At 39.8% G+C, this 72089-nt stretch overlaps 1 non-coding gene across 1 annotated transcript; it reads right to left on the reverse strand.

Annotated features, from left to right (window-relative positions):
• Positions 1 to 35651: 35651 nt before the first annotated feature.
• Positions 35652 to 35754, reverse strand: LOC127186632 (U6 spliceosomal RNA). Its single transcript, XR_007830399.1, has one exon. It is a non-coding gene; the product is annotated as a U6 spliceosomal RNA (small nuclear RNA).
• Between the last annotated feature and the right edge of the window lie 36335 nt (positions 35755 to 72089).

Consider the following 72089-nt stretch of genomic DNA (forward strand, 5'->3'; position numbering starts at 1 on the left):
GAATGACATGTACACAAGTGTGTGGAATAGCACCTCCACAGCTCCAGCTTGTGGTAAGCAACCATGGACTCTTGTGTGGAGCCCAACACTCAGGACTCTTAATTCTCATCCTGTCACTCCTTCCTTTCTGTCTAAAATCCTGTCTTATACTAAGTAACCTAAAATTGAAAAGAAGAGGGCAGGCTAAGCATGAGTCTAAACAGAAGAGACAGCAAACCTCCCATGACTTTGTCCACCAAGAGCTACAATCAGCTTTAAGGAGAGCTACATTCTCCTATGGCAAATAGTGCAAGACGAACCATCTAAGACAAATTTGTGATTTGGAATGCCAGGGTGGGACACAGTGATGGAAATGGAGACACCCACTCTTAACACAGCCTCACAGGATAGTTTCTTCTGTTTGTGCAGTCCTGGGACCAAACCTAGTGCCTCAGGCATGCTAAGCACTGCCACCACTGAACCGCACCCAAACAGGGATGGACTTTGTATTCCTTTCTTTTTTTAATATGGAGTAATCAGTATTTTAAATTTTATTCCCAGCAGTATAACTGAAGGCTCATTCAATAATTCATATTATTGTGTATTATGGGTTCTTTCAGAAATAAGAAAATAAATTTAGAGAATATTGAAATTCTGGCTATACACAAGAAATGCCAGGCTCTAGGGCAACAAAAGACAAACACAGGAACAACAAAGGAATTAAAGGTAGGCACCACCACCCCCTGTCTCTTTAAACAAAACAACAACAACAAAAATCTTAGAATGTAGCTTATCTAACTAATTCATGATACTCTTGCCATAGATACCAGTGAGCCTGGCACATAACTCCGTGCTTTGTTACATGTAGTCTTCTCAACTGTCCATGTTTCAAATAATAATATCATATGTATGGGTATTCTGCCTTCATTTACATCTGTGCCCCACATCCATGTAGTGCCTTAAGAGGCCAGAAGAGGGCAACAGATACCCTGGAGTGGAGTGGATCCCTGGTCATCTGAAAGAGCACTCAGTGTTTGAACTACTCAGCCAAATCTCCAACTCCATATTTTTTCCTTTAAGCAGTTCCCACTCTGTTGCTGGTGCAAGTCTCATTCTCCTGAGTAATAGAATTACAAGTAAAAGCCACAAGGCCCAGCTCAGCATGTCACAAATTGTCAATGGAGTTCCTTCCCTGGAAAAGAAGTTTTATCCATGGAAAAAAAGACTGATGTTTGTCTGTTTACGTATTTTGAACACATAAAGGACGAGTTTTTGTTAGGTCCATTTTGCACACTGTGTGACTTTCTGTATCTAGCTTGTGCTTTAATGTTGTCTTCTTTTGCTCCTTGATTAATTGTCAACTACATCATGGGACCGCTCAGTATATAATATCACTTACGAGCTTAAATATCTAGCTTAGATTATATAAAATAATTAAGCAGCCTGGCATGGTGAATCACACATCTAGTCCCAGCACTTGGGACACTGATGAGTTCTAAGCCAGACTTGACTATAGGGCAAAATTCTATCCCCAAATCAATAAAAATTTAAGAAAAGAAAGAAAAATATAAAATTTAGCATTTTAAACATTTACTCTTTAACCTGTCTAACGGTGACTTACAAATATAACAATGATTTAGAAAATCAGAATTAATGCTAAATCAATAAATATTAATCAATTTTTGAAATTATATTAGGAAAAGAATGTAATTACCAAATATGCCTATTCATTTTAAAATTTAGATAAAATAGACTAACTTTTAGAAAATACAATATACCAAAAGCAAAAAGAGGAAAAATGAAGCATTTATATAACTACTAGATATTAAATAAAGAATTACAGTGACTTCCTCCCCCCAAAAAAGCACCAGAAATAGGTTGTTTTTCTAGCACATCCTTCCATACATTCAATTATCATAAACCTATTGAGAGAATAGTTTTATAGTAAACCATTCACCTGGATTATGTGAGACGCTGACTTCATTTCTTGGAACACAGACACACAAACACAAACATGCACACACCACACACACACCACACAGAAAAACATACACACAGTGAGGTAGGGAAGGAAATCAGATACAGGCAAATGGATCCAAATTATTACAAATACATCAAGTAAAAAGCACAGTTTATCACTGTGGAAGTTTTTGATACTAAAACAGAAAAATAAAAGTTAAGTGTAGGGTACATGATTCTAATATGTGCAATGTGGATGTTGAGGCATGAAGATTTTTAAATTCAAATCCAGTCCAGGCAACATAGCAAGATTAAGGCCAAAGAAGGCTAAATAACAATACCCTGTCTCAAACAAACAAACGAAAAGGAGATAAATGATAAAGTAGAGGAAAGGCAGAGGCATGTTGACATGATTCAATGAAATATGCAAGCAAAGAACAAAACCCAAGAATATTTTAAGAAAAAAAGACTAATGGGAACATCCATCTCTTCCTAGGACACAAAGTTGATCTCCTTAAGTTAAAAGCGGAAATGTTACAGCTTTATCCAAGGACAGAACAATTGAAAAAAAATGTCAACACTCTTTAATGGTTTAAATAAAACAACCCCAAATCTCTCTATGTAGGACATCAAGGGCTGTTTGTTGACCTAATAAAAGCCCCAGTGCATGAAGATATAACCAAAAAATCCCTTTGAACCACTAAGCCACCTCTCCAGCCTCTTAAAATAATTTAGAAATAGCCCTCTCCTGACTGTTGAAGGTGAATTCCTTTAGAGAACAACATTTTCTCTGTATTCCAAGGTAGTCCCCAGCTGTGGGCCCAAGTCAGAGTCTAGTCAACCTAGGCACTCCATTCTGCTGTCCATAGAAATTGGTTGGTTCAGAAAGAGAAGCAAGAAACCACCTATGTCAATCATCTGTCTCAAAAATACACTCTCCTACAAAATGCAGTTAATACCAAGCTTGACCAGCAGGTGGCATGGGTCTGCAAGAAGAAAGTAAAGAAGAGCATTTACGAAGTCTAGAGGTATAACCAGAACTAAGTCACCTGTAGCAAACCAAGAACTGAAGGAGAGGTCAGGAATGCTTTTGAGGAAATAAACTCAAATTTATGGTCAGTATCAATGTCTAATAAACATGGTGTGCTTTATACAACTCATGTTTACATTCTCTAGAGTTCTTCTTAATGAAATCATGAAGAAAATGAATCTTAGCTCATATCCTTCTTTGTCGTTTATTTGTGAGAAAATATGCTCAACTTATTCTCATAAATGACTACATTCTAATTCTATTAATGTAATTTCTATTATATATACAAAACTGAATTTAATTAAACATAGGCACAGAATCATACATATGTTTAATTTCTATATATATTATTTAAATTAGATTATATATAATTGAATATAAATAAACATAGATATACAATCTACTTTTTAAGATGTTGGTAAATAAATTACTTTCATGAAAGCAATAAGTAATTTATTGATTATAGAGAGTAAATTCATAAATATTTTCTGACCCTGGAAAACAGTGATCATAGCGTTATACAATGCAGTACATTTCTTACTTCATAATTCAGCACATAAGTACTGTATGGGAAGAGACATGTATTCATTATTGAAATATGCTATTAGAATTATGCTTCCTTATTTGTATACTATCAAATGTTCAGTTATAATATGCTTCAATAAATACTCATCTCATTAGAAAACACTGCAATGGGAAACAGCCAACTATGACTACCAACCATTTTGCAAGGAAGACTTGTGGGGTGAGGTGACATTAGGTCAGACTGCTTTTTGCCAATGAGAAATGCTTTAGTGTCTTCAGGTCACATTTTCATCAGCAACTCTTCTTCCCAATAAGAGTAAAGATGAGAATCTGCAATTTGAAGGTTCTTCTGCTTTCTGCTATAACCTGTCTGCTTTCCGCTGAGGAGCAGCCCTTACCAATACAATATGGGCTTAAAAGACATGCTTGTCTTTATTGGGGTGATGTTTATGTAGGATGTGCTTTTACATTGATACATGAATCAATATAATTCTTTGAATATATGAATATATACATGAGGTGCATAAAACACACCATAATTATAAGACATTTTAAACCTCAAAAATTAATATAATTCTATGAACATATGGAATGCTGTATTTCCAGTTCTAATATTATCTACTTTATGATTTTTTGGCTTAAATATGATAAAAATTAATATTATTTACATGGTACTTAAAATTGTCATGATAAGTTTGTTTTCAGTATTGAAATGTAATCCATGGTTCAGGAAAACTGTCTTACCTAAAAGATTAAAGAAACACATTGTATCATGTTAAATAATTGAATTGCTTTACTCTTTTGTGTCTGATAAAACTTATTCAAGATTTTACAATTCATACTATATATTGTAATCTAAATAAACAGAGATCATGTCATTTATTTGCTTGGAACATACAGTAGCAAGTGTTTCAGTAATGACCTGTGCTGGGAATATATGAGATATGCTTTGTTAAATATGTTATTCCATTATGTCTCCAACAAAACTATTATATGTCTTTTGAAAATCTTCTCTATGTGGACATACATAATAGCAGAAAATAAATAGAAGACAGAGCAGGACATTGAGTACTGGCCACACATGCCATCTTATTTGAGAAAGCATCTTGTGTATCCTTTTTATTAGGCTATTTGTTAACGACCATTCTACTGCCTCAATCTCCTTCTTATCATAGGCGTGCTGAGAAAAAAATCACATTTGATATATCTGGAGATTGTAAGATTCAAGGAGATGTGAAGACAGGTGCATTATTTTATGAGAAAAATGTTTACCCACATTGTCACTTCCACAGATATAATGTCAATTTTTAAGAAAATTTTCCTCAATTGACAAGTCACTTTTGAGGTAGCACTTGCGAGGAAAGCCAGTCACAATTTCGTGTAAAATATGAAGTTTTTTCCTCAAGGTATTATTTTTTCATTTTCTGTATCACTCTCAATATTTTGGGTTCAATTCTTTGCATTTTACTTTTCATATGTTGACTTTGCTTTTGCCTTGAGACTTATTCAAGGATGAGATAAGAATTTGTACTGTTTGTTTTCACAGTAGATCACATCTTTAAAATCTCCTTATGCATGAAAATAAACACATAGCAATTTAAAATGAATTTAACTCTTACAACAAGTGAAATGTCAAAAAATGTTGCTTCTAAATTTGTTCATGGTTGCTGACAAAAGAACCACTCTGTTTAGTTTTAAAAGTTCCACTTCAAAAAATTATTCCACTTCATCCACTGTTCTAATCAATTGGTTCATTCTATGTAATGATTAGATTATTTAATTAGGAAGTTTATCAGTCATAAGAAAGTGATGTGGATGTTACCTTTGAGGTGAGCAGATGCAGTGTTTAAAATAGATAAGAGAGTAGGTGCAGGGGTGTAGGGGGAAGAAGGAGGAAAGTTAGGACTGGGAACAGAGGACATAGGTGACTATGATCACACTTTAAAGTTAATAAATAAATAAAAACAGATGAAAAAGAGGAAATTCAAAAGTCTGGGCACCTTACCTGTTGGAAGATTCTGTTTTAGCTTTCACATGGATTCAACATCATCTTTCTGGCTTCAAATGACTGAGAAGAAATTTGAGAAAATGGGAATTCAGGCATACTCATGCATAACGTTAAATTTTCACAGAATTACAAGGAAATGCCCATGAATTACTATGTTAGGTGAGAAAAATTTATTCAAGGGGGAATTATGAATAGAAGATAAAACCCTCAGTCAATAACATTACAGTGCATGGGATGGCTATCCATTCTCCAATAAGTATCATGTTGCAACATATATGTTTATATATAATATAATTTTTATAAAACATATAATTATATTATACATGTATATATATTTATATATACATAAATAAAATACATACCTCTGGAACACTAACAAATTTTACTGTCACACTTGAAAACATTAGAAATATTAAGTGTATAGTAATAATTTGTACAGTTATTCTTTTTTACTTAGCCTATTTTGATCATCTCATATATTGTAGTTTAGATTATCAGGCAGTCATTATAAAGTAAATGTATGGATTTAGATATGTATATATGCAAATCAATAGGTGAATTAATTCCTCTTAATTGACAAGTGTATATTGTAAGAATAGATTCCCTGAATCAGACAAATGAAATAATAAAGAGTATACATACCTGGTAAAGGAACCACTATGATCATAACTGTATTTTTGTAAGGCAGTGTATATCCATTTATCTCAGATGTGATCACCTCATTATATTTCCCGCTGTGGAAAACTCAAGTGAATGTTCGAGTTGGAGACTGCATGGAAACTTTTCCCTGACTTAATTTTAAAAACCCACATAGTCTGTTAATGGGAAATATTTCTAATTACTCTTGAATTTTTTTTATGTTCTAGAGACCTCTTTGTTTATGTCAATATCTATGCTATAAGTAGGACTTTATACTGTTTTTTTTATTACTTTATTCTTGTTATATCTCAATGTTTATCCCATCCCTTGTATCCTCCCATTCCTCCCCCCCCCCATTTTCCCATTATTCCCCTCCCCTATGACTGTTCCTGAGGGGGATTACCTCCCCCTATATATTCTCATAGGGTATCAAGTCTCTTCTTGGCTACCTGCTGTCCTTCCTCTGAGTGCCACCAGGTCTCCCCCTCCAGGGGACATGGTCAAATGTGAGGCACCAGAGTACGTGAGAAAGTCATAACACACTCTCCACTCAACTGTGGAGAGTATTCTGACCATTGGCTAGATCTGGGAAGGGGTTTAAAGTTTACCTCTTGTATTGTCCTTGGCTGGTGCCTTAGTTTGAGCGGGACCGCTGGGCCCAAATCTGCCTATCATATTGTTCTACTTGTAGATTTCTAGGACCCTCTGTATCCTTTTAATTTGCTATTCTCCCATGCATCTCTCATTTAGAGTCCCAATAGGATGCCTTCCCCTCTGTTCCAGTTTCTTGGTAAGTGAAGGCTTTTGTGGGACATGCCCCTTGGGCTAGTATGCAGATATAAGTGAGTATATACCATTTGATTCTTTCTGCTTCTGGGTTAACTCACTCATTATGATCATTTCTAGCTCAATCCATTTATCCACAAATTTCGGGAATTCCTTGTTTTTAATAGCTGAGTAGTATTCCATAGTGTATATGTACCACAGTTTCTTTATCCACTCTTCTACTGAGGGACACTTAGGCTGTTTCCATGTTCTGGCTATTATGAATAAGGCTGCTATGAACATGGATGAGCAAATTTTCTTGTTGTGTGCTGGAGCATCTTCTGGGTATATTCCAAGGAGTGGAATAGCTGGGTCTTGAGGAAGCCCTATTCCCATTTTTCTGAGATAGCACCAGATAGATTTCCAAAGTGGCTGTACTAGTTTGCATTCCCACCAGCAATGAAGGAGTGTTCTTCTCTCCCCACATCCTCGCCAGCATGTGGTGTCGCTTGAGTTTTTGATCTTAGCCATTCTGATGGGTGTAAGATGGAATCTCAGAGTTGTTTTGATTTGCATTTCCCTGATGACTAAGGAGGTTGAGCATTTCTTTAAGTGTTTCTCATCCATTTGATACTCCTCTGTTGAGAATTCTCTGTTTAGTTCCAAGCTCCATATCTCTATTGGGTTATTCGGTTTGGTGGTGTTTAATTTCTTGAGTTCTTTATATATTTTGGATATTAGACCTTTGTCAGATGTAGGGTTGGTGAAGATTTTTCCCAGTCTGTAGGCTGTCGATTTGTTCTCTTGACAGTGTCTCCTGCCTTACAGAAGCTTCTCAGCCTCATGAGGTCCCATTTATTAATGGTTGACATTAGTGCCTGGGCCGTTGGTGTTCTGTTCAGGAAGTTGTCTCCTGTGCCAATATGTTCCAGGCTCTTTCCCAATTTTTCCTCTAAGTGGCTTAGTGTCTCTGGTTTTATGTTGAGGTCTTTAATCCACTTGGATTTGAGTTTTGTGCAAGGTGACAAATATGGGTCCAGTTTCATTTTTTACACATAGACCTCCAGTTAGACCAGCACCATTTGTTGAAGATGCTATCCTTTTTCCATTGAATGGATTTGGCTTCTTTGTCAAAAATCAAGTGACCATATGTGTGTGGATTCATATCTGGGTCTTCGATTCGATTCCACTGATCAACCAGCCTGTTGCTGTGCCAGTACCATGCTGTTTTAATTACTATTGCTTTATAGTACAGTTTGAAATCAGGTATGGAGATTCCTCCAGAGCACCTTTTATTGTACAAGATTGTTTTAGCTATTCTGGGTTTTTTGTTTTTCCATATGAAGTTCAGAATTGAACTTTCAATGTCTTTAAAAAATTGTGTAGTTATTTTGATAGGGATTGCATTGAATCTGTAGATGGCTTTTGGGAGGATGGCCATTTTTACTATGTTAATTCTCCCGATCCATGAGCAAAGAAGATCATGCCATCTTCTCAGGTTATCTTCAATCTCTTTCTTCAGAGTTTTGAAATTTTTTTCATACAAGTCCTTCACTTGCTTAGTTAGGGTAACTCCTAAATATTTTATATTGCTTGTGGCTAATGTGAAGGGTGTGGTTTTACTAATTTCTTCCTCTGCAAGCTTGTCATTTGTGTATAGGAAGGCTACAGACTTTTTTGAGTTAATTTTGTATCCAGCCAATTTGTTGAAGTTGTTTATCAGCTTTAGGAGTTCTCTGGTGTAGTTTTGAGGGTCACTTATGTACACTATCATATCATCTGCAAATAGGGATAATTTGACTTCCTCCTTTTTCATTTGGATACCCTTGATCTCCTTTGTTGTCTTATTGGCTGGCTAGAACTTCGAGTACTATATTGAAGAGATATGGAGAGAGTGAGCAGCCTTGCCTTGTTCCAGATTTTAGAGGAATTTCCTTGAGTATCTCACCATTTACTTTGATTTTGGCTATTGGCTTGCTGTATATAGCCTTTATTATGTTGAGGAAAGTGCCTTGTATCCCCGATCTCTTTAAATCTTTAAACATGAATGGGTGTTGAATTTTATCAAATGCTTTCTCTGCATCCAAGGAGATGATCATGTGGTGTTTTATTTTCAGTTTGTTTATATGGTGGATTACATTGATGGATTTCCATATATTAAACCATCCCTGCATGCCTGGAATGAAGCCTACTTGGTCATGATGAATGATATCTTTGATGTGTTCCTGTATTCGTTTTGCAAGTATTTTATTTAGTATTTTTGCATCTATGTTCATAAGAGAAATTGGTCTGAAATTCTCTTTCTTTGTTGAGTCTTTGTGAGGTTTAGGTATCAATGAGACTATGGCCTCATAGAATGAATTTGGTAATTTTCCATCCATTTCTATCTTTTGGAGTAGCTTGAAGAGTATCGGTATTAGCTCGCCCTTGAAGGTCTGGTAGAATTCTGCACTGAAACCACCTGGCCCTGGGCTTTTTTTGGTTGGGAGACCATCGATAATTGCTTCTATATCTGTAGGGGAAATGGGACTATTTACCTTGATTATCTGTTCTTCATTCAACTTTGGCAAGTGAAATTGATCAAGAAAATCGCCCATTTCCCTTAGAATTTCAAATGTTGTGGCATATATGCCTTCAAAGTAGGATCTTATGATTCTTTGAATTTCTTCAGTGTCTGTTGTTATGTCTCCCTTTTCATTTCTGATTTTGTTGATTTCAATACTGTCTCTCTGCCTTTTAGTTAGTTTGGCTAATGGTCTGTCTATCTTGTTGATTTTCTCAAAGAACCAGCTTTTGGTTTTGTTGATTCTTTGGACTGTTTTCTTAGTTTTTAATTTGTTAATTTCAGCCCTGAGTTTGACTATTTCCAGGCGTCTACTCCTCTTGGGTGTTTCTGCTTCTTTTTTTTCTAGGGCTTCCAGTTGTGTTGTTAAGATGCTTATGTGCGATGTTTCCAATTTCTTTTTAAAGGCACTTAGTGCTGTGAATTTTCCTCTTAGCACTGCTTTCAATGTATCCCACAAATTTGGGTATGTTGTTTCTTCATTTTCATTGAATTTCAGAAACTCCTTGATTTCTTTCTTTATTTCTTCCCTGACCCAGGTGTCATTTTGCAGGGAGTTGTTTAGTTTCCACGTATGTGTAGGCTTTTTGTTATTTCTGTTGTTGTTGAATTGCAGCCTAAGAGCATGGTGATCTGATAGAATACAAGGTATTATTTCAATCCTCTTGTATCTATTGAGGCTTGCTTTGTGACCTACGATGTGATCAATTTTGGAGAAGGTTCCATGGGGTGCAGAGAAGAAGGTGTATTCTTTCTTGTTTGGGTGAAAGGTTCTATAGATATCTGTTAGATCCATTTGACCCATGGCATTGGTTAATCATGTTATTTCTTGGTTTAGTTTCTGTTTCAATGACTTATCCTTCAATAAGAGTGGGGTGTTGAAGTCTTCCACAATTATTGTGTGGGGATCGATGTGTGGTTTAAGCTTTTTTAGGAGATCTTTTACAAATGTGGGTGCCCTTGTTTTGGGAGCATAGATGTTCAGAATTGTGATGTCATCTTGGTTGACTTTACCTTTGATGAGTATGAAGTGTTCTTCCTCATCCTTTTTGATTAATTTTGGTTGAAAGTCTATTTTGTTCGATACTAAAATGGCTACACCTGCTTGCTTCTTGTGACCATTTGCTTGGAATATTTTTTTCCAACCTTTTACCCTGAGGTAATGCCTTTCATTATGGGTGAGATGTGTTTCTTGAATGCAGAAGAATGTTGGATCTTGTTTATGTACCCATTCAATTAGTCTGTGTCTTTTTATTGGAGAATTGAGGCCATTGATGTTGAGAGATATTAATGACCAGTGACTGTTAAGAGTCTTAGTTTTGATGTTGTTTCCAGTCGAGCGTTTGTGTAGTTGTGTTTTTGCCATGGGATAGTTATTTATTTCCTGGGTAGTTTTGGTTGTAGCTTGACCCTTTTGGATGTAGTTTTCCTTCTAGTACCTTCTGTAAAGCTGGGTTTGTGGATAGGTACTGTTTGAATTTGTTTTTGTCATGGAATATTTTGTTTTCTTCATCAATGGGTATTGATAATTTTGCTGGGTAAAGTTGTCTGGCCTGGCATCTCTGTTCTCTTAGGGTTTGCAGGATCTCTGTCCAGGCCCTTCTGGCTTTTATGGTCTCTGCTGAGAAGTCGGGTGTAATTCTGATAGGTTTACCATTAAATGTTATTTGGCCCTTTTCCCTTGCAGCTTTTAATATTTTTCTTTGTTCTGCATGTTTTGTGTTTTGATTATTATGTGGCGGGCAGTTTTTCTTTTCTGGTCAATTCTATTTTGTGTTCTGTAGGCCTCTTATATGTTTATAGGCATTTTTTTCTTTAGGTTGGGGAAATTTTCTTCTATGATTTTGTTGAGAATAGTTTCTGGGCCCTGGAGTCTGATGTCTTCTCTTTCCTCAATGCCTATTATCCGCAGATTTCTTCTTTTCATGGTGTCCTTAATTTCTTGGATGTTTTGTGTCAGGAGTGTTCCAGATTTGGCATTTTCTTTAATGGTTGATTCAATATCTGTGATTGTATCTTCTAGCCCTGAGATTCGTTCTTCCATCTCTTGGATTCTGTTAGAAAAGCTCACCTCTGTGTTGCTCGCCTTCTTCTCTGAGGTCTCACGTTCTTGTTTTTCTTCTGTCTGTGTGTTTATCATTGAATCCATTTTCATTTTCAGATCTTGAACTGCTTTTTGATTTCTTTCATCTGATTTTTTGTATATTCCTGAGTTTCTTCCATTACCTCTGTATAGGTCTTCAGAGCTTGAACCGCTTTATTTATTTCTTTAATCTGGTTGTTTGCTTTTTCCTGCAATTTTTCCAGTTCCACTCTATGTGCTTCTTTTATGTCTCTCACCTGTTTGTCTGTGTCTTCCTGCATTTGATTACGAATTTTATTTGTTTCCTCCATTATCATCCTCATTACTAAGGATTTGAGGTCATTTTCTTGTATTTCGTTGTATTTGAGTTCTCTGGGTTGTTTTCTTTGGGATAGCTGGAAACTGGAGACGTCATGTTGTTTTGGGGTTTTTTGCATATGCTTTTTCATTGTCCTTTAGATATCTTGCCATCTTTGTTTTTGTTGGGTAGCTTCCAGAGTTGGATGGAGGGTGTCTGATGATAGACTCACTTGTTTTCTCACGATTTCCCTAAGCTGCGAGCTCAAAGCTTCACCTGTGTGGATGTTAGGAGATTAGCCCTGTTGTTCTGGTCTCTCACAGCCAGTGATCTTCAGCCCCCCTGTGCTGTGGATCCTGCAATTGTTCTGGGTCTCTGAATGAGTGTTGGGTCAGGCCAAGGTATCCACAGCCTTCTGTGTTCCCTGCCAAGTCCAGCCAGGAGCACTGGGACCGAACCACGGGCAGAACTCAGCTAGATTCTCAGGGCCTGAACCGTCTGCCAAGCTCAGCTAGGGATTTTGGGCCCAAAATGCACACAGGGTCCAGCCAGAATTTTTGGGCTTGGACTATGCACCAAGCTCCGCTAGGGCCTTTAGGCCCAAAGTGCGTGCTGTGGTCAGTTATTGACTCAGGGCCCGAACTGACCACCAATCTCAGCCAGGAATTCTGGATTCAAACTGCACACTGTGTCCAATCAGAGTCTTAGAGCTGGTGGAATGGAGAGCTCTGTCCATCCTGCGCCACAGCAGGAGAACTGCGACTGCTTTGAGTTAGCACCAGTGGTGGAACAAGTGTTCCGCCCAGACTGTGTCACCGCAGGGGAGCTGCCGCTGAGCTGAGGTGGTGCCTAGGATGGAACTGAGCACGTCACCAAGCCTGCGCCACAGCAGGAGAACTGCGGCTGCTCTGAGTTAGCGCCAATGGTGGAACCAAGTGCTCTGCCCAGACTGTGTCACTGCAGGGGAGCTGCTGCTGAGCTAAGGTGGCGCCTAGGGTGGAACTGAGCACGCCACCAAGCCTGCGCCACAGCAGGAGAACTGCAGCTGCTCTGAGTTAGCGACAATGGTGGAACCAAGTACTCTGCCCAGACTGTGTCACTGCAGGGGAACTGCCCCTGAGCTGAGGTGGTGCCTAGGGTGGAAGTGAGTGCTCGGCCAAGCCTGAGCCACAGCAGGAGAACTGCAGCTGCTCTGAGTTAGCGCCTGTGGTGGAACCAAGTGCTCCGCCCAGACTGTGTCACCACAGGGGAGCTGCCGCTGAGCTGAGGTGCTGCCTAGTGTGGAGCTGTGCGCTCAACTAAGCCTGCGCCACAGCAGGGGAGCTGTGACCATGCCGAGTTAGTGCCACGGGCAGAATTGCTTGCTGGGCCGGGCCAGAACCCTGGACTCTGGGGCCGAACTGTCCGCCGAGTCCAGTCTGGGTCCGAAGGCTCCACGCGACCCAAATCCTGCCCCAAGTCCCCTCTCCCGCAGCAACTCCCACCAGCCACCACACCAATCGCCTCCACCGGAAGGCTATGGGCTGCAAACCTCAGCCACCGCTGCTGGTGCCACTGGTGCTGCTGCCTCTGCCGCTGCTGCTCTGATCAGAGGAAATCCACGCTCCTCCCGTGTGCAGGGGCACGCAGGTCCTCTGCACCCTGGTCCCTCCGAACCGTGGAGCACTCCCGCTGCCGTGATGTTCGGACCTCGGTGTTCCTGGCTCAGAAATCTGTGCAATTCCCTGAATTGTTCACTGGAGCCTCCAAATGTGGTCCTCACTGCTCGCCGCCATCTTGGATCCTCCAGGACTTTATAGTGGGAATTTCCACAGAATATTCTGGATTTGAATTCTGCAATACTCCTGTAAATCTTCCGGTAGCCGTTTCACGGGATGGGTCCTTAGATGTCTCTCTGGCCTGTGTGCTGATCCAGCTTGTCCGCTGCCCCCACATGCTCTTCTACTCTTGAATTTTATTTTATTTTATTTTTATGGATAAGGCTCTTATCTATAAAGCTATGTTCAAAATCAAAGTGTAATTAGAGATTTCCATAATCCTTTGGTCAATTTCACAAGGATCCATTTGTGAAATCTACAAGGAATGAACATGTATGTTTAATATGTTGGACAGACACACATGTATTCTCAATTAGAAATGAAGACTAATTCTGTTTCATTTTGAGTCCAGACTTCTTTATGTAGAACTGTGTGACAGATGAGGTTACAGTATTGTCTCTATCATGTAAAGTGATGACCGTTGAAAACCCAAAAACACAAGCAACAAAATCATAGTTGCTGGTTGTATTGTTATGTATATTAACACATGTACACACAAACACACAGATATTTTATTCATGTAATCAAAGGGAAAAAAGACCACCAAGTTGAAAGTCAATAGTAGAGAGGCTCCAGAGCAGATGACTTTGAGTAGCATGAGGAAAAAAGGAAGAGGAAAGTGATAGAATTTAATTTCAATTAAATTAACATTTAAATATGAAAGATATTTAAAGACATCTGCTCAAATATGAAGCTACACCTTCTTCTTAATATTTTATAAGAAAATAATCTGTTTTTAACAAATAAGTCAAATGTTTTGGATAATCATTCTTTTTCAAAGAAAGCAAAGAATTTTTGTACTTGTAGCTCTATAAACATTTGTGCTTGCTTACACAATCAAGGTCGTTAATATGAGTACAAGTATTTAAATCAGACCATGTTGTCAGTGCAGCTACAAGACTGAGGCTGTGTCAATTGTATCAAAAATAATGCAAATTTTTATACATATATTAGAAGCAAAATATAATGGCAATTGCCAGGATAAATACAGCTATAGTTGTCAGGATACAAAGACGTTTACCTCTTAGACAGTGTACACACGTTTTATGCTTTATTTCCTTCCAATTTCACAAACAGATAAATACAAAGGCCTGAATGCTTCACTGCGTAATGGAGTGAATCAGTGTAAAGAAGTGAAAAGTTCATTGTGTGCCAGGAGCTATTGCTATAACCTGAAAAACCTAAGATGCAAGGCTCTGAAGGCAGCTGAGCAAGGTGAACTCCGTGGTCTCCTGTCATTTATTGTACTACAAATAGGACACATGTACAAAGAATTTTTTAAAAAATCAGACAAGTTTTCGCTTTGTAGTTTCGAGTATCCTAGACTTGCCTTGTAGATCAGGCTGCCCTCAAACTGCCTCCCTTAGTAATGGGAATACATGCACATGCCTTTGGGTCCTGCTACAAGAAGAATATTTACAAAATGCCTATGACTCACTTTGATGAAGGAAAATTGTTGCTGAGCCTGTCAGGCCCTTGAGATAGATGAGAAATGCTAGTTTGATACACTGTTACGTAAGCAAAGAATGAAATGCAAGGATTCAGGGAATTCATGAAAACAATATAAAAATGAAGGAAAGTGTTAAGTCAGGACTCCAGAACAAGCTCATTGTGGACAATTATGTCATTTGTATAAGCCAATAAAAGTGGAATAATGTAAGTCCAAAATTAGAGGGAATTACTGGCTAGATAATTATTTCAAGTCCGTAAAAATAAAATCTCTAAATAATATAACATAATAGAACCTACTGTGTGTAACTTTCTGATTATGTAAAAAATTAGAAATTGAGTAGATGTTCATCCATTGTTCTGTTGAATATAAAATAAATAACGTTCAATTGTACAATGGGAAACCAAATGAGAGTGAATTTTCAGAGAATTATATTGGTTTTACATTTATTTTCTGAAGTTACTATGGATACACATAGTATGGAGTGTGTAAGACATCTTTTATTTTCTATCAGTGCATAGCTTTTGATACTTTTCATTGACAGATTCTGTAGATATCTGAATATTGGAATTAGTTTTTGATGCACATTTCTTTTGAATTCTTGAAGGTATTAATTAGATTTTGATATTTGAATTTTACTTTTTATTTAATGACATATTTGTATTTAGATGAAAGTGTGTAAATAATGATGACTAAAACTAAAACATTAGAAATTGTGAGTGTAAATTGTAATTTGGAAAAGTAGCAAGTCCAGAACCGACAAGCCGTGAATTCAACGCTGATGAGAAACACCCCCTACGTTGTAGGCCTCTATCTTATTTTTACATAATCTTTCACACTATTGATATTAATTTAAATTTTTATTAATCAAACATAATGTGGAACTGTGAGTAATCTGACGAAGTAACTAACAATCTGTGTAATTATTCATATTCAATAAATGACAGAAAATATTTTGACAAAAAATGTGGTTGGTTGACTATATACATGAAAGTATCTTCTGAAGAGTGTAGCTTTCTTCACAACCACCAATAGCAAATGACTGGTGAAAGATGTCGCTTTCAGTGCCCTGTGGTGATACCTCTTGGCAGTTATTGTCAGATTCAAGTCAATCAGTCATGTATCCTATTGTGAACAAGTCTATCCATATATAAAATTAAATCATGCAACATAAGCATACACATATAAGTACATGCAAATCTTTTAAGACGTTTCAAAGACGCTCTATAGCTTAGAACAAAGACAGTTTGTATGGTAGTGATATTGTTATTACAATATGAAACTACGTAGAATTCTATTCTGGTAAGGCAAAATTATAAGTGGATTAACATGTGATTTTTATTTTATGTTAAGAAAACATGGAACATATGAACAGTATACTTTTGTAGTGGTTAAATTTCAATACAGAACTTACAAGAGTATTTTATTGAACATGTAGGACTTCATCCTGAAACAAGTATTTGAGGGACTACAGATTCTTGCTTGGATTATTTTCTTTTTAAGAAACTGATCACCTATGTGATGGAAGTAACAAATATTACAGTTTTTTACTCTTCATCTCAGATCTTTTCCAAATCAAAGATCACAAAGTTCAAGATTCTGAGATATATAACACTGGTTATGTGAATGCACATAATCCTAGATGTCATTTCCCAAACATCTACAAAAATATATTAGAAATTTCCAACATGGGCAAAGGTAGGTATAAGTTTTAAATACATTGTAAGATTTACCTATCAATAGGAACCTCACATCGTACCTTTTATAAGCTCCTAGTATTGTGTGAGAGCTATGAAATTATTCATTAATTTCATGAGGTTCTAAAAATATTCAGATCATATAAGGATGTTAATGCTAAACCTAATAATGTGAAGGAACGGTTTAAAATGAAAACTCCTAATATATTCCCAACTTGGAAAATTATCTAAAAATTTGATTGTGTTATATTAAACATGTTTGGAAGCCACTCTTTCTAATGGGTGTTTACCAGTTTGAAAATATATTAGAACAGATAAATGCAAACTAATAAAAAAGTTTAAGAGATGGTGGTGACATATGGAAAAGTCATTAACTATGATACAGGAGATTTATAACTAAAATGTATGAACAATTGGCAAATTTCACTTTATCGCCTACAAAAATAAATCATATTTCTGTCTTAGCTTTTCACACTGAGTAATATCCACATGAGATACTTAAGTAAAAAGTTAAAATCCTGGCTTTGGATTGCTCAGTGCTTTACAGTTGCAGTACATGGTGGAACTAACTGGCTTAGGGGTCTGGTCCTCTGGCTTCACAGTGTATTTTCATAGATGCTTTGACCTTAACTCTTACTGTATAAAAAATGACACAACCATGAAGCAACTTCTGTTTGTTAACACACTCAAAGTAACAAATTCCAGAACTCAAACTTAAAAATGGTCCAGCCAATTATAATTTCAGGAATTTTCAATGTGGGAAACACAGTGGCAGAGAAGATATCAACGAATTCCTCTTTAAAATTTATTCCATGCATTTTATGAAATGTGAGAAAACTGACAACATATAATTTAAATGCCATAGAATTTTATTAGAATTAAATGTATATTAGGCTATAGTGTAATGGTACATAAATGAAATTTAAATGAATATTAATGTTTTTCAAAGAGTTGTTTAGAAAATATCTGAATACTGCACTTCTTTAGACATTGGTTGTGTGTTTCACACATCTCTCTTTCAAATTGACCTTCTTTAAACCCTGTTTTAACAAATGTATAGTATAATTAATTACACAGCAATTGTATTATAAATCTGTGTTGCTCTTTCCCACTACCAGAACACTCAAAATTATTTTTTCCTCTAAGTTCTGATGAGATACATATGACATGATGTTAATTTAATTTGTCTGAGGTTAGTGTGCGTTCAAGTGCTTGAAAAACCAAGTGGGGATGGCCACTAACCAATTATGTATGTTCAAATAATCAGCTCTTTTGAGCAATTTGAATCTCTTGCGACATTACAACTTCCATATATATACTAATATCTGTATAACGTAAATTACAACTCTTAATACACATAGATTATGTTACAGTTGAGAAAACTTGGAATAAATTGTCCATTCTCTACTGTCTATACATACAAGGATACAAAGAAATTTTCTTAAGTGAAATATTCCAAAATATTTAACAATTAGTAACTGAATAATAGCTATTATTAATACATATAATAATATGATAAAACAAAAGAACTTAATTCATTGGAAAATACATACTATGAAGTAATATGTTATTTTTCTCTTCACAGTTCTAATTTTGTTTATGATTAGAATTTCTTACATATCAAATACCACACTATTACTGTCCCTGATATATACTCACGAGGAAGGGAGAGAAAGAAGAATTGGGATAGCATTGAGTAAGTACAGATGGTTTTTTATAAAATATTTCTTTTCAATTTTTTCCTTAGAATACAAGGGATTATGTTCATTTTTATTGCATAAATTATGTTGCTTAAAATATGTTACTCAATGTTTTGAGTTGAAGTCAATTCTAGAAGAAGATTTTATATTCTTCTTTCAGTACATATGCAGCTTCTCCTTGGTGCCTATAAGGGAATACAACAAAAAGCACACATACACTCATTCTCTTTACCTCATGTTGTTAATTCAATTATTAACGGTCATTAAAGAATGTCTTTGGGATTTTTTACACACATAAACAAGCCTGGCTTATGTACCCTTGTTTTAAATCAGATATCAGACATTACATCTTCATCAAGCAACTATCTATAATTTAAAACATCACAGTTGTACCTAATAGGGTGATTTGACTGTATACAGTAAATATTAACTGTACTACAAATGCACTCACTTACATACAAATACCAAAAAGACATAGATATGTTTTCCAGTGATCATCTACAAAATAGAATCTAGAATTGACTTAAAATTCCTGAAATCAAATACCACATCAGTCTTAATTATTTGCTTAGAATTTTTCTGACATACAAGAAAGAAAAATTTTTGGATTTTTCTTCATATTCTCTTCAGAGAAGCTGGAAAATATAATGTCTTAAATGAACTTGTCAAATCAAATACCATGGATTTGGTTTGTGGTCAAGGAAATAAAGGGTTAGATTCTTCATCTGAGAAAGAAATAAGATGTGTGGCTATTATGTTGGAACCTTAGAAATTTCTTAGACACATATGTACAAGACCTGAATGGCATTTAATTGATTTAAGGCACATAAAAAGAAAATACAGAAAGAAATTGATGAGAGTCCCTTCAATGTCCTAAGAACAGTAAAATAACTGTAATTACAAATTTTTGGAGTGCCCTTTATACTGTGACACAATTTTATGAATACATTTATGACTATAATTAGCAAAGTATGCTGGACCTTGTGTGAATATGGAAGATTTACTCTTGACCAATGAGGTGTGATGAATCCACACTTTAGAGAGATTCTCGTGTACATATATTTCGGTTTTTCCTCTTGAAATGAAGCAAAAAAAGAAGAAAGAAATCTTACTGAAGAAATGACCGAAGAATACTTGAACCTGACCAGAACACTTGGGATTCCATCTGAAAATATCACAAACATGTATGAGAGAGGAAAATTTATTGTTTTTGGCTGTCTAAAGGAAAATTTAAGGGAACTAGAATGAATCAATTATCATCTACACTGCAGAAAAATAGCAATTACAGTCCTTTAAAGCACTGCAATGAATTAACCTTTTCATTTCTACTTGTTTTAATTCAAAGATACATGTCCTAAATAGATGTCTTTACCCAGTGGACTATTGATAATATCTCCTCCTGACTCAATGGAGGACAATTTTAGGCGAACTTTGTTGTGTAATTAACAATAAAAAGTATTTAAAATTGAGAAATGATGTATGTTTTGATTTATCTTGACATACACAGCCTAGGCCAAATAGACATATTAGGTAAACAGTTGGGCCTTTAAAATCAGTAGTTAAATATTTGAAATAAGTTGTATTAATAATAAACTTTGAAGAACAGTTCTTAATTTGTTTTCATACTAAATTATTAAGGCTTATCATTTCATTAATTTAATGGGATTCAACATGCATTTTTGTGCTACATATGAGTGTTTATTTTTCTATATTGTACGTCTACCATTTTATGTACAAAAACTCCCACACTTGAGAAACAATAATCATTCAATTCCTTAAATCCTGAAAATACGAGCAAATTTCAAATGATTAGACTTAGATGGACATTTGCCTTGTGATTTATTTCTGAGAATTGCTTCAGCCCAGGCACCATTAAGCATTCTTTATTTTTATGAATGCTATCAAAGCATGATGCTGTTGATACCACCTAACATTTTCTAATTGTTTATTTACAAGAGATAAAGACTATTTTCATCAACAGTTTCTTCAAGGGATCACAAATTTACATATAAATTTAGAATAGCCTTTCTTTCTAAATTATACTTTCATATTTGCTGTGAAATTAGAATCATTACTTAGGGTCTCATTAATCTACTGTGTTTTTTAAACACAGTATATTTGAAAACAGATTTACTTTCACCTATTTTTCTTACTTTGTCCCCATCTCTGTTCCAATCTGGATAGGTCCACATACAATCTGTCTCTCAATACAAAACCAACAAGCATCTAAATAATAATAATATCATAAAACATAATAATATATAGTGTAATAAATAAATGAAATTGGCATGTTAAGGGTGGTATGGCTATAGACCATTCTTCCTGATCCTGAATTCAGAGATAAAACCATATACTGCTAATACTTTGCTTAAAGTCAAATTTGAGATTTCATATCTTTTTAGGCAAACTAATTAGAGATGGTAAAAAATAAAACTAAAAGTGATATTATTTAAAGAAACCCTAATGTCAGGATGCAGGTGTATATTGCCTGATATTTGAATCTGCTATAAAACAATTGTCTCTTTAAATATTAGTCATCAATAAAAAATCCACAATTTTCTCCTTGAGATTTTGAAATACAGAGCATAATTTGAATTTGTAGGTTTTGTAATGTATACCAATAAATGAAAGCATCATATTCCCACAAAACTGTTATCTTGTGCTCATTTTTCACTGGGTCAAGCCTCTACTGACCATCATTATATCTTGATATGATGACATTAATCTGAAGTATTATCAGATACATTAGAATGAAATCATTCTGTGCCTGCTTTTCTGCATGGAGTTTAATGGTCCTAAAAGTGTGATTTTCTTTTCTTCACGTTCGCAATAGCTTTTCATTTAAAATCTTTTTCCGTTTATTTTGTGTATATTAGCATTTTCCAGCATGTGTGTATGTGAACCACATGCTTACCTGTTGCACATGAAGGTCAGAAGAGGGTTTTAATGAGCCTGGAATTGTAGTTCCAGATTTTTGATAACTATAGTTTGGTTGTTAAGTAACCAATTCTGGATCTCTGCAAAGGCAGCCAGGGCATCTTGCATCTCTTTTATCACTTCCTAGAAACACCTATCTTGGCTCCTCTTCACTTATTTCATCCTCTTTTCCTGTTTTACACTATGATATAAATTTATTAGTAGAATATGCACATTACATGAGCACTTGTAGCATGGTCAAGCTCTCAGTGTCAACAACCCTTGGAAAACACTGATTATTTTCAGATGCTATTGATGCCAAAAGCTACCATTGGGGATTCCTTAACTACTCAGTGCCTTTGAGTCTACAATCTGAAATACTGATTGGCTTGATATCATAAAGGAAACTTTTTCTACTGTGACATCTGTGTGCAACATGCCTCTGATGTCAAGAAGACAGTATTTTCTACCCATCATCTCTAATCACTGCCACTTACAGTCTTCGCATTACCCCGTGGCATGAAGTCCCTAGAACATTGGAAAGTGTGTGTGATAAACAAGTCCAATTAGGGACTGAAGCCTCAGCAAATATCTATACTATGAATTATTTTTAGAAGTTATGATTGCCCTTATAAAATTCTATGTACATCCAAAAACTTATTTTTATCTGATAAAGTCTGAAAGCTGATTTATTTACACATATAAAAATAAATATTACGTCAGGAATTTGAATTTGTTTCAATTTTTCAAAATAATTATAAGTTCTCCCTTAAGATCAGTTATCTCCACACCCACAGAGTTTTCGCCAGATTTATAATATCTAAGCCTAAAAAGCCAAATTTTTATATACTAGTGATGCAGTTGGTTAGTATTACATCATTAAATACCACTGTTTTAATTCTGAGCATAATCTTTCAGAAAAAAATTTATTATACCTAGTAGTGTTTATTAAAATTATTGATAACTGTCTTCTCTATACATTTCTATATTCCCACTTCTTTCTTTTTGACACATATCTCCAAACATAGGAGTGGAAGATAAAGGAAGAGAGACAGCCCTGAGTTCAACCTTGTATTTTTCCTCTGAATAAGACAAGTATAAATTTATAACCAACTCCCAATTAATATAAAACTTTATAGACCAAGAAAACAACCACAAACCTACACAACACCCCTTAAAGGAAATGGGGTTTCATTCTCTCTCTTTTTTCTTTTTTTTTTTTTTTTTTTGATTTTTCGAGACAGGATTTCTCTGTGTAGCCTTGGCCATCCTGGACTCACTTTGTAGAACAGGCTGGCCTCGAACTCCCAGCGATCTGCCTGCCTCTGCCTCCCGAGTGCTGGGATTAAAGGCGTGTGCCACCACGCCCGGCCTGGGTTTCATTCTCTTAAGGTTTCTTCTGGTTGATTTGGGACAAGCAATACCTTTGTATCTTGCCAAATAATATTGGGAAGATGGTTAAACAAGCAAGAATTAACATGTATGGTCCAGTTTCAAACTGCTGAGAAATACCAGGCTTAATTACAATCCTGTGTGGGACAGTTCAAAGTGATGGACCAACTGTGATTGGAAGTTTTTTCTGAAGCTGTCCCAGGGGCTCTCCTGTCTGATGAGGAGCAGCAAATGAAGCATTTGTTGCTGGATTATAAAGTATGCAGGATTTCAAGTCCAGGATGCAGGGAAAAATGAATCCAGTCAAGTCTGATCTAGTGTTAGTTTCCAGTTCATTTATTCTGAAAACATACAAATTTTCACAAGCATTATACTATCTTAAAATTATAAATGTATATGGTGTGAAATATATAGGGAATATAGAAGAAAAAGTAGATTAGTGAGTTTACTTCTCAACTTAATGCCTTAATTGTCAATCATGCAAGTTTATTTTTAATTCAATGGTTTAGAATTTTGTATATAGATGCAAAATAAATTCAATTTTAGACAGTGGTATAGAATTCAAATGTAAGATTATTGTTCCTGTATAATATAAATATTTGTACTCTAATATGTGGAATTTACCTATATAACTTAATTATAATTTAAAATTTACTACCAATACTGGGAAAGTGCTATTGCAGGCTGTTTCAGATAAATAAATTATACAAGTTAATTGTTAGTTGAACAAATCATGGTCACATCAATTACTAGTGTACTTTTATCACAAGAATATACATCTTAGGTGAGTCCGATAGGTATGATTCTATAGAAAGTTGAGATAGAATAGTTAGGTAAGTTCTTCAAAAACCTCAGAGACCTACAGAATATGACATTTAATATGTTCTTAAATATTTTAAAGATTCACTGACAGTGAGACAGCTTAATTCCTGGCAAAAACAAGTCGACCTCAATGAAGATGATAAGCATCAAAGTACCTCTTTATGGAGATGGTTAAAACATTTCATAAGAAACACATTTAGGTCAAAACAGCATAGCATATTGCTGCACACAGTCTTCTCCTACATTTATCTAAATAAAATATCCATTCTAACGCATAAATTATTTTGTGTAGAAAAAGAAATAAAATTAACATTTACTAGGAAATCATATCCATGTTTATCATCTTCATTTAAAACCAAATATAAAATGTATATGATCAATGAATGTTTTATGTATAATAGTATAAATATACAAAACATGTATTTGTACTTAATTTTTGTAATTTCAAATATCATTAAAACCAGACATCTTAAAACCTGTTCCTTCTGATAGAATTGTTCAGAATATACCAACAACAGATGGGGATTGATTGATAGACATTTTGTACTAATGAGTCAAATACTGTAAGCAGCACTAAATCAGAAAAATATAATTAAACCAAAATATAATAGGAAAATTAATATTTACTAAAATTTTGTATACAAATGTGGTAAAATACTTTGGTGAGAATAACCAATCTCTCAAATGCATAAGAATCTGAATTTTCTCTCTACCAAGCAAGGAAAATCCATGCAGTAAACTCTATCCAGATCTAGCCAGTGGACAGTACACTATCTAAAGTTGTTTGGAGGTCACGGACCGGTTCTCAAATGAACTGTAGTGCCCCTATTTTACAACTTCTTTTTGATGGGGGAGGCCTGGTGACACCCAGAGGAAGGGGAAGCAAACTACCAGGAGGAGACCTGAAAGGTTCTGATCATATGGTATGGGAGCAAGTCCCCTTCTGTCACAGGCCTAGGGGAGGGGAAATGGGTGAAAGAGGGTAGGAGAGGGGAACGAAAAGACGCAGTGAGGGGATAACAATTGAGATGAAAAAGAAAAAGAAAAAACACAGAATTTGTGATTCCATTCCAAAAATTGAGTTGAATTTTCCAGGTATGGTAGAATATACGTACATTTTAAACACCAGAAACGGTGTAGTTGAAAGATTCATGATCATGACAAACAAAATCTTAATTATTTTAAGATAAAAAAATATAACTAGGATGACCATGCCATGCCCCTACAGGATAAAATGCTAAGGAATGACATTAAAATTTAATTTCTGTGTCCATGTATATTATTCATCCCTCCATCAGCACCTCACACACGTGACTATGTACACACTCATAACAACCTACGTGAATGAATTAATGTAAAACATGTACACTAGTATGAAACAATATGCTTATAAAATAAGCTTATATAACAGCGACACATTTGCAAAATCACACCTGGAACACACATCTACCTGATCCCCTTCATGAGAAGGTACATCTTCAGTGCCAACAAAGTTAATGACAGCAATTAACAGGAGAATCCTCATTTTTCTACTTTCTGGTTTCTGCTTTTTGATAAATTTACAATGGTTCAATTGTTGGAAAGGGTGTAAAATAGAAAATGTGTCATGTGTTTCTCTTATTGTTGCAAATGTAATCAATTTCAAGTGTGCAAGCTTTATTACTTTTTGTCAATTCATCCTGTTTGGCAGTCAGTCCAGGATTTAGACTGCTTTTGTTATGTTTGAATACTGATGTTTTAATTCAAGGATGTTTAGCATGTTGTGGATTGTGGGAAAGTGTCCAATTCATAAATAAACACATATAACTTTGAAGGACAGAGATGAGACTTTACCCTTATGCCCTCTATTATACAATAGGGAATGAATTTCAAACTTTTTAAGGATGTATTTATTAATTTTGTGTATATCATGTACATCTGTAGCTCTGAAGTGGTCATTAGATCACATTACAGATGGTTGTGAGCCACCATGTGGTTTCCAGCAATTGAACTTAGGACTTCTGGAAGAGCAGAGGTTTTAACCACTGAACCACCTCCCCAGCCCGAGGTTCACATTTCACTTTTAAATTTGTTGCAATTTGGATCATAAGCAATTTGTAGGTTGTATGCAATAACATATAGAAGTTACTCAGCAAAATCGTCTTAATGCTGAATTGGATAGTCCCATTGGTGGAAATTTTAGTTATATACAAGATTATCTAAGGAGGTAAATATCAATAAGTAGAGCCTGTTACTAGGTACACAAGGAAGATTACAGATTTGAATATGGGCCATTTAAAGACATAAAAACACATATTATTGGGATAATTAGTCTCACTGACTAGATGCCAGCCCTGTTCCCATCCCCTACTAATGACCCTTCCGATCAAAGAATTATCATGGTGTTGAACAGGAGAAATGTATATTTCATATTTTTAATATTTAAATATATACTAGTTATCTTTAGGTGCTTTCATAGACGTTTATAATTAGCTCCTTAGTTTCTCCCACCTTCTTCTAGGAGTATGAACAGGCTTTGGGCATTCAAATTCATAAATCTATCATAAACAATTTCTTTGTACCAGTGACAGTATGACAATTGCTTCACATCTTTTTAAAAATAATTTTAAGCACCTGATTGGGAAATGAATTGTTAATTGGCTAATAGTATTGTGGTAAACATGATCAGGAAAATCAACTTTATAGATGCGAAAGAGTCCTACTAACAAGAAGAGTTAAAACCATAGCCATATTCCCTCATACTCATATCCATTTGGTTATTCAAAAGAATATAAAAACATGCATTTTTCCCTGTCCAAACAAACACACATCAAACTTTTTTTCTGCATTTGAATGGAATAAAGAAACTTTTCATGGTTTAAGGTGAATATTTCAATATTTAGAAAGGAGTGATTGGAAATCTCACTGGGATCCCATTTTAAACTGCCACAGTGAAAGACATGGAAATGTAATGATGGATCCCTGCAAAGGTAACAAATGTCTTCTTTTGTATAATTATATTTTTCCTGCTAAACGCATACCAGTGATTCCTTGTACATATACATTTATTCAAATAATATAAACTAGACAAATATAAGCCTTATTGCAAACAGATATAAATAAAATTTCAAGAAAATAATTGGGTATAGATGTGACAATTTTATTTTATTTTTACATATACATTTATATTGTTACACATAGATACAATAGATTACCTATAGCAAGAAGAACCATGACACAATCAGAAATTATATAAATGTTACATTTTTAGTGCTTTGGCTATTTCTATTTGACAGCCTTAAACAAAACATCTTTTCTGTCTTGGTGCACCTAAAATTCTGAATGCAAATCAATCTCCATCACATATTGTCATTATCAACTTACAACACCTATCTAGACATAAAAATATCTTAACCACTAAACAAATATGCTTAATTATAAAACTAAACTATCTGCTCTTTAGCCCAATCAGAGAATTGAGCAGAAGTAAATTTAACTACTTAAGTATATAGGAAGTGCAATTTTGCAAAGTTGCGTTTTTATTAAAATGCACTATATATACACTTTAAAGAAAACAGAGGCAAAGCCTGGTGGTGGTGTTGCACGCCTTTAATCGCAGCACTTTGGAGGCAGAGGCAGGTTGATAGCTGTGAGTTCAAGGCCAGCCTGGTCTACAAATCCAGTCCAGGACAGTTAAGGCTACACAGAGAGATGTTGTCTCGTAACTCCCCCACCCCCAAAAGACAACAGGGCCACAATACTCAATGAGAATTGTACCATTCACAAAACTAACAATTAAAATTGTAGCATAAATTGACATTACTCCTGATGCTATCACATTAACATTATTTATGAATATGAACAAAGATTTGCATAAAGTTCTATAAAGAATAGAGTGAAGAATAAACATACCACAAGGAACATGATACACATTAAATAACACCGTGAATATTAATCCAAAAATTGTGAGTAAACACTACAAAATCAACAAAATGACAGGAATTAATATGTATCTTTCAATAACAATATGGATATCAATGTTCTCATTTGTCCCATAAAAAGACACAGACTCAGATGAGGATTTTATTAGGAATCAAAATTTACCCTCATTTATCTTTCCACGAAAGAAAACTCAACTTCAGCTATTCAAAACCATCTTAAGTAGCACCGGTGAGATGGCTCAGTGATTAAGAAACCATCTTAAATTAACAGGATGGAATATGGTGAATTATTCACATAAAATGAAACCTTTGGTATTCCAATATCTAACAAAGCAGATTTCACCCTAAACCTAGTTATAATAGGTAAAGAAGGACCCACTACACTCACTAATGATGGGGCATGGCCTTTTTGTCACTTAGAATTAATAAAAAAATGTCGGTATTCATTTTAATATTTGATAAAAATAGACTTCATACCAAGGCATAAGATCAATCTTGTCATTTTGAAGTTTTTGTAGATTACATGGTGCCTTTTTCAGGTTTTCTTCCTGTGCTAACCTTTATACCTATATAGCTTGTCATTTATCCTGTGAAAAACCTATTTGAAAAAATAACCTTAACTCCGAACAACCAGACCATTTTTTAGCTTCAAAAAACAAACAAAACCTCATGCTCAACAAAGCCAGTACATAGAAACAAACAAGTAAAGGATGAATTAATCACGAAAATAACAGAAAGAAAATTCTGTGATGACTGTCTTTCTGTATTACAGAGTGATAGCTATCCTTCACAAAATTTCATTGAGGTTTCATTATTTCTTTTTTTAATTAATTATATTTTAGCATATACTCTTAGGTTATTACACACTTATGTAATAAACTACATACAGCAAGAAGAAACACGAAACAATCAGAAATTACATCAATGTTACAGTTGTAGTTATTTGGCTGTTCGTATTTTGCAAACTTGAAGAAGCATGTTTCCTATCTTGGTGAGTAAAAAATTCTGATTGTCAATCAATACCTATCATAACGTATATCATCATTATCAATTTTAGAACATCTATCTACATCTAAAAACATCTTAACCTCTAGGCAACTATCCTTAATTGTAAAATTAAACTATCAGGTCTTCAACCCCAGCAGAGACTTGAGACGAAATACAATTAATTACCTCATTGGACAGGAAGTGCATATTAGCACCTTCCAAAATGAGAAAAATGACAGGCATAGTTTGCTGCCCAGTCACCAAACACTCTATATAACATTCAAGTATTTTCTTCAGCCTTCTGGCCCAACATATCTGAGAGACATAATTAGGGAGGCAGGAACTATGGAGAAATTGCTTACCCTGTCTTGGTAGAGTTTTATAATTGACTCTGCCTTCATCCAAGCTTGTCCCTTTTCTAGGTAGAATTTTGTCAGTGGCCAAAATGAGGACATTTTGTCTTGTGCCTAGTTTGGCACATTTGAAGCCATCTCCATAAGGAGCTTCTTTGATGCTCACCATCTTCTTTAAAGTTGACAATAGTTAACCTGTGTATTGTCAAAGAATCTTTTAAATAATAAAAAGCCTCCTTAAATGCCATATTCTGTAGGTCTCTGAGGTTTTTGATGACCCTATCAATTTTACCATAGCTCTCTATAGAATCATATCATTCCGTTAAAACTAAGATGAATATTCTTGTAACATAAACAGAATAGTAATTGTTGTGGCCATGATTTGATCAACTAACAATATACTTATCTAACTTTTCTTATCCTAAACAGCTTGCAATAAACTGTGTATTGTCCACTTCTCCATATAAATTTAATTTTTATTCTAGTACAAGGTTAACTTCAGTTTTATAAAAATCATTTATGTAGTTCAATTTTTTCCATCATTAGTGATTCAAATTTTATACTGATAAATGATTCATTTTGAATAGAAAGAAAAATTTACCATGGTGATAGAAAAGCATACAAAAACATAAAAATGTTGGAAAAATGAAAAGCTACATCCTTATTTAATTTTATTAACATTTTAACATATGGTTTTATTGAGAATAGTTTTTCTGTGCATAGTATACTCTAATTACAGTGGTAAATTACTGAACAGGCAAAGTTTAGGAATAGACAAAACATAGTATATATGATGTGGATGTTGTAAAATCATCATCACTCCTGCATACATGTAAGCAAATATATAACTTCTGAGTTCACTTGCTATTTCTCATAAGTACTGGTGCTTATGGCTGAATAAATGATAGTATAAAAAAATTACAAAAGCCCACAAATGCAGAAAACTGTTTGTGCCTCACTTGACCAAATAAAATTTTTATCCAGCTCAAGGACCATACATATTTCCACGTTACAGTAGTAGCATTTCATATGGTGTTGTCAGATGTCATCCTATGGATGTAACCATATTTTTGGTTGTTCATGAGTGCATTTTTCATTTCATGACAATGTGGTACACCTACAATATGTAGTTATTTACTGATGTTTTGGTACCTTTAATGTTGACTTTTTGTAGAATTTGGAGAACACTGAAAGAATGTGTTTGCTTTGAATGATAGGCAGAGAAATCACATTTTCCCCACTTACAGTGCTATCAAATACCCAGAAAACTTTTCACTTATTTATTTCATAACAATATAGAGATTCAAGTTTTGAATTGAAAAATTCATAACAACTATCGTACAAACATATGTTTCCTTATTACACATAACCATGCTTTTGTCAATGAACCACTTCACTCATTTTCCTCCTCCAGTGCCGTTAGCCTATTGCAGTCAACCCCTGAAGTGCAATGGTTTTGGGGCAACTGTGTTGGGCTACAAAACCCATTATCACTTGGGAAGACTTCTCACTGTTTCCCATTCCCTGATTTCTTTTTTTTTAAAACAATTTTATTTAAAATTTTATATTAAATTAAAAGTTTCAAGATATCAGGAAAAAAAAGGATAGATTGTATTTAGAATTAGGGAGTAATAACTAATTTCCAGACTGTCAATTTTATATGGTTTCTATACAATAACTGATATTTTTCTCATTTCCATTTCATACTATATGGCTGAATTATGCCTCTCATTTTATAAGTCATACACTTATTTCAAACTGTGTTTCTTCCTCAGAAATAGATACAAACCTCTGTAAAAATCTGGGAGAATAGCAAAATAAAAGGATCCAGAAGGTCCTAGAAATCTACAAGTAGAACAATATGATAGGCAGATTTGGGCCCAGGGGTCCCGCCAAAGTAAGGCACCAGCCAAGGACAATACAGGAGGTAACTTTACACCCCTTCCCAGATATAGCCAATGGTCAGAATATTCTCCACAGTTGAGTGGAGAGTGTGATATGACTTTCTCACATACTCTGGTGCCTCACATTTGACCATGTCCCCTGGAGGGGGAGACCTGGTGGCACTCAGAGGAAGTACAGCAGGTAGCCAAGAAGAGACTTGATACCCTATGAGAATATACAGGGGGAGGTAATCCCCCTCAGGAACTGTCATAGGGGAGGGGAATAATGGGAAAATGGGGGGGAGGGAGGCATGGGAGGATACAAGGGATGGGATAAACATTGAGATGTAAAAAGAATAAATTAATTAAAATATTTAAAAAAAAATCCTGATACTTTTTGAGCAAACACTCTGAAGGCATAGTATTTCTTAATTGATAACTTTTTATTTAATTTCTACATTCATTTCTGCATAACATTCTCTTAGCTGCATAGCAGATAAAGGATAGTATGAAATATGAATTCCAACACAATGTTAGCTGTTAAGGATCCAAATTAGGGAATATTTCTTTTATATAGAAATAGTATGAGGGGCTAGTGATATTCTGTATCTATAAAAATAAACTGGTCCTGTGGAGCTAGAGAGATGGCTTAGTATTTAAGAGCACTGGCTGCTTTTCCAGAAGAAGGTGAGCAGGTTAAAATGGTACCCATATGGCAGACCACTATAGTGTGTAACTACAGTTTCAGGGGATCTGACACACTCACACACAGTATGCATGCAGGCAAAACACCAATGTACATAAAATGAAATTATTTTAAATTTTTTTAATAGACTGGGGCTTGGCTTGGTGCTGTTTGTGAACTTCCAGCACTGTGAGCTACACAGACCTTTTTGCTTAAAGTAGCCAATTTGAAGAACCCTCCACACAGACATTAGCCAGAGCCTGCCTCTGGCTTCCTCTACTTGATTTGTTGCTGTTCTCCATATCAGATATATCTTTCTGCACAATATTTTGGCTTTTTAAATGTATTTCTGGATCTTTCATCTTGGACGAGTTGCACCAGCTCTTCTGGTTGAATCCTGGTCTTCTAAAAATCTTCTAAATCCTGGTCTTTATTGGACTCTGGAAATGTGGCTGCAGATCCAAGTTGACTCTGCCTGTGGGCCAGCTACCAGGCCTAATTCTGCCAGGGCAGGACACAACAAACTTCACACTCCTAGTCAGCAAAGACAATCAGGTAATTAGAGATAGCTAACCACCTCTTTCACCCACACTACACACGTTTTCTTGCCAGCTATTACAGAACAAGAGAGACATTCTTGTCTGTCTCCTTATTGACAGTGAAGTAATTGAAAGGCAACAATTTCAAATCTCTTCAGAGGTTGTAGAAATGTAAAAGCAATTTTTTCTTTGTCTCCCATTGGCCTAGGAAGAATATTCTTGCAGGATTTTTTGTTTGAAAAGGGAACTACCTACCAATTTGAATACAGTGATTTAGTCTGTGTCTTTTCTATTAAAGTTCCTTAGAAAAGCGGAAATTCTTTCCTCCCCCTGACTTTCCATTTACCCAGGAAGGCCAGAAGAGGGCCTCATATCCTCTGGATCCTGACTTCTATGTTGTTGTAATTGGACATATGTGTTCTTGAAAATAAACTCTGGACTCTTACAACAGCTGAGCCACCTCAGCCCCCATTCTACTTTTCAATGCAGTCAGTTATCAGTGAATTCTTTAATCCAATATTAGAGGTTATGGAAAAAAATCCAAAGGTTAAGCAGCCTATTCCTTAGACAGTGTACTTCTGAAAATTAAGAAAAGTAACCTGTTTTGTGTGTGGCTTTGTTTGAGTGTGTGTGTGTGTGTGTGTGTGTGTGTGTGTGTGTGTGTGTGCAGTACACATGCACCTATGCCAGTGTGTGTGATGGCCTGAGGTTCACAGATGCTTTCCCTCAGTCAATTTCCATCTTTTTTATATTATTTTTAACTTTTTAATTTTATATGTGCTGTGGTTTTCCTGCATTTGTGACTGTGAACCTCCAATGTCTGGTGCCTGTGGAGGTCAGAAGAGGGTATTGAATCTTTTTGAACTGGAGTTGCACATAGTCATGGGCTTCTATATAGAATAGATCCGTGGTCCTTAAGAAGAACAGCCAGTGTCTGCAGCAACCTTCCAGCTCCTCCACCTCTAGTTTTTGAGGCAGTATCTCACTGAATCTGAAGCTCATCGGATTCTGTGTCCTACTGCCTAATGAGCTTAATGATCCACTGCCTCCAAGCTCACATGGCTTCTAGAATACACAGCAGTGCCTTCTGCAGATGGTGCTGACTGTTTCTCCACTCACAAAACCCACCTGACTGTGTTCTGACTGCTAGGACTAAGGGTGTGTACCACCACACTCACTCAGCTCATATCTAATTTTTCTATTCTAGGACAAAATAGCCTAAGAAGGCATATAACTAGAAGCTATTTGTGTGTGTGTGTGTGTGTGTGTGTGTGTGTGTGTGTGTGTGTGTGTGTGTATACATCTCTTTTTCTCAGTTTCATTTTTTAAAAGATTTGTATAGTATTCTGCCTGCACTTTTGACTCCAGGCCACATGCAGAAAAGGGTTCTAGATCTCATTATATAATGTTATGAGCCAACATGAGGTTCTGGGAATTCAACTCATAATGAGCAAATATATATATATATATATATATATATATATATATATATATATATATATATATATATATGCATATATACACACATACAGACATATATATACACATACACATACATATGTGTGTGTATACAAATTTCATAATATTATTGGAATATGTGGGGTACATTAGAACTAGAATTTGAACCCATGTTCTATATGTTCTACCACTAACTTACAAACACATCCCTCCTGGGTTTTGGGGTATGTTGTTGTTGTTTTTTGTTTGTTTGCTTGTTTGATTTTATTATTTTTATTTTGTTTTGTTTCATTTTGTTTTTGAGATGATATCACTGCAGTCCTGGATGGCCAAGAACTCTATAGAGCTCAATCTGTCACTGCCTCAAGTGCTGGGCTGTTAATAAATTTTGTATCATTTCAATGAGAGCCTATGTTTCTTCATCCACAAATTCAGTTCCTAATGTAAGAAAATGATACACCTTTTTCTCTTCTGCAAAAGGATCAGATGCTTAACTTAAAAATGTGGTGACATGTCTCCACACCACGTAATCTTTGGGGATAAATTTTAATTTCCTAAATTAAGTATGGGTCATTTGTGTCGGTAGACATATTTGAAGTTATGGGGGACCAAAGTGATAGTCACAGGCAAAGTAGGGAAGAGTTCAACCACTGGGGTATACTTCCAACGCTCTTTTTCAGCTCTAAGACAGGGTCTCATTAAGTTGCATAAGCCTATGTTCCCATACACTGCTGGAATGAAAAAGGTATTCCTCATTTATGCTAAGTAAGTAAAAGTGCTCACATCTGTCATTTTAAGTCTTTAAGGTTTGAAGTCTAGAAATGTCAGTGAATCATGGATCCCAGACTGCTATTTGAGTTACTAAATAACAGCAAGTTATAATGACCACTAATTTTTTTTTAACTTTCTGACTACCTGCCTATGTTTCTAAGTCACTGTATGGAGATTTGCATAATTTTTACAGTGCTTTTCTAGAAACAAGTTTGACTTCCATAAGTGCTTTCATCAAATATCTCACTGGAGTGTACAAGGCTAATTACCCTGTGGCTTCTAGCAGCTGCATTGAATCACTTCAGAGCAAACCTGACTTCAACTGATGCAAGCCCCAAATTTTTCCAGTTCCCATCAAACAGTCTGCACTATGCAAAGGAACACTTTTCATGCATTGATTTTTCTCTTTTCTCCTTTCTGAGTCAGGGTCTCACCTAGCCCAGCCTGGTCTCACTCTCAGCTGAGGATGACCTTAAGCTTCTAATCCTCCTGCCTCCATCTCCCAAATGCTTGAACTATAAGGATGTGCCACCATGCCTGGGCCTCAGCACTGGTGATCTGAGCTTCACAAATATTAGGCACTATCACGTGGGCTAGGTTCTCTGGCCCTCTATTTTAAATTTGCAGGCTGGTCCTGGGCCCCTCTGAAGGATCTGTCTCCAAATTAAGCTGGACAACAGGTGCATGTTACTTGTGAAGGTTTGAATATGAATGCTCCCCCACCCCCTACAGGCTCATATATTTGAGTGCTTAGTCACCATGGAAAGGTGACTAAGGAGGTTAGGAAGAAAAGCCTTGGTAAAGGAACATATCACGGGGGTGGATCTCGAGCTTTAGTTTTTTCGTTTTGGTTTAGTGAGACATTTTTCTTTATTTATTCTTTATACATAGTCTGTCATGCATGTGTTTTCTGGACACCAGAAGAGGGCAAACAATCTGGTTGCAAGGAATTGAGCTCAGGAACTTTGGAAGAGCAGCCAGTGCTCTTAACCCCTGAACATCTATCCAGCCAGAAATTCTGAACTTTCAAAAGCCATAAACACAGAATTTTCCCTCTCTCTCTCTCTCTCTCTCTCTCTCTCTCTCTCTCTCTCTCTCTCTCTCTCTCTCTCTCTCTCTCTCTCTCTCTCTCTCTCTCTCTCTCTCTCTCTCTGTGACTGCAGACCAGGGTGCAAAGGTCTTAGCTCCTTCCCTGTCTATGTTTATGTGCCACCATCCTCCCACCATGATGCAAATACCCTGAGCATCTGAAACTAAGGAAACTATCGATTAAATGCATTTTTGGTTTATTTTTCAGGACAGAACTCACTCTGTAAACTAGGCTGGCCTCAAACTCACAGAGATATGCTTGCATCTGCCTACCTGTGTGCTAGGTTTAGAATCTTTTCTTAAAAACAGTACAGATTGTACCAAAAAATACAAAATTATTTACAAATTTGTGCATCATCCTTGAACAGGGACTAGGGTAATCTTTGTATCGTTCAAATTTTGGTATATGTCAAGGTAAGCACTGAAATGTTTTTAAAACAGCTGTGTTGGTCATGGTGTTTCTGCACTGCAAAAGCGCAGTGACTAAGGCAGCACCACAGCAAGCCAATGACTTGGTGTTACATGTATGTTTTTATGGCAGTAATCTGCACAGTCCTTATGGAACTATACCTCCCTAAAGCCACATAAAGAACATTTATTTACTCTTGCAAATATATAAATTGTAGTTAAGACTACAAAAAGGGATCTAGTTAGTATTTCAATCATGTGCATGTAGCTGCTACTGAGGCCAGCTTTTCTTTCCTTTTTTTCTCTTTCTTTCATTTTTTTTAAAAATAGGGTTTCTCTGTGTAGCCTTGGTTATCCTAGACTCACTTTGTAGATGAAGCTGGCCTTGAACTCACAGTGATCTGCCTGCCTCTGCCTCCTAAGAACTGAGATTATAGTCATGCACCGTAGGGAACGGGCTATATGGCCAATGTTCAGCCATCTTGTCAGAGCCTAGGTTCCAATTTCTCCATCATTCTACTATTTACCATAAACCAGCTGACCTTGTTGTGTTTCGGCTTTAAGACACCTGTTGTGGTTTATTGAGGGGGCTGGTCATTCTAGACTCCTGAGCTACTCCATTTCCTGTAAGACTACTAATAAGTTCAGATTAAAGGCCAGCTGCCTGCAAACAGCAGTTCCGGGAACTTTCTCCTGACTAACCAGATCCTCCAAAATACTCTGGAATTTCTCTCTTCTGCAACTATAGCAACTGTAAAGGTAGACACCTTATGGAGCACTCCAGAGTTAGGTATCCATAGCAACCCTTGCTTACGCAAATATCCATGCCTCTGTACCTATATCAACTCTGTGAAATTTTTCAATAAACGGGGTTAGATCAGAATGCAGACTTGCCCCCATCTTCGTGTCTTGTGTTCTTTCCTTATTCAGAAAAATTTTCCTCCCGAGCATTAGTCGAACCTGGGTGAGCCAGGGAAATGCAACACCATGCTGGGTTTCAGAACATGTGCTCTTAACATCTGAGTCCCTCTTTCCATGGGCAGCATTCTTCCTTACCCCAAAGAATCCCAGACCAAAAACAAAATATCTAAATTTTAAAAATACAACATTTTTGAAATTTCTGTACATTCTCATTTTTTTAATTTAAAAACCCAACTATCCACATATACTCATGTGAAAATACATTAAGATACAATTTTATTGCTCAATCAGCTTTTGATAAATTTATAAGATCTTAGTAGATGGTAAGGATTGTTGGTAAGGATTACCAAAGTTTTGATTTTGTGATGCTTTTCATGAGATTTTTTGGGACAAACCTGAGATTCTTGAAAGGTAAAATATGACAATAGTTTTTTTTTTCTTTCCTTTTCTTTTTTCTTTTCTTTTTTTTTTTTTTTGACAATAGTTTTCTTAATAAGACAGATTTTGGGGTAAAAGAAAGCAGTTGTCTAGGAATTTGTAACAACTCAATGTACATTTTAAAAAACTGTTTTGTTTTGATAGAAGGTCTGTCCATGTCGCCCTGACTTTCTAGGAACTTATAGCTCCTTCAGCCTCCACCTCCCCTCCACCATCACGTCTGGCTGCATATTTGTTTTCTGTTATTTTTGAGACATGGTTTGACTACAGATAGCCCAGACATGTCTGGAACTTAGAATGTACCGCAGGCTCACTGCCTCTGCCTGGGCTGAGATTACAAGAATAAGCTAACATGCCCAATCACACAGCACACATTTTCATTACAAAGTCCCTTAAAAATCTGAACATTGCCCTTTAAAAAGTACTGTGCATATGTGTGTGTTTGTGTCTGTGTGTGTTTAAGTGCAGTTCTAGGGATAAAACCTAGAGCTATGCACATTCTAGATACCCCTTTGTCCTAGATACTTAAAATATAATCAGATATTTGTTGTAGATATTTTAAATATAAGGATATAGCTCAGTGATAACAGAATATGTTTTCAGATGCATAAACCCTTGGTTTTTATTCCCAGCTCAGGCCCTAAAGAAAACAAAGTATTTTGCTCAACTCACTTATTCCGCCAGCACAAACCTCAGGCAGTCCTTCGTGGGTGGGTGCTGATAGATATTCTACTCACTGTAAGAGATTTCTGTTTTCATATACTTCATCAATGCATCCTCACTTTGGAGCCAACCACTCTCCAGGAAACCACCTGTACCTTCAAAGAAGTTTATGTAGGCACACATTTTCACTTTAAAGTTTAATGAATTTTCCCTTCCCCACCCCCAAATCAACCAATCTTATGAGAGAAGATAGGAAGCATAGAACTTGGAAAGCAAGTAAAAAACCCATCCTTTCCCCCCACAGTACTGTTGTTCTGTGTTTATTCACCCCTTTCTCTAGGTGTCCCTCTCCCAGGGGTAACAGATGCCACCATGAGACTGTTTTCACCATCCGTGCTCTTTTTGGCCTCGTGTCCTGGGAACATTGAATATAGCAGGGCTTGCACCAGTTAAATCACCACTGTCCCTCACTTCTTGTTGTATAGGAAGCTGACCCAGAGAAGAAAGGGGTACGTCTAGGGGCCAAGATTGTCATGGCAATTTTGAGTGTTCACTGACAACAAAAAGACTTCAGTACACATTCCTAGCATGAGTAAAGCCTTGGACTATATCCCCAGCATTGACTGAACGCACATAAACACACACACACACACACACACACACACACACACACACACTTACACACAGAGAGAGACATATGAATATCACTCACACACAGACAAACACACAGGTGCAAAAATACACATGCATACACACACAAACACACACATATAAACACATATCAATACATACAGATATAGATATATAAACATAAACACACAAAGAAGCACACATATACACACATGCAGACATACGAACATATACTCACACAGAAACACAAACACATAAAAACACACACACTTGAACACACATACACATATATACACACATCTACACACACATATACACACAACATACTTAAACACACACACACAAACACATACACACAGGTTAATGCCCATTGTTGTCCCCCCAGTTTTGCAGTTATGAGCACTGTGTTAGGAAACTGAAAACTCCTCTTGTTATCCCTTCAATTTTTACTTGTTGCACAGATAACAACTTGGAACTCAGAGGTCAAAGTCTAGGTTTCAGACTGACACTACCTTGAAGAGTGGCCAAAGCCTAGCAGTAAGGGGGTAGGTAACAGGGCTGCTGTAGGAAGTGGCAATGCCTGAACTCCAGAGGGACTGTCCCGGAGTATCTACTAAATGCCAGAACTACTCTTGGCGTCTGCTGTCCCTTGGCAAGAGCAAGGATACTCAGCATCTACCTGTCTCAGAGCAGGGTCTTCAGGGATTTAGTTTCACCCATACCTCCCCATCAGGGCCTGCCATGGGTTGGGGAGACACAGTCAAACCTCTCAAGTGAAAGGTGATGTGGTGTTCAAAGACTGGCTCACCCATGGCCCTGTGGTGGCACAGTTGCTCCTTCAGGCCAAGGAGCTCTCAGCTCTAATCTCCTTCACCAAGCTTTCTGATACTTATTGTAATGTACAAGTCATAAAACCTCCACAGACCTCCAGATACCAGCCAGATGTAATGTACACAGGGTCTTTTTAATTGATCTTCACTGGAGCAAGTACTGTCCTTTCTCCTGAGCCTGAGGAAGGTGGGCAACCATTTGTCCTTAGAATACAAGGTTTTAAAAGGCAGAAAACACAAGTTGGATTTTCCCAGCCTTGGCATCACATAATTGGGTAAGAGGCATAGGGATAGTTGGCTTTAATTGATAAGGTACGGGCAAGAGGAGCTTTGAGTCATGCTGCAGGGGGTCTCTTATCTAAATTTTTTATCTGCTGTAGCTGTTACATTGCAGGGTCTCTCACACATTTGGGGAAGGGAAAGCTGTCCTAATCTGATAAGGTGAGCTTTTTATTTGGATCTCAGGGATGTGAGGCCCTCTTCTATCTCTCAAGTAAGTTGATTTCAAGCTGATTGAGCATAGGGCAGAGAAGAGGCTTCTGCTCAGGGAAACTAACCCTCGTCCAGTTCCCACATTATTATCTCATGCTGCTATATCAATGTTATGTCTCTGCTCCCAGGTTGACTGGCTGGGATGCTCCTGTTCTTTCTGGAGTCTTCTCCTAGTAGGGATTCTCCATGAAGGATTTAGACTTCCTGCTTGTCTCATCTCCCCTGCTTCCTCAGAAACTGACATCATGCCTGGTAGTGACAATCCTTTGTATAGGCCTTCACTAAGTGCCTGGCACATCCAGGCACCAAAGGCTGCTGGGGATGAGAACAAATTTTTTCATCTTGGAGACTTGTGGTCTCTAATTCATCTAAATTTGCACATTTCTGAAGTGTGGAACCACACAGATGCTACCTTGCAGGCCTTAAGGATTGTTTTGGGGAGGTTATTTATTTATTTATTTATTTATTTATTGGTTTATTTGGACAGGGTTTATCTCTGTGGCCCTGGCTGTCTTGTACTCTGTATACCAGAGTGGCCTTAATCTCAGAGATCTGTCTGGCTCTCCCTCTGTCTCCTGAGTACCTGGATTAAAACTTTGTGCCACCACCCAGCTGTACCACCATGGCGTTGGTGACCTTGAAGCTTAATGAGACACTGGAAGTCAGCATTTGCATGGGGTAAAGATTCGAGAAATAACGAAACATGACCCTTTACTTCACCGTGTGCAGGGACAACCAGGTTGTGAGAATGTAGCCCATGGAGAAGAGAAGAGAACACAGAGGGAGGTTATTTTCAGTGACCCTATGGCTTTTGTCTTTTCCTGCCTCCAAGAGGATGTTAATTTTGCCCTGACCTCCATTACTTTGCCTCACTCCCCATCATGGGATTTCTAGAAGAGGGATAGAAGCCCTGCCTAGTCAATGACTCTCTACATCTCTCTCTGCTTAGATATGCTACTGTCTCATTGGTCTGGCTCTCTAGATTTATACAGGACCAGTCCCTGGGAAATGGGTACACCAGCATATCAAGTAAGCCACAGCTCGTTTATCCATGTGAAGTGACATTGGACCCAGATGCAGATGCCAAGCTGGGGTTCCCAGAAGTCTCTGTGCATAAGCATTCCCTGGACCAGCTAGGATGCTCATAACCTAGAAGCTTGAGTGTTTCCACAGGCTTAGGAATTCGCAAGTTTAATAAGCACTCAGGATGGACTGAGGCTGTGTGTGGGTCAGGACACAGCTGGGGGACAACATGAGACTCTAACACATGTTTTAGGCCCTCAAAGGTGGATGCCATTTCCAGAATCAAGAAGACATGACCATGAGAATCTCAGGTGTGGGCGGGCCTATCAGCTCATCTGGAAACCAAATGCCTGGTCAGAGCTCAGAATAATGTCAGGAGTCATAATTCAGGACTGTCAATCTGTGATTGCAAAGGATGGCCTCTGCTAGCCAGAACCTGCTGGGAGGAACATTTTTTGTTATAGAATCTGCTACACCTGAATCTGTGAACTACCTCGTGCTGAGGTAAGACAAATGAACTTGGGCAGAGAGTCTCACCAGGCTCTGCTCTCTTCCCAGCCTCCTGCCCTGAGGACTTGTAACAATTTTCTGTAACAGGAGAACTTAGCAGGAGAATACTTCCTTTATAGCCTGCCCTGAGGGCAAAGTCGATGGACTCTGCAGGTAGGTATCTGATGTCTATATAAACCTTGCATTGTGCTTTAATAAACAGAGGTCTTGATCAGAGATTCTCGACCTGGCCTTCCTGTCTCCTGTTCTCTGTTCTTCCTCCATCTTCACCACTTCTTTCAGGTGAACACTAGTTTAAAGTTGTCCTGCAAGATGAGGCAGATGCCCACCAATGGGGGAGCTGAACAGGAATACAACCACACACATGAAGCCTAGTGACTGGTCACATGCTCATAGAACCAAAACCGTTTCCAGAGGCAAGATCAAGTTGGTCAGACTTTCTTGGAGCTGACCAGAGCACCTAGGCCCTAGGCTCCAACCAGGCAAGTGAGACCTGATGTTCCAGCCCCAGGCTTCTGTGGCACTCCATTTGCCCTCACTCAGAACCAAAACATGATGTTGGCTTCCAGTCATCCTGCCTGCCTACCATTTACTTCATAACCTCCCATCCAGGGCCAGCAGCGACCTTTGTCAGTCTCAAATCCTGTTCACAGGCACATTTTCATAAAATGCCTCCCTCCTGCCAACCACTATCCCATCCAATTACTTTCAATGGCTCCCTCCTGCCCACAGGATCAAATCTAAACCTTGTAGCACAACTAAAGGCTACTGCCCTGCTTTGCAGCCTCCTGTCCCAGTGTCACTAAGCAGACCCTTCTATGGGTTCAGTTTTAGTCCGAAATAGCCCTGGCTTGCAGAGATTACATCCCTAGTCTGCCTAGCTTCAGCCCCCCAGGAAGCTGGACACCTAACAGCACAGACTTTGACTTACAAGGTCTCTTGTATACGGGGCAAATGACTTTGAACTTCTGATCCTAATGCTCTTCCCGGGCTATCTCAGGCATGCACATCACTACACCCTGTTTATTCTGAGCTGGGGTCAAACCCAGGACCTCTCCCATGCCAGCCAACACTGTGCCAGTGTAGCAGCACAGTCCCTTGCAGAGATTCTTTTTAGATATTTTATTCTTATTTAATGGCTCAGAGCACAACCTACAGTTGTTGCTTTTCTCCTCCCACTGTGGGTTCTAAGCATCCAACTCATGTCATCAGGCTTGCAACACCGTTTCCTGCCCAGCCATCTCACCCCATCGCCACCCACAAGCCTCCTCCAGGGACATAGATTCTTGATGTCTTCCCTCAGCACTAGCCAGAGGTCCTTTTCCTTGACAAAAGTCACTCACACTGACTAGTGTTGCTCAGGTTCTTTGATTATTAATATTTTTGGGTGACAACAAGTCTGAAGACCTGGTTGAGGGTCACATGGCTACAGAGAATTCATGCCAGGACTGCAAACCAAAACTAGGGCTCCTGTTCTCCTCCGCCCTGCTCACTATGAACATCTACCATTGCAGCTGAGGTCTAACACATATCACCAAGCAGCACACCTGCTGGGGCACAAACAGGAAGACCTTCAGGAGAAGACATCGGGGAAACCACAAGAGCTTGGGTCATACCCAGAGGCTACATCTACCTGTTCTTTGAAGAGCATTATTAACCCGAGGCAATCCTTTAGGTCTCAGCATACTTTTGCCAGACTGAGATACAGAAACGAAGTCTAGCCCGAGGTCAAAATCAGAGAGCTGCAGAGCTCAAACTGGAAATCAGAAGCTGTGAAATCTTATTGAAAATTCTGGCCAAACAATTGGGAGGCATAGACAGGCCGATCTCTGTGAATTCAAGGCCAGCCTGGTCTACAAAGTGAGTCCAAGAGATCCAGGGGTACTCACAGCCTGACTCCAGTTTCTATAGCAGTAATCGCAATCCAGGAAGGCAATGCAGGAGTAGAGATAGCCATGAAATATCTTGCTAGGCCCCTTATCCATGCTTGCCAGGCGTCTACTACCTCGGGTAGGAGGACAAACTTCGGCTGCAGACACCTTGCTGTATAAGCCTGGGAAATCCCTTTCCTCTCTGAATCTCCCTGTTCTTGTGTATTTGTAAAGGACAAAGAAAGGGTACTCAGAGCATTCACAAGGATGCTAAGGAAAAAACCCACCTCAGACCCCAGGACACTTGATGGTGCCTTCCATCAGCTGCTTCCCAGCTATGTGACCTGGGGTGAGTCACTGGAAGACTTTCCTTAAGCTTACTTCTCAAGAGTGATATGGAAACTAAGATGGAAGGACATCATGCCCAATGGAACTAGGCAGGTCACAGATAAACTCCATTAGTGTTGAAAATGTCCCGTCTTCTCCTCCTGCAGTCCCCGTGAGACACAAGGGAGGGCTTGGCCAAGAACCAAGTAGCTCAAATGCTCCCCAATAGAAAAACTTGGTGAGGCAGTCACTCTCCAACTCACAACCATAGCACCAGAGAAGAAGCACAGGACTTTTATCAGAAGCCATCTAGTCAGCACATGATAAACTCCTATGCCAGGCTGCAACTAGGGCACCAAACCCAAGAGACCTGAAAACTCACAGGATCTCAGGAAATTTCTCCGGGGACACAAGACCAGGGCTCCTCTTTCAGATCCGCACGTTGATTGTGTGTCCTTGGGTAAATTATTCAAATTCTCTGTGTCTTCTATCTCATCTGAAAATGAAAACAATGGTAGCTTGTATGTCAAAATGTCATTGAAGAAGGAAAATCACTCAGAGCTGTGCCTCTGGACTGTCAACTTTAAGCAAGCATACAACTGTGGAGGTGATGGAGGTGGCTGTCCTGCCCTCAGGTTTCTGCTCCTGCTAAAGGCTCTCTGGGTCCTGGCCTGGCTGCTAAAATCCTATGCTGTTGGGTGCATCAGATACTAAGGGGCATCCCTGAGACTCCTGCAGATAGCAGGCTGTCCAGGCCTTCCCCCACCACCAGTTGTTGCTTCTGGAATCTAAAACTTTACTGCAAAGAAGACTTCCAACAGTAAGCACCTCTTGCCTTCCGCTCTTTCCCTAGCATGGGCCCCCTCTCCAACCTGGCCTGTCCCAGCCAGGAAGGACCCAGGCTGTCCTGCAGCAGGCTCTGTGCTCCACTGGGCCCTGTACTCTGAGGGCTCGGCTTGGCTCCACACTATGAGGGCTCAAAGGGCTGAAAAGAACCATAGCATTCCAGCCTACACTGGTGAGATGCTGGCCTCTCAAGCAATCACCCAGGACCCTTCCAGGCTGGTGCATGGAAGTGAAGTTAGTAACTGGGGCTTCCTAAGTCAGTTCTCTTGACCTAGGATCGCCAGAAAGGTCGAAGGCCCACCTTCCCTCACCCACAGTTCCAATTTGGGCCATAAAGTCAGCGGACTCCACTGGCACCCAACAAGCAACTTCCTTTCTAGAAGCAATGCTACTTTCAGGCCCACTATGCTCAGCCCTGCTCTGCTCTTGCAAGTTCATTCAAAGTGGTTAAGGGCCAGGGGGTTAGAGAAAAATGTCTCAGGGTGCCTGCTAGTGACCGTGGCCATCCACAGCTGCCTGTGATGGGAAACTTGAATATTTCCCTCTTAAGGGATCCAGAAGTAGGTACCAGTCCTGAACAAGAAATAGAAGGGTGGCAGGTTTCCGAGATAAGAGATGGAATCTAGGATCAGCATTCCAGTATTGGCTGAGATGAGACGTTTGTGCCTATCCTGGAGATATGCAGCCCTTTGATCCCTTGGAATGTGGGACGCAATGGAGCTTAGAGGGGGTCAAAGGGCAGCCTGGGTCTTTCTTTCCTGGGACCAGCAAGCCTTGATGGAAAGCTGGTACATGGCAGGGAAAGAGGAAAGCAAGAGGCGCTAACTGTTGGTAGTCTTCTTTGCAGCATCTGGAGCTGAAGGAAAGCATTATGCACTGCCCTACTCCTGGCCCACCCACTATTCCCAAGACTCTAGGCTGCTGCAGCCTTATCGGGTTGAAGTATTTTTCTCCAGTGTGGGAAGCTTCTGTGAGTGTCTACTCTATCATATGTGAGTAGAGGCTCCATCCCTCACTGTCCTTAGTCCACCGAAAGGAACACACAGCCATTAGGCACCTAGCTGACCGTCTGCCTACCTCTGCCTACCAGGGAAAGATTATCTTATAGACTCTACCTTACATGCCCAAAACATCTGCTGTGTTTGCCTAGCATGTTGTTACATGTTGTAAAGTATTGTTGGTCTCGGGGTAGCACTTACAGGGAAGGACTTGTCTCCAAAGATGTTCTCCAGACTACCTGCAGGTTTCTTGCCCAAGCCAGGCTGGCAGGAGGCATCATCCCCTGAGAACCCATTTCCCTTTGCCTGAGAGAATAATGTGGAGGTCCTGTCCCCTAATGCCATAAAAACAGCTTTAGACCCAAAGTCAGAGCCCGGCTTACCTCCCAGCTCAGCTGAGCAGCATCCCACCCTCTCCCCACCCCTGTCTCTATTGAGCATGATGACATTACCTTGCACAGTGGCTTCCAGGATCCCAAGGTGCACTTGGTGGAGCTTCAGTCAACATTTCATTCTAAAAGCAACTTTATCCTCTGCTTGAGTCTTGGAGAAACTTCTGATTGTGAGGGTGGGTGCAGATGCCAACAGTGTGTTATCAGCTTGAGTTGGTTTGTGGCTGTTTTTCCTGGAAGCATGTGTTGGCCCAAAGAGGCAACCAGTTTTTACATTGGGAAAACAATGGGCATCTCTTGGGTCTCCACATTGCTTGGAAAAGTATACTAATAATATTATGTCATATTTGAAGAACTGACACAGTTTTGTTTTCAAATATCAGATAAGCTGATCCATTAGGATGGCTGATCTAGAAGGGGAGGGATGTGGAGAAAAATCCATGGACTTAGAAGAAGGAAGATAGACTTAAGGTAGAAGAACATTCCAGAAGATTAGATCACATACACACACACACAATCACACACACATACACACATGCACACACCAGCTCAGACTCTGTGTCCTTGTGATGGGTTAACATAATTTGAGGGGGCACTGTATTTTGACTATGCAGATGTTTTTACAGAGACCGAAATGGAATATGTTAGGGGGAAATAAATAAATAAATAAAGAAAGAAAGAAAGAATTAAGAAAAAAAGAGATGTAAAACATAAACAAATTGTCCCTCACCTTGGCATCACTTTTATCAAAAGATAGATGACACCTGGAATGGCATGAGTTACAAGTTCAAGTTTGTTAGGCAGTTTAAACCAACTTGTGTATAGTCATGGGGAAATACCAGGATATGTGGAGCCATTTGGAGTGGAGGCTTATCTAAGGCCATAAGTCTGCTTCAAGGCTTTCCCTGTTGAGGAATCTAGATGTGCCTCATGCATCAATAAACTCTCTAAAATTGCTTTAGAAGATCTAAAGCAATTTACATTTTAAAACTATTTGGATCACCTTACACCAGAGAAGATTCAACACAGTGGAGCAGCCCAGAAAGAGAATGGACCCTGGGCCACTTGGTGACTTTTTGGTGCTTGAAGGGTCACAGACACCCTCACACAAGCCACGATGGAGGGGTTATTGGTGGGTGGAGGAAGTGAAACCTAATCCACATAGTATGCCTCTGTGCTTAACGCCCCCTCCACTCCAAAACAAGGCTTATTTTTTTTCCTTGACCAAAAGCACAAAAGGTGGTATCCAGTGTTTTGAGGGAAAAAGTCACCCCGGAATCCCTCACCCCTTACCAAGAAGAAGGGCCTTTCCCTTGACTGAGCCAGGGAGTGCAGAGGGGCTTAGGAAAAAGATACTGGGAGCTTAGCTTTAAGATATCAGATCCATTGGACCTTGGCCCCAATTGCCACAGATCCTACAGGCCAGACCCTGTGCTCCTGTGTTCCTATTCCACTGATACCCAGCTTTCTCCTCCATTGAATCTGTTGGTTCCAGTGCAGCCAGAGATAGCAGCCTTATTCTTGCCCTTCTCCCAGTCCATATGAGTCCTAGCCTTTCACTTTTTTGGGGTAGGGTGGGGATGACATCCTACTCTCAGCCATTTCCTCTCACAGACCCCAGTCTGGATTCAGGCAGAGAGGAGACAGAACTGCAAGTACTCCCACCCTTCTAGGGGGCATGTGTTCCTGGCACAGCCAAAGAACTTAGGAAACAAAATTCCTCTTCCTGCTCTTATGACTCTGAGGCCTAGGCACTGAAACCCTGGGGGTTAAGGATGGTGTTCCTAGAGGCTGGCAAAGAAGACTTTGGGCAACACTGGAGCCAGCAAAAGCAGTTTCACTTGCTGGGTAGCCAGTTTACTTTTCGTCATTGTTGGTTTTTTTTTTTTTTTTTTTTTTTTTTTTTTTTGCTTTGCTTTTCAGTAGAGGCATGGCCCAGAGAATCACACTTGCCTGCTGATTTTGTGTGGCTCCAGTTCCCCACTGTGCTTTGTTTTTGCTAAGTCCTTGCATTCTAGTTGGCCTGTGTGACCAGTGTGGATCTACTAGTCCACATGGGCATCTGGGGCCCCTACAAGGTGGCAACACAGATGTACTGAGACGACATATGAGTGGTTGAACTGTGAGATGATGGAAATGGAAAATAAAGATGGCAATCACCAGACTGAGAAGAGGGTTTCTAGAAAGGAATTCATCCTTTGAGGAAAGAGGCTTAGCTCCCATCTGGGAATGCCAGCTCTGGACCAGCCAGAGTTTCAGGACTAAGGCATTGGTCGCTAGAACCTAAGGAAATCTGCCCCTGGGAGGACTCTAGTCTCCACTACAACACTATTTTCGGTCTCTTACCAGACTTGCCTTGACCACAGTGGCAGTTACGTGGATTTTCTTACTGGAAACCCCAAATACCTTACTTTAAGTTACCCTCTGTTTGTAGGGTTATGTTCCCATTTCCCAGGTGCATTGCTCTGAGGCTTGCGTATCTCAGACTAGAGGTAAAATATTTAGAGTAGAAGACATCCACCATCAAGACTATTGCCTGAGTGAACAGTTACCCTAAACTGGATTATAGGGCAAGATTCATGCCACCTTCCAAGTATCATGGCGTGTTTGGGATCATCACTACTAATATATGTGGAAATGGAATGCTGTGAGCACACTTTACTTAATATAGCATAATATCCAAAATTAACCCAGCCATTAAGCAGTCTCTTGCATGTTGAGCTCATGATGTGGAGCTTGAAGATTGTCACCGGGGTAATAAGGTAAATGTTTTCCCACATTCTGTCCCAATACAGTCCAAGTGACCTTTCCAGGCCAAAGCATACAAAATAAGTGATTTTAGAATAGACTCCCCTAGTACTCTAAAGGACACAAATCTCCATGTTCGTTGTCACATTTTCCTTCCTCTTATTATGCAGCTACCTACTGTGGCTGCATTAAAAGCACACAAATCTGTTTTACTTATAGCAGGAATGGGCTAAGTCAGGCAGATGCACCACAGTGGCATTGGAATAAATTCTGCAAAAATGAGATATGAAATAGGTGGACAATGTCTAATTGTCCATCAATCTACTGCAAAGGCATAATGATGCATCCACTTTCTTATGCGCACATCTGAAGGTATTGTATACAGCTGTGTGGAAGAAGAAGCAAAAACAAAGCAACAATTCAATGACAGATTTATGACCTTTGCAGAAAGTAAGTATCTAGTGTGGTCCCTATTTGTTGGACTTTATGTGGCATGGGGAGTCGTATTAGACTCTGAGAGACTGACATCATTTTTTAACCTGGCAATCCCAGTGAGGATCTTCAGAGGTCATAGCATGAGCCGAACATATGCCAGTTCTGAGAGTCAGGGTGTTAAATATGTGACTATCTTACAGTAAGTAGGCTAGGAAACCTTGCATGTTAGCATATGTTGGTGGTGATGCTTGAAATACAGCAATGAATGAGCCTTGGAAGGAAGCTTACACTTGCTTCTAGAAAAAACATGTACAGTTACATGTGGCACGGGCAACAGTCCATTGAAATGGGAGTATCCGGTTTTTTTGAAGACACAGTTGGGTCATATGGTGTTTTGCAGAAACTGTGTTGTGAAAGGTCACATGATGTTTTTTGGGAAGAAAGGGCATGCGATTCTTTGCTGGGAGCAGACATTTGAAAGTGTGTGTGTGGTGGTAGGAAGGAGTATAAAAAGAATAAGGAACTGTGAGATGAGGCCTTTGGCAATTATATGAAACACTTCTCTGGTCTTTGCTGGTCTTTGCTTTGCAGAAAGAAACATTCCATAGAACTTCCTGCAGTACTATAGCTGATTCTGGGCTTCCATGGAGTCGTGTTGATTTGACAGAACCTTGAGGTTTCAGCTTGATCGTGTCACCTCTTAGGATTTGTGTGCTGTTTGGTGTTGGCCATTGGACTGGACTGCTAGAAACCTGACAATATAGAGTGTAATTGGCCCAAAGAACTATGTGGAAACAGGTCCACAACTCATTTGTCCTATTGGTATTCTTTCGCCTCTTCTTCTGGTTGTGGATCAGAAGTGAAGTGGAAGTGTTTAAGAACCCTAAATAAAGTAGGTTTTGAAAAATCTAAGCCTACAGTCCATAGATAGCCTATGCTGAAATTTGAAGTTGGATACCCTATCCACTAAAATTTTTACTCTAGTCAGAGAACATGAAGTCCTCAAATTCATCTAAAACAAGAAAAGTTTTGTAGTTGGTTCCTTCTTGCAGTATAATACTCTGTTGATGAAATAGTTGAATTTCTTTTCTATGGTGGAAGCTGCCAAAATTTGTTCAAACAGACTCCCCCAACACACACACACATGCACACAGTGACAAAGTAGAGGAAAGGCAGAGGCATGTTAACATGATTCAATGAAATGTTCAAATGAAGAACAAAACCCAAGTATAGTTACCAAAAAAAAAAAAAAAAAAAAAAAAAGAATAATGGCAAATCCAGCTCTTCCTAGGACACAACGCTGATCTACATAATTTAAAAGGGGAAATGATACAGTTGTCTCCAAGGACAGAAAAATTGAAAAAAGGTAATCATCCACTAATGGTTTAAACAAAACAAAACAAAATCTCTCTAATTAGGATTAAAAAGGAAGTATGCTGACCTGATAAAACCTACAGTGTGTGGAGACTTAACCAGAAGATCCCTTTGACCACCAGGAAGTAGATATGAGGGCTGTGCCTTCCATGAAGCAAAGCATCCTTTGAGAAACACTAGCAGGAAAAGACAACCAAGGAAACATAAGTCTATGAAATAGTAATGGAAAAACATTGTTTTGCAGTGAGTGAGGAGTGAAAACCCAATAAAACTTACACAAAAGGCATTATGTGTGTACGGTCATTGAGTGATTCACCAGCCTGACTCAGGTTTTGTTTGTGAAAAATTAGAAGTTTTTCTAATTGAAAAGAGACTGACCAGGACCAAAGCAGACATAGTTCTTTAGGTAAGGTCCTGGCTATTAATAGCCAAAGGATCATAGAGACAAAACCCATAGAACTATAATTTGGGGGATCCAAATAATCCTGTCTGGGTGTGTGCAAGGTTTGATTTTGTAAAAGATGTCCAGCAGGTGGCTTTGCCATCCAAGGGAGCAGGAGTTTCATACAAAACCAAGTCTAAGCAGTTAGCCTGTTTAATCTTGTGACACATTTCCTTGTGGCAATAGCTGAGGCAATGAAATATTTTGCAACAATCTGTAATTTTTATAGAATAGCCCAACTACACCAAGAAGTGGTCCATCTCAGAGCAGATGACAAGTCTACAACTGTAATATTTTCTCTAATCTTAATGTTCACCATCACAAAGGGATCCCGGTCATTAGTTTATTAAGTGATGTAAGATCAATGTGGAAATTTGAACTTTTTTCTCTGTATGTGAAAAAAATCCCTCCAAGGTGCAATTGGAACAAAGTTAGGTATGAACATAATGACACCTGGGGAAATAATAATCACAAGAAAGTCAAGCTTTAATAGAAAAACTAATTTATTTTCCTTAAAGTAAAACACTGGTAAAAATATACTTACACCATTTGCTGATATTCACAGTGGTAAAAAAAAAAAGCCAATATTTGACTCAAATATTTTGCTCACACTTTTGTACAAACACCTCCATATTTTTGAAAATAGATGAAATGGCTGCTGAAGGGATCAGAGTTGAATCACTGGTTAAAATACCTGCTGTATAATGACAGTGGGTGAAGTTCAGATCTCATCACCCACTGAATAGCCACCTTTCTCTAACTGTAGCTCTAATTTAATTCTCCCTACTATTTTTTAGGGAGGAATTACAGACATGTGCTATTGATAGGAATGTTGTACAAAAAGAAATGTATTTTGCTCAATGAGTCCTATTGACAACGCTGAGATTTGATTTAGTCTCTCATGCCATGTACTAATCCGTGGTAAATTGTGCTGGAGTCCAGCTCCAGATGCAGGTTGGGCTCTGAAAAAGGGCAAATGTAAGAGCGACAAGGGAAGAAAAAATCAGATGTGGGACACCACTCAATTAATGTTGATGAGAGAGAGGACAGAGAGCAACCCTTGGTGGCTTTACCTGCTCTAACGACTTCTGTCTCTAATAAGGTTTATTGATACACAAAATCATTTCTTTAAAGCCTGTAATCATTGATTACACAGCCTGAAATATTTTTTGTTACGTAAGTATATAGGAAGAAGAGGAACAAAGCAAGCAAAAAGCAAATTTCCTGAGAACTAAAAATTAACTTTAGGATAAATTCAGTTTTCTTTTAACTTAAAACCTTTTTCCTTATGATTGGTATAAAAAAGCCTTGTGGTAACAAAAAGTGTTAAACAAAGTGACTATACTTGATTTTGTTTTAAGTCTGCATATAGTTAATAGATCAAAGATCAATCCCTCCACCTGAAACCCTAAACTTGTCTTCCTGAGTCTTAGTTAATCCTTTTATTTCCTTTTTTTATATTTAAAATAAAACTATCATTTAAAACATACGTGGCCTTTTTACTTAGAGGTGGCTTGTCCTTTTGTCTTTTCATAATATCATAAAAATCCTGAACTGTCAAGTTTATTCAGAAGGGTAGGCAGTTCACTGAGCCATCTTGCCTGTCTCTGTGACTTTGTCTTGAACTCCTGTATCAATACAATTTCTATCTTTACTGTAGTTTTGTAAAGAATAGAAAACTATTAGAACTTTAGGATTGGTTCCAATGTCTTCCTTTAAAATCACCACAAACTTTTACGTCAATACAATTTCTATCTTTACTATAATTCTGTAAAGGCACATTAGAATTTTAAAACTGTTTTCTTTTACTTTAAAGCATGCACCAAGATCTATTCATAATTTCATGATCAAGATTTTTTCCTAAACTATTTCTTAGTTTCCAAAGATGAGCATAAATGCCCAGTGATTTTAATTACAGCTTTCAAAGTTTCCCTAAAAATTTCTTCTCTCTTAATTCTTCTAAAATCCTCTAAATCATTTATCAAAATCATTTATTAATAATCTAAGAATGAACCTGAATAAATTCTATAAATGACTCCATTTTCTTCATAGCTATATTTTCGAAGGTAATCACCAATGACTTCATTAGTTTTTATTAGAATAAGCTTTTCTTAATTTGAATTCTAGTCTTTGGAGAGAGGCCTTTAACATGAACTTCCAGAGTGAAGGCTTTATCCAAGGCTTCTGGGCACTGGAACTTTGTCAAGAAGGCGTTAAGGACACCCAGTGGTTGGGGCCCTGGAACATTATCAAGCAGGACCCTCAGGGTGTATGGCAGAAGCACTCAGTTGTCAGGCATTGAAACTTAGCCAAACAGTGCCTCCAGGTTTCTTGGCCTCACTACTTACCTGCAAAACTCACAGCTGCTCATCTGTTTGTGTGTGTTGATGGATTCAGCTATTCAGCATGTGTCCACTGAGTTCAAGATGTTTGCTGGATCAGTTTGCTAGTGCTATTATAACAGGTCACCACAGATTTTGAAGTGGCTTAAAACAAGAAAGAAAAACAGGCCCATTATCAGTTCCTCAGGCTGAACATCTGACGTGAGTATGCTGGAAAGGCCTGATCCCTATGATACCCTAACACAGAACCTTCCCTATATCTGCCAGTTTATGATGGTCGCCAGCAGTTCTTGGTGTTCTTTGAGTTGTGGCTGCATTGCTCCAAAATGCTGCCTCTGCCTTCCCTTTGTCCGTGTGTTCCAGGGGAAATTATACCCACCTCTCCAAGTTCCTATGTTGAAGTGCTAATTTGCAGAACACAGAATATGACTTTGTTTCTAGAGTGCATTGACGAAGTGAGCTAAAATGAGGACTGTAATTGCTTTAAATGGTCTCTAGTTCTACTCAACTTGCATGTTAAAAAAGAAGAAAATAACATACATATGTGTGCAACACACACGCAGAGCACACACAGCACATACACACCCACGCATGCATACACATTACACACTGCACACATATATAAACACACAAACACACACCGCTCACACACATACACACAAACACCAACACCACAAACATACACATAACATGCATGGCTTCACACTACACACTGTACACAGATATGTAACACATACACACACAACACTCACACACACACACAAACACCACAAACATACACATGCATGCATGTAAACACAATACACACTGCATACACATATGTAATATACTCGCATACACACACACACACACACACACACACACAAACACACACACACATGAGATAAGGGCAGAAAGCAGGATGATGCCATTATTAAGCACTGATTGCCAAAGATGGAAAAACAACAAGAAAGCCTTCCCTCTCCTGCAAGGCACCCAGCTCTGCCAACACCCTGATTAGGGACTTGTAGCACCCCAAACTGTGAATAAATACATTTCTCTTGTTTAAGCCAGTTAGTTTGTCTACAGTCATCATCCCTTTGTTGTCTGTGAAGAATCAGTCCCAGCAGTTCCCAGGAGATAATGACATCTAAGAATGAGGGCTGAAGTTTAACTCAGTCTCTCTCTCTCTCTCTCTCTCTCTCTCTCTCTCTCTCTCTCTCTCTCTCTCTCTCTCTCTCTCTCAGACACACACACACATCTGCCTAGCACATGTGATGGCCTGGATTCAGTCCACAGCACTTAAAAATCCAAAAAAACAAGAAAAACATAAAAAGTAAATATAATTAAAAAAATTAATAATAAAGAAATAAATAATCAAACAAAATCCAAGAACACTAATACTCTATATGTAATGTCTCTGCTTTTGCATAGAGCCTGTATGTCCAACCCCATATACTTAACCACTGTTAGATTATTTGTAATGCCTAATGCAGTTGCTATATAGCCAGGTTGTATTTATGGACTAGGAAGGCAGTCATAATAAATCTGCATGCATTTAGTACAAGTAAGCTCTAGGTACATGTATTGGTGCATCCCAAGTCTTTGATTGTGTGTTTTGTGGTGTTGAGTATTAGATTAAGTGCCTCAGATATTCAGGACAACTGCTGAGATGTCACAAAATATTTCTGAGTTGCTGTGGGTTGAGTCCATGTAAGATTAAACTTTTTCCCTCAGTTCTGGAGGTCAGAAAACAAAAGCTCTATTTAAATTGACGACTTATATTTCTTTTTTTTTAATTTATTCTTGTTACATCTCAATGTTTATCCCATCCCTTGTATCCTCCCATTCCTTCCCCCCCATTTTCCCATTATTCCCCTACCCTATGACTGTTCCTGAGGGGGATTACCTCCCCCTATATATTCTCATAGGGTATCAAGTCTCTTCTTGGCTACTTGCTGTCCTTCCTCTGAGTGCCACCAGGTCTCCCCCTCCAGGGGACATGGTAAAATGTGAGGCACCAGAGTACGTGAGAAAGTCGTATCACACTCTCCACTCAACTGTGGAGAATATTCTGACCATTGGCTAGATCTGGGAAGGGGTTTAAAGTTTACCTCCTGTATTGTCCTTGGCTGGTGCCTTAGTTTGAGTGGGACCCCTAGGCCCAAATCTGCCTATCATATTGTTCTACTTGTAGATTTCTAGGACCCTCTGTATCCTTTTATTTTGCTATTCTCCCATGCGTCTCTCATTTAGAGTCCCAATAGGATGCCTTCCCCTCTGTCCCAGTTTCCTGGTAAGTGAAGGCTTTTGTGGGACATGCCCCTTGGGCTAGTATGCAGATATAAGTGAGTATATACCATTTGATTCTTTCTGCTTCTGGGTTAACTCACTCATTATGATCATTTCTAGCTCAATCCATTTATCCACAAATTTCGGGAATTCCTTGTTTTTAATAGCTGAGTAGTATTCCATAGTGTATATGTACCACAGTTTCTTTATCCACTCTTCTACTGAGGGACACTTAGGCTGTTTCCATGTTCTGGCTATTATGAATAAGGCTGTTATGAACATGGTTGAGCAAAGTTTCTTGTTGTGTGCTGGAGCATCTTCTGGGTATATTCCAAGGAGTGGAATAGCTGGGTCTTGAGGAAGCCCTATTCCCATTTTTCTGAGATAGCACCAGATAGATTTCCAAAGTGGCTGTACTAGTTTGCATTCCCACCAGCAATGAAGGAGTGTTCCTCTCTCCCCACATCCTCGCCAGCATGTGGTGTCGCTTGAGTTTTTGATCTTAGCCATTCTGATGGGTCTAAGATGTAACCTCAGAATTGTTTTGATTTGCATTTCCCTGATGACTAAGGAGGTTGAGCATTTCTTTAAGTGTTTCTCAGCCGTTTGATACTCCTCTGTTGAGAATTCTCTGTTTAGTTCAAGCCCATTTCTCAAATGGGTTATTCGGTTTGGTGGTGTTTAATTTCTTGAGTTCTTTATCTATTTTGGATATTAGACCTTTGTCAGATGTAAGGTTGGTGAAGATTTTTTCCCAGTCTGTAGGCTGTCGCTTTGTTCTCTTGACAGTGTCTCCTGCCTTACAGAAGCTCTCAGCCTCATTAGGTCCCATTTATAATGGTTGACATTAAGGCCTGGGCCATTGGTGTTCTGTTCAGGAAGTTGTCTCCTGTGCCAATATGTTCCAGGCTCTTTCCCACTTTTTCTTCTAAGTGCTTAGTGTCTCTGGTTTTATGTTGAGGTCTTTAATCCACTTGGATTTGAGTTTTGTGCAAGGTGACAAATATGGGTCCAGTTTCATTTTTTTACACATAGACCTCCAGTTAGACCAGCACCATTTGTTGAAGATGCTATCCTTTTTCCATTGAATGGATTTGGCTTCTTTGTCAAAAATCAAGTGACCATATGTGTGTGGATTCATATCTGGGTCTTCGATTCGATTCCACTGATCAACCAGCCTGTTGCTGTGCCAGTACCATGCTGTTTTAATTACTATTGCTTTATAGTACAGTTTGAGATCAGGTATGGAGATTCCTCCGGAGCACCTTTTATTGTACAAGATTGTTTTAGCTATTCTGGGTTTTTTGTTTTTCCATATGAAGTTCAGAATTGAACTTTCAATGTCTTTAAAAAATTGTGTAGTTATTTTGATAGGGATTGCATTGAATCTGTAGATTGCTTTTGGTAGGATGGCCATTTTTACTATGTTAATTCTCCCGATCCATGAGCAAGGAAGATCACGCCATCTTCTCAGGTCATCTTCAATCTCTTTCTTCAGAGTTTTGAAATTTTTTTCATAAAAGTCCTTCACTTCCTTAGTTAGGGTAACTCCTAGATATTTTATATTGCTTGTGGCTAATGTGAAGGGTGTGGTTTTCCTAATTTCTTCCTCTGCAAGGTTGTCATTTGTGTATAGGAAGGACACAGACTTTTTTGAGTTAATTTTGTATCCAGCCAATTTGCTGAAGGTGTTTATCAGCTTTAGGAGTTCTCTGGTGGAATTTTGAGGGTCACTTATGTACACTATCATATCATCTGCAAAGAGGGATAATTTGATGTCCTCCTTTCCCATTTGGATACCCTTGATCTCCTTTTGTTGTCTTATTGCTCTGGCTAGAACTTCGAGTACTATATTGAAGAGATATGGAGAGAGTGGGCAGCCTTGCCTTGTTCCCGATTTTAGAGGAATTTCCTTGAGTATCTCACCATTTACTTTGATTTTGGCTATTGGCTTGCTGTATATAGCCTTTATTATGTTGAGGAAAGTGCCTTGTATCCCCGATCTCTTTAAATCTTTAAACATGAATGGGTGTTGAATTTTATCAAATGCTTTCTCTGCATCCAAGGAGATAATCATGTGGTGTTTTATTTTCAGTTTGTTTATATGGTGGATTACATTGATGGATTTCCATATATTAAACCATCCCTGCATGCCTGGAATGAAGCCTACTTGGTCATGATGAATGATATCTTTGATGTGTTCCTGTATTCGTTTTGCAAGTATTTTATTTAGTATTTTTGCATCTATGTTCATAAGAGAAATTGGTCTGAAATTCTCTTTCTTTGTTGAGTCTTTGTGAGGTTTAGGTATCAATGAGACTATGGCCTCATAGAATGAATTGGGTAATTTTCCATCCTTTTCTATCTTTTGGAGTAGCTTGAAGAGTATCGGTATTAGCTCGCCCTTAAAGGTCTGGTAGAATTCTGCACTGAAACCATCTGGCCCTGTGCTTATTTTTGTTGGGAGACCATCGATGATTGCTTCTATTTCTGTAGGGGAAATGGGACTATTTAGCTTGTTTATCTGTTCTTCGTTCAACTTTGGCAAGTGAAATTGTTCAAGAAAATCGTCCATTTCCCTTAGATTTTCAAATTTTGTGGCGTATATGCCTTCAAAGTAGGATCTTATGATTCTTTGAATTTCTTCAGTGTCTGTTGTTATGTCTCCCTTTTCATTCTGATTTTGTTGATTTCAATACTGTCTCTCTACCTTTTAGTTAGTTTGGCTAATGGTCTGTCTATCTTGTTGATTTTCTCAAAGAACCAGCTTTTGGTTTTGTTGATTCTTTGGACTGTTTTCTTAGTTTCTAATTTGTTAATTTCAGCCCTGAGTTTGATTAATTCCAGGCGTCTACTCCTCTTGGGTGTTTCTGCTTCTTTTTTTTCTAGGGCTTCCAGTTGTGTTGTTAAGATGCTTATGTGCGATGTTTCCAATTTCTTTTGAAAGGCACTTAGTGCTATGAATTTTCCTCTTAGCACTGCTTTCAATGTATCCCACAAATTTGGGTATGTTGTTTCTTCATTTTCATTGAATTACAGAAACTCCTTGATTTCTTTCTTTATTTCTTCCCTGACCCAAGTGTCATTTAGCAGAGAGTTGTTTAGTTTCCACGTACGTGTAGGCTTTTTGTTATTTCTGTTGTTGTTGAATTGCAGCCTAAGAGCATGGTGATCTGATAGGATACAAGGTATTATTTCAATCCTCTTGTATCTATTGAGGCTTGCTTTGTGACCTACGATGTGATCAATTTTGGAGAAGGTTCCATGGGGTGCAGAGAAGAAGGTGTATTCTTTCTTGTTTGGGTGAAAGGTTCTATAGATATCTATTAGATCCATTTGACCCATGGCATTGGTTAATGGTGTTATTTCTTGGCTTAGTTTCTGTTTCAATGACTTATCCTTCAGTGAGAGTGGGGTGTTGAAGTCTCCCACTATTATTGTGTGGGGATCGATGTGTGGTTTAAGCTTTTTAGGAGATCTTTTACAAATGTGGGTTCCCTTGTATTGGGAGCATAGATGTTCAGAATTGTGATGTCATCTTGCTTGACTTTACCTTTGATGAGTATGAAGTGTCCTTCCTCGTCCCTTTTGATTAATTTTGGTTGAAAGTCTATTTTGTTCAATACTAAAATGGCTACACCTGCTTGCTTCTTGTGACCATTTTCTTGGAATATTTTTTTCCAACCTTTTACCCTGAGGTAATGCCTTTCATTATGGGTGAGATGTGTTTCTTGAATGCAGAAGAATGTTGGATCTTGTTTATGTACCCATTCAGTTAGTCTGTGTCTTTTTATTGGAGAATTGAGGCCATTGATGTTGAGAGATATTAATGACCAGTGACTGTTAAGAGTCTTAAATTGATGTTGTTTCCAGTCGAGCGTTTGTGTAGTTGTGTTTTTGCCATGGGATAGTTATCTATTTCCTGGGTAGTTTTGGTTGTAGCTTGACCTTTGGGATGGAGTTTTCCTTCTAGTACCTTCTGTAAAGCTGGGTTTGTGGATAGGTACTGTTTGAATTTGTTTTTGTCATGGAATATTTTGTTTTCTCCATCAATGGTTATTGATAATTTTGCTGGGTAAAGTAGTCTGGCCTGGCATCTGTGTTCTCTTAGGGTTTGCAGGATCTCTGTCCAGGCCCTTCTGACTTTTAAGGTCTCTGCTTAGAAGTCGGGTGTAATTCTGATAGGTTTACCATTAAATGTTATTTGGCCCTTTTCCCTTACAGCTTTTAATATTTTTTCTTTGTTCTGCATGTTTTGTGTTTTGATTATTATGTGGCGGGCAGTTTTTCTTTTCTGGTCAATTCTATTTGGTGTTATGTAGGCCTCTTGTATGTTTATAGGCATCTCTTTCTTTAGATTGGGGAAATTTTCTTCTATGATTTTGTTGAGAATAGTTTCTGGGCCCTGGAGTCTGATGTCTTCTCTTTCTTCAATGCCTATTATCCGCAAATTTCTTCTTTTCATGGTGTCCTTAATTTCTTGGATGTTTTCTGTCAGGAGTTTTCCAGATTTGGCATTTTCTTTAATGGTTGATTCAATATCTGTGATTGTATCTTCTAGCCCTGAGATTCGTTCTTCCATCTCTTGGATTCTGTTAGAAAAGCTCACCTCTGTGTTGCTTGCCTTCTTCTCTGAGGTCTCACGTTCTCGTTTTTCTTCTTTCTGTGTGTTTATCATTGAATCCATTTTCATTTTCAGATCTTGAACTGATTTTTTGATTTCTTTCATCTGATTTTTTGTATATTCCTGAGTTTCTTCCATTGCCTCTTTATAGGTCTTCAGAGCTTGAACCGTTTTAGTTATTTCTTTCATCTGGTTGTTTGCATTTTCCTGCAATTTTTCCAGTTCCACTCTATGTGCTTCTTTTATATCTCTCACCTGTTTGTCTGCGTCTTCCTGCATTTGATTACGAATTTTATTTGTTTCCTCCATTATCATCCTCATTACTAAGGATTTGAGGTCATTTTCTTGTATTTCCCTTGTATTTGAGTTCTCTGGGTTGTTTTCTTTGGGATAGCTGGAAACTGGAGACGCCATGTTGTTTTGGGGTTTTTTGCGTATGCTTTTTCATTGTTCTTTAGACATCTTGCCATCTTTGTTTTTGTTGGGTAGCTTCCAGAGTTGAATGGAGGGTGTCTGACGATAGATTCACTTGTTTTCTCATGATTTCCCTAGGCTGCGAGCTCAAAGCTTCACTGGTGTGGATGTTAGGAGGTTAGCCCTGTTGTTCTGGTCTCTCACAGCCAGTGATACTCAGTCCCCCTCTGTTGTGAATCCTGCAATTGTTCTGGGTCTCTGAATGAGCGTTGGGTCATGCCAAGGTATCCACAGCCTTCTGTGTTCCCTGCCAAGTCCAGCCAGGAGCACTGGGCCCGAACCACGGGCAGAACTCAGCTAGATTCTCAGGGCCTGAACCGTCTGCCAAGCTCAGCTAGGGATTTTGGGCCCAAAATGCACACAGGGTCCAGCCAGAATTTTTGGGCTGGGACTACGCACCAAGCTCCGCTAGGGCCTTTTGGCCCAAAGTGCGTGCTGTGGTCAGTTATTGACTCAGGGCTCGAACTGACCACCAATCTCAGCCAGGAATTCTGGATTCAAACTGCACACTGTGTCCAACCAGAGTCTTAGAGCTGGTGGAACCGAGAGCTCTGTCCAGCCTGCGCCACAGCAGGAGAACTGCGGCTGCTCTGAGTTAGCGCCAGTGGTGGAACAAGTGCTCCGCCCGGACTCTGTCACTGCAGGGGAGCTGCCGCTGAGCTGAGGTGGTGCCTAGTGTGGAGCTGCCAGCTCAACTAAGCCTGCGCCACAGCAGGGGAGCTGTGGCCATGCTGAGTTAGTGCCTCAGGCAGAATTGCTTGCTGGGCCGGGCCAGTACCCGGGACTCTGGGGCCAAACTGTCCACCGAGTCCAGTCTGGGTCCAAAGGCTCCACGCGACCCAAATCCTGCCCCGAGTCCCCTCTCCCGCAGCAATTCCCACCAGCCACCACACCAATCGCCTCCACCGGAAGGCTATGATCTGCAAACCTCAGCCACCGCTGCTGGTGCCGCTGGTGCTGCTGCCTGTGCCACTGCCGCTCCGCTCAGAGAAAAACCACGCTCCTCCCATGTGCAGGGGCACGCAGGTCCTCCGCACCCTGGTCCCTCCGTACCGTGGAGCACTCCCGCTGCCGTGATGTTCGGACCTCGGTGTTCCTGGCTAAGAAATCTGTGCAATTCCCTGAATTGTTCACTGGAGCCTCCAAATGCGGTCCACACTGCTCGCCGCCATCTTGGATCCCCCCGACTTATATTTCTTAATCTCTTAATATCCTACTTGTGCACTTAAAAACACCATTTGCTGTTTTAATAATATTTTTGTAAATTTTTTTTTACGTAAAAGATACAGTGTGTCTGCCATCTGTTTGGCCCAGTTCTCTTGCCTTTTGTATTCTTAAAATATTTGTTGCCGTGTCAGTTAGAATTTTCATGGTATTAGGTAGACCACTGTCCTTTAATGCTGTGTATCCTGCCTAAAACTTCTTCTTCAGTTAAGCTTACCACCTTGGAGGCAGAGGCAGGATAATTGTTGTGAGTTCGAGGCCAGCCTGGTCTACAAAGTGAGTGAAGGACAGCCAGGGCTACACAGAGAAACCCTGTCTCAAAAAAAAAAAAACCTGAAAGAACAGAAAATAACAAACACACAAGGTTTAGTTATGAAGCTGAGAGTAGCCTGGAACTTGCAGTCTTCCCATCTCAACCTCCTGAGAGCTGGATGGATAGGCCTGGGGAGACTGAGGCAGGGAATCTGGAATGCAGGAGTGAAGCTTTTAAGAATTACATAGTGATTTTCTTAAATACCAACTAAATGAGCACAAACACTCCCAGACTAATATCTTTATCAAACGTTGTAATGAAATCTCTGCATTAACTGGTTCCCTTCACTTTATTAGGCTCTATTTGCAGATTCTGAGACATCTCTGCTCTTGCCCTGAGTCTTACACTAGCTTTAGGTTACGTTAGTGAGAGCGCAGTGGCTGTGTGTGCGTGTGTGCATGTCTGTGCGTGTGTTTGTACACACACTGTATCCATTAAATAAACCATAACAGTGACCCAGGACCCATTATAACGAAGTGCCCTATGCCTAAGCTCCATCGCCATCTCTCGAAACTTGGCTTTCAGTAAATGAAATTAAAACGTCTCACTACAGGAAGAACTATGGGACCTCCCTACAGCAGGAAGAGGAGGCCAGTGAGAAAGCTGAGGGCTAATTGGGAAGGATCTGCAGACAATTCTCTGCATACTTGCAGAGACTTAACATGTTTCAAAGGTTGGAGCTTGATTATCTGTGGAGGTGGGCGGGACCAGGGAAGGTCCACACCGGGAGTGGCTGCAGAGCAGTGGGTAGGCGGGCCCTTGGGACGTGGACACTCGGAATTTGCTGTTGCGCAGATGGTGGGTGGAGCCTATGCAGAGGGCTCTGGCGCTTGCACAGGCTCAGTGGGACAGTGTGGCATGGTCTAGATGAGCAAGGATGGCAGAAGGAGGCTGAGCGCCCCACATGCAGGTGCGGGAGCCACGGGAAGCTGCCTGTGGCGGCACTCCTGGCAGGTGTGCAGGAGCTCCTGAGGTTACAATATGCGGGGCGCCCAGGCTTCAGTAAGCAGACACCTGGATTGTCTCTGGAGCAGAGGGTGGGCGGGGCCATAAAGAAGCGGAGACCTGGATTGTCTACTGAGCAGATGGTGGAGGTAGACACCGGGAATTGTATCTTGCAAGGAGGGAGGGCGGGGACAAAGAAGAGGGCTCACTCTCTAGCTTGTGCAGGGGCGCTGGTGCGGGGTCTCCTTGAGCAAGGAAGGCAGAAGAAGGCTGAGATCCGGGCATGGGTGTGCGGGAGCCAGGAAGACGCAGCAATGGGAAGTGCTGACATCATAGTGGGATAAAGAGCCAGTGGTGGCAAGCCAGGCAGGTGAGCACCAGATCCTTCAGGCTCTGAGGAGAGTGGAGCCCAGGCCTCGGTTTGGGGACACCTGAATTGGCTCCAGAGTGGAGGATAGTTGGGTTGTCGGGATGTAGATACCGGCATTGGCTCTGAAGTCGAGGGTGAGCTGGGACATGTGGAGGCAGACACTGGGAATTGGCTTTTGGGTGAGCTGACTCCAGGAACAAGAATCTCTGGAGAAGGTAGGAGGCCAAGCTAACCCTGCTGTCACTGCACTGTGCTCAGGAGCGCTCGGGAGCAGCTGGCTTGGGATGGCTCATTCCTGAAGGTTGGAATCATTGCGGACACATTTGCTCTTCCTGACCCCCTCTAGTCAGGAGCCTGCTATCTTATGGTGGCAGAGTAGGATGCTTTGGTCTCTCCTAGAGTCTCATGCAGTCTCTGCTGCAAAGGCTGACTTGGAAACCTGCCTCAGATATGGGATTAATTAGTTCAGTGAAACCCAGTGAAGTCATGCTTTTTACTCAAGGCAGAAGATAGTGGGACAGATCCTTTGACTATTTAACAGTCTAAGGTGGCAAGCAGTCTTTCAGCTGTAACAAGGAGAATGTGGAAACCATTTTGCCTCCATGTGGGCGATGCTACTATCTGGTGACGTCAATGAAGATTCTCATAACAGGAAAAACCAGGTAAAAGCAGTTTGATATTTTTTAAGATTTATTTATATTGTGTGTGAAAGTGTTCTGTCTGCATACATGTCTGTGCACCATATGTGTGTGGTGCCTAACGGATGCCAGAAGGTGGTATTGGATTCCCTGAAGGGATGGTTGTGAGCCACCCCTAGAAATGTTGGCAAGGGTCACAATGGTATTTGGGAACAAAGACAGGGTTGAACAACCATTTGTTGTAGAGACCCATCAGAGGTTCAGATGGCTGGGCTTTACCTGCACAGATGTTGATTTGCAAAGTTCAGAATTCAAATTTTTAACAAGACACTAAACAATTGCAGTCACGAGTACTGAGAGAAATACAAGGAGGCAACAAAGACCACATTTCAGCTAACGTTAGTTGCCGAAATTTCTTGAATTGTTTCAGAGAGTGCTTCATGCAGAACGGAAGACTCTGGGGTTCATAGCTGTGAGATCATTACTTGGGAGGCTAACAGCCTAGGCTACAACATAGAGACCCTGTGCACAAACACTTAAAAGAAGCTAAAAGCAAACAGCAGTAAACCCCATATATTCTGGGCCATGTTCCCACTGTTACATATCTGTACAGGCTTGAGGAGTTTGTTGGCTTTTCTGAGCTTCTGCTTCAGTAGTGAATGATGTTGTGAATGTTTGGTGCATGCATTAAGAGTTTTGAGTTGATGTCTGTAAGATGCTTGGAAAGGTTCCAACCCAGTGCCTCTTTAGCAAGTGTTGGAAGTAAGTAGCCTGGTTGATGTACTCAGTGCTCTTGACTCTTAACAGTTACTAACTTCTGTGGCAAGTCTTTAAATCCCCTGCCTTACTTTTCATTATTTCTGAAATGGCTGGGGGAGAATGGAGATGGGGCTACAGAGTCATTAATATTAGGTTGTTTCCTAATATTAGGAAAGGCTAAGTATTCACTAGTATATTCTAAGAAAAGTATAACTGTTCTCTTTAAATATTTTGGTCCATACAGGTTAAGAGTAAATTGTGCAGACATGTTTGATATTTCAAATTTTGATAACAGTCAAAATAATAATCCTTTGGCATAGATGGCTCAGTACCAGTTGAGAAAGAATGAGTATGGTGCCTTTTGGTTTTTCTCTTAAGCTAAACTTAGTTTTAAAGTATTTGGTGTTTTCAGGCTGACTGTCCAATTCTTCCTTGAGTAGTGTCTTACCACAGGCCTCACTGTTGAGGTGGGCAGAAGGAATGGTTAGTTAAGACTCCAGATTCTTTCCATGGGTTTGCACTCGCCTAACAGTAATGTGAGTGGCTGTATTAGAAGCTACACAAATTTTACTGTTCACACCGACCAGCCTTACTGTAGGATGTTTGTCTTGCCACAATAGCGCACCCTTCTGTGTTTGTCCTTTGTTGCCCTAGAGTCTGCCATTTCTTGTGTATCACCAGAATTTCATTATTCTCTAAATCTATTCTCTTATTTCTGAAAGAACAAATAATCTTCAATAATATGAATGGTTGACTGTGTCTTCAATTATACTAGTAAGAATAAAAATTTTAAACACTGAGTACTCCATATTAAAAAGAGAAAGGAATACAAAGTCCATTCCTGGTTGGATGTAGTTCAGTGATGGCAGTCCTTAGCATGCCTGAGGCTCTGGGTTTGGTTACAAAACTGTGCAAACTGCAGAGACTGTCTTGTAAGGCAGGGTTAGGAATGGGTGCCTCCATTTCCATCACTGTGCCACACCTTGACATTCCAAGTCGCAAATTTGTCTTAGATGGTTCGTCTTGCACTATTTTCCATAGGAGTATATAGCTGTCTTTAAAGCTAACTGTAGCTCTTGGTGGATGAAAACATTGGAAGTTTGCTGTCTCTTGTTTTTAGACTCATGCTTAGCCTGCCCTTGTTTTTTCAATTTTTGTTTACTTAGTATAAGACAGGATTTCAGAACAGGAAGAAAGGAGTAACAGGATGAGAATTAAGAGTCCTGAGTGTTGAACTCCTCCCAAGAGTCCATGGCTGTTTACTGTGAGGAGCCAAGACCACAGCCGGCAAGCATCGGGGACCTTGGCATAATAGATCGAGTGGACTTGGAGCAGGCTGCCTTGTGAGTTCTTTCCCTCCTTGCCTCAGGGTACATTCCAGAAGGCTGCCTTGTGACATCTTCCCCTCCCTCAAGGTACTCTACAGCTATTCTCAGTATTCAGAGAATTATAGAGGCCTTCAGAGGAGGACAGAAACAAAGTCTATAGATAACATCTTGTGGTTCTAGATGCCTAACAATTCCAACCAGCCCCAGAACCTCAGAGGCCTTCCCCCTGCCAAACTTCCAGGCTTCCTGATATCTTGCGAAAAACTGCCCACCCAGATCACCCCACTCAGCCTCTTGTTTCAATGGTATATAATTGCCTGAGAAGAAATATAATTTGGTCAGCTTGATCAGACTCCTTGACTTGCTGTCTGTTTTTTTCTTTTGGTTTTTTTTTTTTCGAGACAGGGTTTCTCTGTGTAGCCTTGGCCATCCTGGACTCACTTTGTATACCAGGCTGACCTCGAAGTCACAGCTATCCTCCTGCCTTTGCCTCCCCACTGCTGGGATTAAAGGCATGTGCCACCACGCCCAGCTCTTGTTGTCTGTTCTTCGTGTCTCTTGACCCCATTCTCTCCCTTGTGGTCCAAGGATCCCAGTTGATTTTCCAGAGGGTCCGAACAGTTTACCATAAGATGGAGCGATGAAGGTGCTCTTTCTAACCCCTGTGTACATGCCCTTTCTCTCTTACTCCCCTTGGCTCCCCTGACATGCCAGGCTGCCTGGGTTCACCCGTGTACACACAGCTGCTGCTTTATAATCATCCCAAAGTGACAGATGAGTTCAGTGTGCTGCCTTACACCACAAGTCTTGGAACAAGGGCAGAGGTTGGAGGCAAGACAGTGAGTTTGAGGTTAGCATGGCTATCATATAGAATGTGAATTCATCAGATGGTTGAAGATTGGGAGGCCATCTGTTACTACAAGCTGCTCACACACTTAATAAGTATCCACGTGCAGTTTACTTTACTGAGCACATTGCCAGAAGTTTTTTAATTTCCAGAGTAAAACTAGGGATGTTATATTTTTTATGAAGGGACGACACTAACTAACCCCCAAACCCCCATGCTCCTAAATCTAGAGGGAATCCTGGGATTCACAAATTCAAAATATGTTGTATATGTTGTTGGCTTTACTCCCGTTCCTAGAAGCTCATATGTGAAATGTCAGTCCCACAGTTTTGAGTTTTGAGTGAAATGTAGGGATTGAATAGCCAAGAGTTTTAGTAAGGGAGAAAATGTAGTCTGTGCTATGGGTCCTAGACAGAAAGTTTGAAAAGACTTGCAATAGGATTTTGTGAAGAGCCTAGGATGTTTTTTTAGAAGGGAACTGGAGAGATGTCTCAGTGGTCCTGAGATTAATTCCCAGAAAAAACTTGGTTGCTGACATTCGTTCATACTAGATTCTGATGCCTTCTTCCACCAGGCAGGTGCACATGCAGACAGGGTATTCACACATTAAATAAATAAAATATTTAGGAAAAAGAACACAGGAAATAGTGTCAGAAGAGCTCAGGAGTGGGAATATGCTGTGACGATCCTGGTAGGACAAGTGAAAATTGCTCCTTCTGCCTCCTTTCTAGGTGACCTTTGGTCCACTTGAATCTCCTGAAAGAACTGCAAGCTGCACTTGTGTCTATCCCTGGCAACAGGAAGGTAGGTAAGTATCCAAGGAGGATACCGAAAGAAAGATCCATATCTTAGAACTACTTGGTTACTCTGGAGTCAGGAAAGAGTGTGAAGTATCCTGAGTGGTACCCAGTAGTCTGGGGGTTTGGGTGTAGTGGAGTCCCGAGTAGAGGAGAGAGATTGTGACAGACCTTCTCGTAGCTCAGAATGGTTGCCTGGATGCCTGACACGACCTAGTAGGTGGTTAGGGTTTGGAGGTCCAAGCCATGGCCTTGTAGACAAGTGGGTATATTAGAATGGAATGCTTCTTCTTTTGATATGTCCTTGTTCTTACATTAGGGGCTTGGTTGGTCTGGTTCTGCACCAAGATTATAGATGGCTCCAGCCCCTCAGGGGGCCTCTGCTCTGGTTGATCCTCCCTGCAGTTTTCCAGATGTCAGGGTCCACAGGTATGAAGGCGGGGGAACCTAGAATCCTCACCAGTTGGCTCAAAGCGCCCTACCCTTTTCCCAGCACCCACCACAAAGCTTCCTCCTGCCAGATGTTAAGCCAGTGCTGGGCTCAGGGACCCCCTGAGGCAGTTGGTCCTCTCCCTTGTGGTATCTGTTCTGAGCTCTCTGACACCACGATGACCATCACCCTGTTGCTTCCCTACCAGTGTAGGGTCAGCCTGGGAAGGCCTTGGGAGCAAGCCCCCTTGACCTTGAAGCTGGATTGTGCCCTGTGTACCCGGTGTCAGCACACCCAGGAGAAGACTGGCAGCTTTAGTGGTCACCAGAGTGGATGGGGTTAGGCACAGAGGTCCTGGGTCTGCCAAGGGGCCTGGCTAATTTCCTGGTCTCCCAGTTCAAGATTTTGTTTCTGAGGCTCCTTTCCTATGGTCTAGATTGGCTGAAGGTTTTTTGTAGAATTCCTTGAGTGTAGCCTGCAGGCAAAGGGTGCTCCCTTCTACTCAGCCAGCAAGCCCTTCAGGGCTTCCAGGTACCCATTGTGGAGTACTCAGTGCAGTGTGTCCCAGGAGTGCTTGTGACCTGTGCCCACTTCCCCCCTCCCATCTGCACTCTGCATCTACTTCAACCTCATCCATCTTCCTCTTTAACCCCATACCCCCACTTCTCATAACACTGCCCAAATTCCCTCCACACCTACACCCAGGCACCCTGCTGACACCTCAGCATAACCCCTTAGGGAATTCTTTCAGCCTGCCCAGAGACCCAACTCAGGCCTTCCTGGCCTAAAGGCTTGGTGACTATCTTAGAGTCTGGGGCCAGCTGCAGGTTTTTTTTTTTTTTTTTTTTTTTTTTTGCTTTGGGAAGGGCAGAGTGAGTGTGGCCATCACCCTCCATGGTTGGCATCACCCTTCATGGTTGGCATCACCCTCCATGGTTGGCATCACCATCAAGCGGAATTGTTTGGTGATCACTGTTGCAGTTCCCCTGCTTGTCTGTGCATGGAGACAGCAGTCCATAGAGGGAGGTGCTCTGCTCCTGGCAGGACAGGAAGAATATGGGTCTCCTGGGCCCTTTTTGTGCCAGGATACCTGAGGGAAGAAACAGGGTCCTCATGACCCATAGCCAGAAGTGAATGCCACATGGCTTGGCTAGCAGGACCCTGCCAACATAGCTTCTCAGGTCTCTCTAAGCGGCCATATACTGACATACATACTGGAATCTAATGCCCTCTTCCAGCAGACAGGTGCACACTGAAATAGGAGTTTCACACATAAAATAAGTAAAACCTCTAGGAAAAAATGGAGAGGTGACAGAAGAGCTCAGGAGTAGGAATATGCTGGGGGCCTCCTGTTGGGAAAAGTGAAAATTGCTTCTTCTGCCTCCTTTTTAGGTGCCCTTTGGTCCACTTGAATCTCCTGAGAGAGCTGCACGTTGTATCTGTGCTGAGCCCTGGGCACAGGCAGATAGGTGGGAGTCTTGGGGGGACAAAGAAAGAAAGATCCATGGCTGAGAACCACATGGTGACTCAAGAGGAAGGAAAGAGTATGACATGACCTGGGCAGTGTCCAGTGGGTAGGGTAGTCTGGGGTTGTGGGAGGGGTGGGGGCCTGAGCAGAAGAGAGAGATTGTGATAGACTTCCTGAGAGCTCAGAATGGTTGCCTGATTTCCTTGTTGTCTTGCGCTGCCTAGTAGGTGGTTGAACTGGGGGCTCAAGCCAGGGCCGGTTAGGTAAGTGAGCCGATTAGGATAGAACACTTCTTCTTTTGCCATGTCTTTGTTCTCACATCAGCGGCATGGCTGATCTGGCACTGCAGCAGGATGGGAGATGTCTGTGGCCTTCACGTGCCATTTGCTGCTGTTGATCTGCCCTCCAGAGTTCAGATGGCAGTGTACAGGAAAGAACATGCCTGGATCCACAGGCATGAAGGTCTGGGAAACTGGATCCTTCACCAGTGCGCACAAGGCAGCCTGCCCTTTGCCCAACATCTATCCAGGTGACAAGACAGTGCTAGGCTCAATGCCCCCTGAGGCAGATGATCCTCTGCCTCATGGCATCTCTCAAAGTTCCCCTGTGGCCTTAACCGGGAATCTTTGTTGTGCCCAGGGTCCCTGGTGTCAACACACCCAGGAGAAGCCTGGCAGCTATAGTGGTCACCAGTGTGGGTTGTGTTACGCACAGAACAGCTAGGTCTATCAGGGGGCATGACTATACTCTTGGTGTGTTTCTGAGGCTCCTCCCCTGTGGTCTATATAAGCCTGAAGTTTTCTGTTGAGTTCCCTGAGGGTAGCCTACAAAAACAGGTCCTCTCAATCATTCTCCAGCCCACAAGCCCTTCAGGGACTGCCATGTGCCCTAAGTGGTGTGTGTGTCAGGGTGGTGCAGTGGGTCCCAGGAGTCCTCATAACATGTGCCTGCCTCTTCCCTCACATTTCCCCTCTTCACCCCATTCTACCTCATCCTCCCATATACATATTTCTAAAAAACCCCATGGTCCCTCCATATATACAAGCAGGCACCCATGCTCATACCCGTTTCCCTTTTTAAAGTCCTGCAGCCTGACTAGAGAAGCATCTGAGGCCTGTCAAGAACTAAAGGGTTGATGGCCATGCTAAAGTCTTGTATAAGACTGTTTGCTCTTTTTGATTCTGCAAATGCTTAGGGCGTGTGCCCATCAACTGCTGTTCCTTCCTTCTCCAATGCACTGGTCATATCACAATTAATTATTTTAATGATCTCTGCTACAGTTCCTCCGCATTTTTGCAGGTGGAAGTACGGGTCCTGATAGGCAGGTACTCTGTTCTTGGATGAACAGGGAGGATAAAGTTCTCCTGATCCCTTCTTGGTTCAAGAGACCTATGGAAAGAAGCAGGGTCCTGTTGATCCGTGGCTAATACCGAACGCCAAGGGATTGGCTAGTAGGACTGTGCAAGCACAGCCGCCTGGTCCTCTTTTGACGGCCATGTTGTCCATGGTGACTGGACTTATCTACACAGGACCTGCAGCAGGGGCTGCATCTGGGTTTATGTGGAAAAGAGCTCCTGGCTGCCTGCGCTTGTTTGTGCACAAGGCCACACTTGCGCCCCCATAGTTTTGGTAGTGGAGTCTTCTATACAACCAGAGCTGGCTTAGCACACTTATAAGACACACACACATGCACACAAACACATAGGCATGCACACAGGCATGCACATGTGCACGCGTGCACACACACACATTCACACACAGGCTACTCAGTTTCTCTGGACAGTGGTCAGGATCTCAGAGACAGAGAGCCTTCCTGGCCAAATGTCAATTTTATTTACTGGAAACCTTCCTTGCCCACCTCAACCTGTCTTAGTACCCTCCTATTCAGTCCCCCATCTCTCTCTCTCTCTCTCTCTCTCTCTCTCTCTCTCTCTCTCTCTCTCTATATCTGTCTATCAATCAATCTATCTATCTTGAAGCTGTGCAACAGGTGGAGCTGGGGGACCCTGAACCGTCCAGAAAGGAGTGATATCCCAGGACACTTCAAGTTCATGGGCAAAATATCAAGGTCTTATGTAACCTTGCTGTGTGTACCTATTGGATCAGGACCCAAGTAAGTATTGTGATTTGTGATGAATCTTAACAGAAGCAGTCAGAAGAACATGTGGACTGAAGAATGCTCTATAGATGCCAACCAGTCAGCGTACCATCCAGGCCAGGTATACTATGAAGCGTCTTCTCTTCGATGCCTAGCATCCATGCAGGCAACATGTTGCTGGCTTCTGCTGACTGGCTAGATCACCTGGCCTAATAAGGATAATAGGTTCAGGGTCTGACAAGGCCCCAATCCTGTCTTTCCCAACCCTGTCCAGGGATCTCATGTGGAAAAATGGAAAAGGCACTGTTGCCAGAGTCTGGGATCTTATAAGCCTGGGAGGTAGGTGTGTGTGAATGTTTGTGTGTGTCTGTGTGTGTGTGTGTTTGTCTATGTGTATGTTTTTTCTCTGTGTGTCTCCTGGAAGGTAATCAAGGATGTGAGAGGCCAGAGGCAAGTCCATAGAGGACCCATTGTGTAGCAAATAT

The sequence above is a fragment of the Acomys russatus genome, unplaced genomic scaffold (genome assembly GCF_903995435.1).
Source record: "Acomys russatus unplaced genomic scaffold, mAcoRus1.1, whole genome shotgun sequence".
NCBI classification, from domain to species: Eukaryota; Metazoa; Chordata; class Mammalia; order Rodentia; family Muridae; genus Acomys; species Acomys russatus.